The sequence below is a fragment of the Bos mutus genome, chromosome 5, assembly GCF_027580195.1.
Source record: "Bos mutus isolate GX-2022 chromosome 5, NWIPB_WYAK_1.1, whole genome shotgun sequence".
NCBI classification, from domain to species: domain Eukaryota; kingdom Metazoa; phylum Chordata; class Mammalia; order Artiodactyla; family Bovidae; genus Bos; species Bos mutus.
In genome coordinates, this window is record NC_091621.1 from 99585708 (window position 1) to 99645660 (window position 59953).

The 59953-nt window shown below is 48.8% G+C and overlaps 1 protein-coding gene across 2 annotated transcripts; it reads left to right on the forward strand.

The window, feature by feature from the left end:
* The first annotated feature begins 7703 nt into the window (after positions 1-7703).
* IFT27 (intraflagellar transport 27) lies at positions 7704-31273 on the forward strand. Of its 2 annotated transcripts, XM_005887460.3 has the most exons (7): positions 7704-8122; positions 15279-15358; positions 15713-15772; positions 18756-18815; positions 22525-22642; positions 23554-23663; positions 31045-31273. In XM_005887460.3, exons 1-7 carry the CDS (start codon positions 8089-8091, stop codon positions 31141-31143), a joined length of 561 nt encoding a protein of 186 aa, XP_005887522.1. In that variant the 5' UTR covers positions 7704-8088; the 3' UTR covers positions 31144-31273. The 2 variants fall into 2 exon arrangements, with proteins under 2 accessions (XP_005887522.1, XP_070227455.1); XM_070371354.1 differs by lacking the exons at positions 7704-8122; positions 15279-15358; positions 15713-15772 and adding an exon at positions 16479-18681.
* The last annotated feature ends 28680 nt before the right edge of the window (positions 31274-59953 follow it).

Consider the following 59953-nt stretch of genomic DNA (forward strand, 5'->3'; position numbering starts at 1 on the left):
GCTGGATCATGGAAAAGGCAAGAGAGTTCCAGAAAAACATCTATTTCTGCTTTATTGACTATGCCAAAGCCTTTGTGTGGATCACAAGAAACTGTGGAAAATTCTGAAAGAGATGGGAATACCAGACCACCTGATCTGCCTCTTGAGAAATTTGTATGCAGGTCAGGAAGCAACAGTTAGAACTGGACATGGAACAACAGATTGGTTACAAATAGGAAAAGGAGTTCGTCAAGGCTGTATATTGTCACCCTGCTTATTTAACTTATATGCGGAGTACATCATGAGAAACGCTGGGCTGGAAGAAACACAAGCTGGAATCAAGATTGCGGGGAGAAATATCAATAACCTCAGATATGCAGATGACACCACCCTTATGGCAGAAAGTGAAGAGGAACTAAAAAGCTTCTTGATGAAAGTGAAAGTGGAGAGTGTAAAAGTTGGCTTAGAACTCAACATTCAGAAAACGAAGATCATGGCATCTGGTGCCATCACTTCATGGGAAATAGATGGGGAAACAGTGGAAAACAGTGTCAGACTTTATTTTTGGGGGCTCCAAAATCACTGCAGATGGTGACTGCAGCCATGAAATTAAAAGACGCTTGCTCCTTGGAAGGAAAGTTATGACCAACCTAGATAGCATATTCAAAGGCAGAGACATTACTTTGCCAACAAAGGTCCGTCTAGTCAAGGCTATGGTTTTTCCTGTGGTCGTGTATGGATGTGAGAGTTGGACTGTGAAGAAGGCTGAGAGCTGAAGAATTGATGCTTTTGAACTATGGTGTTGGAGAAGACTCTTGAGAGTCCCTTGGACTGCAAGGAGATCCAACCAGTCCATTCTGAAGGAGATCAGCCCTGGGATTTCTTTGGAAGGAATGATGCTAAAGCTGAAACTCCAGTACGTTGGCCACCTCATGCGAAGAATTGACTCATTGGAAAAGACTCTGATGCTGGGTGGGATTGAGGGCAGGAGGAGAAGGGGACGACAGAGGATGAGATGGCTGGATGGCATCACTGACTCAATGGACGTGAGTCTGAGTGAACTCCCAGAGTTGGTGATGGATAGGAAGGCCTGGCGTGCTGCGATTCATGGGGTCGCAAAGAGTCGGACACGACTGAGCGACTGATCTGATCTGATCTGAAGACTCTGGACTGCAGGGTTTATATGGGGTTGGGGGTGGGGATGGAGAACAAGGTAAAATTGGGCATGAGTGACAGGTACAGCTAGCTGCTTGGGGTGCTTTCTGGGACGGGCATTGTGTCACTCAGGTAAGCGGCAGGATGGGGTGCGGTGAGCAGAGGGAAAAAGGAATTTAGAAAAACAGGAACCAGTTTAACTTTGCCACAGCACAATTTGCCCTAGGTTCAGACTGAGCCATCCGGAAATGGGCAGACATGGTAAACGTAGAATGTTCTAGAAGAGCATCTCTAGGCTCCTGCAGATAAGCTACCATGAGCTGTTAAAGGAAACCTCGGGTGGCTCTGGAACGATGATTTGCTCAACTCGGAATACTTGCAGGCTTGAAAATTACAACAGCAAGGTTTGGCTCCCTCCTGCAGCAGCCAGCATTTTCCCAGCTGCTACTGCCCCCTGCTGGTCGAATCAGGATATGGCAGTCTCTGTGCAACTCGGGCTCCAGCTCAGGGCTCCACTTTGCATTCCCTGCGCACAGAAGGTGAGTCAGTCACATTTCCTCTGCCCTTTACTGGGGTGGCCACGGCCAAGTACTGCATCAGCGAAGGCATAAACAACCAGGCCCACGTGAACAGTGAAGAACTCAACAGCAAAGGTCATTACCATGAGAAGGCAGTGTACCAGAGGCAGCTATGACACAGTGCATTATGCAAATAATTGTAAAACAGACGCCACCGCTGCATTATAGATCATCCTCGGGGGCTTCACCGCCATCCCAATGGCTGTTAATGAGTGTGGTGTTTACTGAATCTTAGGACTTGTCAGGCCCCCAGTCTAGGTCCTTTACTTGTTATGTGTAACAGCCGATCCTTGTGGCACCCAGAGATGCAGGAATGAGGAAACAGAGCTTAAAAGGCAAAGAAGGGTTCAAACTTACACAGTCTGATTCCCGATCCTTGCAGATTTCCATTTTAAAATCAATATGCCCTACACATTGAGTTCATACATCAGTGGTCCTCATCCATGGATAATTTTGGCCCCCAGGGAACATCTGGCAATATCTAGAGGCATTTGGGCTTTCATAATGAGGGAGATGATTCTGGCATCTAGTGGGTAGAGGCCAGAGGTGCTGCAAACAGTCTACAATGCACAGGATGGCCCCCACAACCCAGAAATAGCCGATGCAAAATGTCAACAGTGCGGAGATGAAGAAATCCTAATCTAAATATGTAAGATTCCTACCAATCCACTGGCCCTCTCTTTTGCATTGTCCTCTGCCAGGAAGGCATTAGGGAGAATCTGCTTTAATGTACCAAAGGTATTCTTCCTGAGGATTCATGCTGGATAACTCTCAAGAGGCCTTTCCCCACTAATTTCTCTTAAAGCCTCTTATGTCCCCAGCAGGACTGTTTTGCATCCAACAACCCTGCTAATACACTCCACAAGCGCTGGGCTCTAAGGAGTGGCCCAGGCAGAGCAGAAACCCCCTGGAACCACTGCAGTGGGCACGGTCATCCGGGGCACTGTGCGTGGAATACTGCGGCTGATGCTGGCACTCAGCCGCAGCTCAGATGAACGCTGCTTGTCAGGGCTGTCGGAAAGCATTCAACCCCAGGATGATTGAATGTTCCCTGAGAACAACTTGTCAGTAGCTGCCTCTCCACCTCCTTCTCACCCGAAGTCCTAGCTTCCTAATCAGCCCAGTCCTTGGTTTTGGGAAGCAGTGCTATTAACTCCTCCTTCTCCATAGAGCCCACAGAACTGGAGATTCTGGTGCATCCAGAGGTTCTTTGTGTCTGGAGCTAGCTGAGTGTAGAGGGAAGGAGGGGCGTGAAAGACCAGGCATCAGGCTGCCCCTGTCCAAATGGCCATGGAACCCCTTCCAACAATAAGCCCATTACCTCCACAGGAATTGGTGCTTGTTGAACGAATGAATGACCAGAAGGGTAAACCCTAGGAGATTCATTCATTCATTCAAAAGTACTTCCTAAGTATCTCACCATGCTGGGCACGACCTGAGATGCTGGGAGGACAAAAAAGATCACATCCCTGTTCTCATGAAGCTTATCTTCTAGTGGATGGAGACAGATACAAGGCAAATAAATAAATAAACATGGAAAACAATACCAGGTAGTGTTGAATGCTAAGAAGAAAGCACAGTAAGACAAGGAGTTGAGTCTGATAGATTGGGAGTAATTCTTTAAACCAGGCACTTGGGAAGGCCTCTCCAAGGAGATAGGGAGGCCTTTATTTGCACAAAGAGCTAAAGGTACTGAGAAAGTCATGCAGCCATGGTGAGAACAGTCAGTGCAAAGGCCCTGAGGTAGGAAGGGTCTTGGGGAGTTTGAGAAGCCATAAAGCAATTGGAGAAGATGGATAAAAGTGGGTCCCGGCATGACCTAGGAGCAGTGGCTCCCAAACACGAGCAGGCACCAGAATCACCAGAAAGGCTTATGAGAACACAGACTGTGATTCCCACCCCCAGAGCTCAGTTGGTCTGAGTGGGGCCTGGGGATGTGCATTTCTGACAAGTCACTGTATGATGCTGATCCTGCTGATCCAGGGACCACAGAATACTTATTCTTAAAGCAACTAGTCTTTTCCTACTCAACACTGACCATAAGCAGTCACAGATAACCACTGTTGATTATCTGCTTCCCCACTGGGCTGGATGCTCCCTGAGAATAGTCACTATGGTGGTTTGGTCCCTGGTGCTTAGTAAGTATGGTTGTTTAGTCTCTCAGTGGTGTCCGACTCTTTTGTGACTTCATGGACTGTAGCCCACCAAGCGCCTCTCTCCATCAGATTTCCCAGGCAAGAATACTGGAGCAGTTGCCATTTCCTTCTCCGGGCAATTTTCCCAACCCAGGGATTGTACCTGCATCTCCTGTGTCTCCTGCACTGGCAGACAGATTTTTCACCATTGGGCCACCAGGGAAGCCCATTTAGTAAGTAGTACCCAATAAAAATATTTGTTGAATGAATCCCTCAGAGAAGGTTCTATGCCAGGCCTTGCCTCACTTTCTTTTGCCATTCTGCTGTACATCTGGCTTCAAGCAAAGGCCTGGGTCAGACCTATCTCTTACCAGTCTCCCATTCAGCCCTAAGCACAGCATGTCACCTGCCATCCTCCAAATGTTCAGCTCCTTCCCACAACTCCATGCCTTTGCATGTGCTGTTTCATCTGCCCAGGAAGTCCTTACCTCTATGTCCACCTTGTAAATTCCTACCCATTCTTCAAGGCTCTTCTTCCAGAATATCCTTCCCAACTCCACCTAACCAGGGTTAAAAGTGCTCCTTGGGGTCCTGTATCTACCCTTGTCATAAGATTTATTCACACATCTGTCTTTCTCAACTAAATGTCACAAACGGGCAGCCCCCAGAGAGAACTAGACAACAGACGTGTTCAACTGCAGCTGCTGCAGTGTTTTAAACTGAAGTTCATTGCCAAAATTTGAGAGTCAGGGGGAATACACACACAAAAGAAATCCAGATTCCTGGCTCCTCTAGAAAATGCAGGGTTCCATATGACTGGGCCAGTATTCCCCCATAGCCAACATTTGCCAGAGTTGCCTGGGTCTCTGGCACCTTCATTTCGTGACCCAGCAATCAGCACAGGACCTGGCCCAGAGCAGGCACTCAAGAAAAGCTTATTAATGAAAACAGAAAGAGTACACCAAGCAATGGAAAAAAAAATTGGTCCCAAGAGCAGGAGACCTGAGGTTGGTTCTGATTCTTCTTGCATGAGCCTGGGCTCTCTGTGGGCCTCAGTTTCCTTACCTGAGAAATGGAAGGAATGATCCCTTCCACTTCCCAGAGTCATTGCATCCTATAAGAGAGAAGATGTGACGTGTATAGCACATGTCTGGAATATCTAGTGCTCAATCAGTAGGAGCTATTAGTGCAAGGAACTCAATCAATATTTACTCTTTAGGATGGAAAGAACTGAGAGAGGATTAGAGGCAGGAGAGGTCCCAGTAAGGGCCAAGAGGTTGATGGTCTACCTGCCTTCAGTTCTGCCCTTCACCAGCTTTGTGACCTTGGGCATCTGATTTCACCTCATTTGGGCCTCAGTCTCCCTGTTTATCAAACAGAGATGATACACGCCTCACAGGGGTTATTGTCAATATCAAACAGGAACATGAATAGTAAGTTAATGAATTCTTTACAGCACTCAAACTGAGGCCAGCACTCAGTGTGGGCTTGGCAAATGCCAGCTCTGTTATAGTGGCTCAAGGAGGGGTTAGACTAGAATATCTCAAGCGTCCTTATGGCTCCCAAACTCTCTGATCCCCTAAAACCCAGTGACAGTCATGTGGCTGTTGTTTGATCATCAGTAGTGTATAGAAGGCCCTTGGAATGGGGGAGTGAGGTGGGAGAATTCACCATATGGGGTTTACCACCTCTGTGTGTGTGTGTTAGTTGCTCAGTCATGTCCGACTCTTTGCAACCCCATGGAGGCTCCTCTGTCCATGGAATTCTCCACACAAGAATACTGGAATGGGTTGCCATTTTCTTCTCCAGGGAACGTTCCCGATCCAGGGATTGAACGCAGATCTCCTGCATTGCAGGCAGATTCTTTACAGTCCTGAGCCACCAGGGAAGCCCCTCTGGGAAGATACAAAATGCTCTTACAACAGTATTGACCAAAATCACACCCAGGAGCAGGAAGGAAAGGGCCAGGGCAGATGTGGTGCTGAGGAGGACAACCCCATAAAGGAGGTGCAATTACTACCCCCCACCCCTTCACAGATGAGGAAACTGAGGTTCCCAGAGGTATCACCCCCAGATGGATCTCAGCATCTGAGCCCCACGGAGCTGCCTCAGGAGGTTGACTCACTCAAGAGGTCCTTCAAGGGATTAACAGGACAGTCTGGAGGCGGAGGCAGGAAGACCAGGAGAGGCTTTGTGACTCACCGAGACCTGGGGTGTCTGAGACAGACTGCATGATGTCTCCCAAGAAAACAAGTAAGGCGGAATGCAGGAGACAGGTCTTAACCATAATACCGGGAATGACAGGCAAGGAAAGATAATTCCAGACAACTTGCATTGTTTCAGTCCTGATTCAAGCCTGAAACATTTGCAGCAGTTTGTAGAACATGTGTGTGTTCATTGTCCTGCGAAAGATTGCGAGCCACAGTAAGACACCCGGCAGGTGAGAGAGGTTCCATGTAAATGAAAGGCATGTGTGTGTGCATGCTCAGTCATATCCAACTCTTTGCAACCTCATGGACTGTAGCCCACCAGGCTCCTCTGCCCATGGAATCTTCCAGGCAAGAATACTGGAGTAGGTTGCCATTTCCTATTCCAGGGGATCTTCTTTACCCAGGGATTGAAACCACGGCTCCTGTGTCTCCTGCATTGGCAGCCAAATTTTTTATCCCAGTGCCACCTGGGAAGCCCTAAATGAAGGGCATATGATAGCAAATTCTGGAGGCTGCATCTTCCCTGAGGGGCTGTTCTTCCCTTTTAGCATCAGCCATCCCAGAGGAACCGGCAGGAGTGAGAAAAGGGGTGCAGGCATCTGGCCAACATGACGGTGATGATAAACCCAATCTGTTCAGTAAATCTCTTATTCATCCATTCATCACTGCTGAGCACCTACTGTGTCTCAGGCACTTACAGTCTCAGGACAACGGAAGAAGGTGGATTCCACGAGCCCCTTTTAAAAGTGAGGAAACAGACTCAGGGATGAGGCCACTTGCCCAGGTCAGGAAGACGACAGTGATTTCAGTCTGGGGTCCCTGACCGCAGAGCAAGAGGGGCCTCCCGGGAAAGTCAGCCTCCTTGGGAGGTGGGTGGGGAGCGGGGAGGGGAAATATCCAGGATGCTGGCTTTCATTCCAGGTGTGGTATATAATACGCTCTCCACTTCACAAGAGGGGCTGGGCTCAGAGGAAAGTACAACTTCAAATTCCTGAGTCCAACCGCTCCTCCACATCCTCCACTTCTCCTTTGTCCATAGACATCACTTTTAACACTTTCGTGTTTAAAGCGCATAACATCCCTGGGCTTTAAGGAGCCAAAGACTGGATTTCTTGATGCACTTTATGTCCACGCTCCCTGGAATCTGGGACTTGGAGGGGCGAAAAACGCTGCTTCAGCGAGGTCAAGCTGGCTCAAAGCTCGGCCTGAGCAAGCGCACCTCGTCCAGTGCGCCAGCGCCGCTCGTCTCCCGCGCTCGCGATCGGCCCCCTTCATGGGCGAACCCACTTCCAGAAGGGCAGGAGGGTACGGCGATTCACCATTCCTCCCAAAGATAGGCCTAGCCAGCCTCTGACCAATCAGAAAGCTTGTTTTATCGCCGCTTCTGGATATACAAGGTTGGAGCTGCTTTTCCCTGAACTTTCAAGCCGTGAGGGGGCGGGAGGCGGAAATGATTGACATCTTCTGCAATTATTAGTCAAGCGAGATAAACTTGAAGAGCAGTTGCTGCTACGAATTATCTGGCGAGGAAAGGCTGTTAGCCCTGCCCCCTTCTCTCACTGGTCTCCGTGAGCCCTGGGCGGGGGTGGGAGTTTTTGATGGCAGCCAATCGATGGCCAGCAAGGAGGAGGCGGGGGCGGGGGATGAGGAGGCGGGGCAGGCGGGCGGTGGTTGCTCGGACATCACAGCCACAGTGGGGCTGGGGGCCGGAGGATTTCTGGGTCACTGTTCCCGAACCACACTGCCGGGGGCTGGACTGGGTTCGGGAGCCGCATCGCCTCCCTGGGACCTTCCCGGCTGCCTTCTGAAGAACTTGACCCCTTCTGGCGCTCCTCCGCGCCCCACCGGGACCCTAGCGCCAAATACCGCCCCACGGGCTGCCCGAAGGGTCCAGGCCCCATTGTCCAGGTCCCCACCGTGGCCACTGGCCCCTTGAGCGCCAGTTCTCCCTACTCCCCTTCCCAGGCAGGACCACCAACGCCTCCAGCAGCCGCTCTTCTCTTGTCTGGTCCGTGGAGGTGGTTGGTTACCATGGTGAAGCTCGCAGCCAAATGCATCCTGGCAGGTGAGTCTGAAAACTTGCGGGCGAATACAGTGTCCGAAATCCAGAGACTTCGTAAATTGTTGAGAGCTTTTGTTCACGTAAATTATCTACCGTCTTTCCCTTTCTCTCTCTCAAAGGCGAGTTAATGCAATTACTGATATAGTAAATTCCATTAGGCATGGGATAATTATCTTCCAGAGCACACTTGTAGCTGCGGCTGGTTTCCTTCGCTCCCTGTCATACTCTGAGACCACCGTTACCAATTGGAGCTGTATTCAAGAGGAGCAGACTGGTTTTTAAAAAAAGCAGGCTAAGCACACCATAAGTGCTTCAACTAAACCATGTGCTGTACTCCAAAGTTAGGCATCAGTGACTTAGGTGGTCCTTACTTACGGGAATTTTTTTCCTTGACCCTATTCTTCTGAAAACAGGGATAGGAGACAGTAATGTCCAGCTGACCAGTGTTTGCAAAAATACCATGTATGTTGTCTTTAAGACCCAAAGTTATGGTTGCTGCCCCATAAGTTTGAGGACATAAATGTTGAATCCCCCAAAAGTGGGTATCTGTTTTGCTGACTGATACATCCCAAGCACCCAGAACATACAACTGGAACATAGGAAGTATTCAGTAAACATTTGTAGAATGAATGCATATGTGGCATGCATATTTATGGTGTTACTGCTCAATGTTACTCCAGGTAACATTTGCCTGGATTATGGACCTGGGACCTCAGAGCACAGATGTACTTTCCTGAGTCTTTGCTACATTGCCAGGCACATATATTTCATTTAACCCTTTCACAGTAGGTAGCACCCTGGAGCGGAGAAGGTGATGGCACCCTACTCCAGTACTCTTGCCTGGAAAATCCCATGGATGGAGGAGCCTGGTGGGCTGCAGTCCATGGGGTCACTCAGAGTCGGACACGACTCAGCGGCTTCACTTTCACTTTTCACTTTCATGCATTGGAGAAGGAAATGGCAACCCACTCCAGTGTTCTTGCCTGGAGAATCCCAGGGGCAGGGGAGCCTGGTGGGCTGCTGTCTATGGGGTCGCACAGAGTCAGACACGACTGAAGTGACTTAGCAGCAGTAGCAGCAGCACCCTGGAGTAGGGCTTCCCTGGTAGCTCAGCTGGTAAAGAATCTGCCTGCAATGCAGGAGACCCGAGTTCAATCCCTGGGTCGGGAAGATCCCCTGGAGAAGGGAATAGCAACCCACTCCAGTATTCTTCCCTGGAGAATCCCCATGGGCAGAGGAGCCTAGCGGGCTACAGTGCATGAGGTTGCAGAATCTGACACAGCTGAGCAACTAAGCACAGCATGGCACCCTGGGTTAGATGCTGAATTGTTCTGACCTCATTGAGGACTGAGATGAAGTCTGTTGCCCAAGGTCCTAGCCGGATTCCCACCCCCCAGATCTGCTCACCTCCATAATTCTTAACTTGTGTTACTGTTGAAACCTGTGACCTTTCCAGGTTTTTCTGACCAATTCAGGAAAGAAGCAGTGAGAGATTATATAGAGGAAAAGGAGATTATTTTTCTTAAATTCTTCTCTTTCAGACTGAAAGGGGTGGTGTTTGTAATGACTTTTCCAGTTTGGAAGTAAAAGAGTCACACAGAAAGATGACTGATCGAAGTCACTCAGATCATGCTGGAGCAAAAGAAATGAATGGTCTTCAAAAGCAGTGTCTAGTTTCCAGAGCACCAGCGGGGGCAGTATTGTGCAACAAAAATAATTCCACAGATTGGCTGTGTCCTCTTGGACAAAGCACTTCTCTGAGCCTCAGTCTCCTCATGGATAAGATGGAGATGTTTTTCTCTGAAGTTAGATTTTTTTTTTTTTTAATGGGCTTCTCTCTCTGACTGTTCTTTCTCCTATTTCTTTTTTAAATCAACTTCTATCACGAGGCAACTTACTGAGCATCATCTTTGTGCCTGCGCTGTGCTATACCCTCAGCACAGGTCATCTCAACAGCTCTGTGGGGTCAGGATTATCGTCATTCTCCTCTACAGATGGGGCAGCTGAGGCCCAGAGAGGTTGGGGCATTTGCCCTGGGTCACACAGCTGGATTTGGCTGAGCTGGTATCTAGACCCAGGTATATCTGATTTCCAGGGCTTGTTCTTAGCCCCACAGGCTACCATCTCAGGCCTTGATTCTAGACTCCTTGTCCTTTATACTCACACTCTCAAATACTAGTTTTACCTGATTTCATCCATGGCCTTACAAGTTGTTCCTAAACTCCAACCTAGCCCTCAATCTGTAGCCTCCTTTTGAGGCCTTAAGAATATCTATCTCATCTTGGAAGTTTCCAGGGACAACAGACCTCAGTGCAGTGAATCGCTATGCACAGCCCATCTCCACCCCACCCCCACCACACGCACCTCCTCCCGCACTGACCAGTTGTTTAAATGGAGTCAATCTACGTCTGTTCTCTCACAGAACTAGCTACCAAAGGTCCTGATGACTCAATTCAAGTGCTTATTCAGTCCTCATATTTATTGAGCACCTACTATGTGTAAGTCACCACACAAGGTGCACTGGGAATCTCAGGATGAACCCAGCCCACTCCCACACTGAAGGAAACCCTGGGTTGCACACAAACACTTATAACGCAGCAAATACCCTTTGTGTGCCAGCTCCCAGAGGCATACCTCAAGGCACGGCTGCTAATTGTGCTGCCTCAGACGAAGAGAGAAAGCAACACTTAACATTTATCTGTGTTTTATGTGCTTCCAGATCACTTAAATATTACTTAATATATGTCAGGCACTGTAGATGTTAACTCCTTAAATCCTCATAATGATTCTCTGAGATGGATATTGTTATTCCCCATTTTGGAGATGTAGCAACTGAGGCCCAGAGAGATTACAGAACCAAGGTCACACAGCTCATAAGCCTTGGAGCTGGAATCTGTGCCCTGAGTACCATGTACTTAGTGCCTCCTGACAGACATGGGGGTGATAATTGTGCCTCCCTGGAAGGTTGCTCTGACAAGTCTCATGCCACCAGCAGTGAGCCACAGTAGCCAGGCAGGTAAAGACAGGACCGAGGGATGACCTTCAGAGGCTGGTCATCAGAAGGACATTCTTTGAGCTTTGCCTGGCAGAAAATTGAGCGGGATTAGGATTTGTATTAGGGAGACCTAGAAGAAGATTTTCTTCGAGGAATTTTCAGGGAGTAAGAGAATAGGAGGGTAGAGCCCAGATCTTGTGTAAGGGATAGTCGGAGACAGGGTTGGAAGGTGGAGAAGGGTACACAGTGGAAAGCATCTTTGGACAGGCTCTGTGAGCACATCACCAGGGGAAAGCTCTGCTTTATGAAGGCCTGTCTGTTGATGCCAAACTCAGGGTGAAAGAAAAGCAGCAAGAAAAAACAAAAAGGAAATAGGGCCAACTGGGAAGTTTTTGCAGTCCAGATCTAGTCAAGAAAACAGAAGATACATTAGGCATTTCAGCAGAGAGGTTTTAATGTATGGAATTGGTTCATCGGGTGTCAGAGACTGAAAAACCCAGGAGACAACATTGTCATGACACTGAAGGGGTAGGTAGAGATCAGCGTTGTCAGAAACTTAAAGAAGAACCTCCCCCACCCCCCGAGCCAGGATCCAGATTTCCAAGGAGGGGACACTGCCCGGCTGGGGTGGTACCCAGTGTGTGATGTCAGCACTTGTCATAGATCACTAGGACCCATTGCCCACTAGCCGGGAGCTCAGTCCTGGGTTTAGGGAAAGACAAGTCCAGCCCGTCCCAAGGGGCTTTGTCTTAAGATCACTTCTATTACTGAGTGCTGCATGAGGTAGGGTCCAGGCAAAAGCTGAAACTGCACTCAGTGTCTAGATAGTGAGGATTTAGCACGGGATGTTCATTAAACACCTACTGGAGGGCGGGGAAGACAAATGGGAACAGCGAGGCAGCACAGAGGAACTGCAGGAAGGAGCCTCACCCCAGGGCTGCAGGAACAGAGGGAAGATGGCTGGGTATCAGAACCCCGAAGCTCAGAAGGGCCTTGGAATTGAGCTGCAGATCTCTGAGAAGGGGACCCTACCCACCGATGCTAATGTCTCTGAGGGGGTGTACTCAGGCCGGCCCAGAAGTGCAGAACCACAAACAACACAACTGAGGCAGCAGCCGACCTCTGCTGCTGGGGTGAAGACCATCACTAGGAGACTGCTAGGAGAAACTGCAAAAGAGGAGAAGGAGCAAGTCCCTCTTCCTACCCCCGACCAGCCTTCCACATTGGAAGAGTTCTTGAACTCACATTGGCAGAGCCTGACAGGAAGCCCCTGAGTGTGACAGGAAGCCCCTGGGAGACAGAGAAATGTGAGTGCGGAGCCCCAGCCCCCAGCATCACAAGGCAGACCACGGATGGGTGAGTTTGGGGCTGAGACAAGAGACCCAGTTGAAGTTCAAGGTAACTAGGGCAGTGTCAGCCCTGACAACAAAGGAAATTCGGGCTGGAGACCCAGTGAAGGATGTAAGGAATAAAGAGGAGCTGCCTGGGCGTGGGAGGAAGGAGGTGAAGACTTCAGAGGCGACTGTGGGTGAAGTCTAGGGACAGTGAGAGTGAATGGTGAACAGAACAATGAGACGGGGGCAGGACCACTCTGGCCCCAGTGTGGCTGTGGACACACTTGAGACTGGGTGAAGGCCCCGCGTTGCAGTGAAGACACCCGCAGGTTGTTGGAAATGCAAAGCTTGGGAGATGGATTGTGGCACGTGAAGTAACAGCAAAGGTAGCAAGAGTAAATGGGACAGAGTGGATGGGGACTAAGGATGGATGCACAAGAATGTCCACATGGGGGAGGGGGAGGAGCAGCGGGAAGACCAAGCCAGTGCAGGCTCACCAGGGCCAGAGGGCTGCTCTGACCCTGGTGGAGGAGGAGGGATGCTCCTTCACGCTGACATCTTTCAGAGACGTTAAGGAGCATGAGGACTGAGGGAAAACCACTGAACTTGGCAATTACGAGGTCACAGGTGACCTTGCAGATGGCACCCTCTCCATCAAGCAGTGCACCCGTCGTCCCCTGTCCCCACCGTCACCCCTGGGTTCAGCTTCCTCCAGGGAAGTCCTCCCTGCTGACGAAAGCCCTCATCAGCTTCTCTCCTCCCTGCGCCCTCAGACACCTTGGTTCTCAGCTTGCATTATTTGAACTTGCACTTGTCATCTTGTTGCTCTGCAAACGTGTTTATCGGCTGGCTCCCCTTGCTGCTCATGCTCAGATCCTTCCTTAGCCGACACTGGAGGTTTTCCAGAAGTATGGGGAACTCTGACTGACAGTTGGAAGCAAGATATATGAAATTAACCAGAACAAATCTGTGGGGAATTTCACAAGCGGGAGGAGTCAATTTCCAACTGGATGCAGAAACAAAATTGAAGTCGGGAGGGTGGATACAGTCATCTCCTGAAAGGCTGCAGGGATGAGGACCCGCAAGGGCAGTTTAGAAATGGGCCAGAAGGGTCCCTGAGCTCTAGGAGAGGGGTGGACTGGCAGAAAGAGTATGCTACTGGAATCCTGGGCAGATTACTTAGCTCTCTGAGTTTCAGTATCTTCATCTGTCAAGTAAGGGGCCTGGGAAGGAGTGAATGAGTTTGTATCAATGCATCTATAATGGAGGCTCAACCCATGTTGGTTCCCTTCTAAGAAGTGGTAGCAGATAGAAAAGCAAGACCTTACTAGCTCATTCAGACCCAGAGAAGTCAACGTGAAAGGAAATGTCACAAGTAGTCAAGTAGTTGTCTCACATGAGGTGACAGAAGTCAAAACTGAAAAGTGAACAGAGCAGCAAGCTATCCAGGAGTCAAGTAAAAGGAACGTTGAGCCACCCATGATGTGGATTAAGGTGAGGATATGACATCAAAGGATGCAACTAAGAAGGCTGTGAGCTTGATGGCGATTTTGCTGAGGATCAAAGGGGTGAGAAAGCAGGAGACAGGTGTTCCGCCAAGGTGCTGGGTGATGGAGGGAGAGTCAGTGTGAAGCTCAATGTGGAAAAGATCTTGCAAATGAAAACAGCGTGGTATCAAAGGAGGCCACGCAGAGCCACCAGTGGGGGTGTTGGGAGGGCACAGGGGAGTGAAGGATGAGCCCTGAGAGTCTCTAGCACCCCTGGGGGCCCGGGAGGAACTCCAGAACAAATTGCCCCTGCCACCTTGTGGAAGGTCCAGGTCTCAGACTTGAAAATGTGACATTAACTTTTAGTTTGGAGGTACCAATTTATGGGGCTGTCCACTGACAAAGTTGAGGAGATGGACCCGGTAGGTATAAGATAGACTTAGAGGAACCAGTGGCTGTTGCCAGAGGAACCAGTGGCTGTTGCCAGTAGACTTGGAGGAGAGGCCCTGGGAAGATGGGTCCACAGTGGTTGCAAATGGGTACCAGGAGGTGGAAGTGGAAAATGTCCTTTGGAAATGGGTTTCAGGTGGCACATGTAGTCCCTGACTCTCTGTCATAAATATGGTCCCACCTAACTCTCACCCCCTCTGCCCCTCAGTAATTATGCAGGATTCTAAGGATGAATGCTCTAGCTCAAAGTGGTTTAGTCACCTGAACCCGTAAGTCTGTGCCTGGTCATACCTCCTTGCCTTCAAGTGTGTTAAGTCACTTCAGTTGTGTCCAACTCTTTGTGACCCTTTGGACTGTAGCCCACTAGGCTCCTCTGTCCATGGGATTCTCCAGGCAAGAATACTGGAGAGGGTTGCCATGCCCTTCTCCAGGGAATCTTCCTGACCCAGGGATTGAACCCATGTCTGTTACATCTCCTGCATTGGCAGGTGGGTTCTTTACCAGTAGCGCCACCTGGGAAGCTTTTTACCTTCAAGACTTCAAAGTAAATTCAAGTTTGTAAGGAACAGGTTTTCCCCATCAGGTATGTTTCAGTGGAAGAGTCTCAGTTCTGTTTCCAGTGCTCAGAAGCTCTCCTTCGACTCTGTTACCTTCTGGGTCCGTTTTTGCAGATGAAAGGATTAGCCCGGAAGAAATGAGGCTGGTTTGGAAAATGGGTCTCACAGACCCATTGCCCTGCCAGCAACCCCAGGGCAATTTCCCATGAGAATCAGGCACGTTTTCTCTGAGAACTCATTGAAGTTTTTCGGTTTCCAGACTAAGTTTCTGGAGTGGGAGATCCTTGAGTCAAATCAGCGTGAAAGCAGTGTTTTTCTTCTACTCTGACCTCACAGGAGACCCCACCGTGGGCAAGACCGCCCTGGCACAGCTCTTCCGCAGCGACGGGGCCCATTTCCAGAAGAACTACACCCTGGTGAGATGTGGGTGTCTTAGGCCTGGCAGAGGCTTAAAGAGAAGTGATCAGATAACCCTAAGGGAGTGACTTTCCCAGTGTCCTTAAGAAACCCTCAGAGACCTGACGAATGGCCACAAGCCACAGGGTGCAGAGCCGTATGGAGCAGACTAGCCTGTGGTCAGCTGGTCACCACATACAGCTTGCTCGTGGGCAGGGGGTTGGACGAGACTAGGTCCTCTCTGACTTATGCACAAGAAGTGAGCCCAGAACACACACCGGAGCCAGGGACACGCCTCCCAGGGTGGGGTGCTCTTCCTGACAACACACCCCGTGGGGCCCCCTGACGTGTGTGTTCTTCCTTTTCCTCCGCAGACAACAGGGGTGGATCTGGTGGTGAAAACAGTGCCAGTCCCTGACACGGGGGACAGTGTGGTGAGTGGTCCCTTTGCTCCCCCTGAGGGAGCTCAGTGCTGCCCCAGCTCTGCCTGCGGACTCCGGGGGTCACTGTCCTCCACTCTGGGAGAGAAGCAGCGCTATCCCTGGGGAACAGTGATTTCCTAGCTCTCACCTTCTGAGGGAAGGACTTCAGTGGAGAGACATAGGGCAGCTTTTTTTTTTTTTTTTAATTGGATGTAGTTGATAAAGTTGTATTCGTTTCAGGTATACAGCAAAGTGAATCAGATATATAGATATATATATATATATATATACACACACACACACACACATATATATCTCAGTAGTTGCTCAGTTGTGTCCAAGTCTTTGCGACCCCATGGACTGTAGCCCTCCAGGCTCCTCTGTCCTTGGAATTCTTCAGGCAGGAATACTGGAGTGGGTTGCCATGCCCTTCTCCAAGGGATCTTCCTAACCCAGGGATCAAACCCAGGTCTCCTGCATTGCAGGCAGATTCTTTACCATCTGAGCCACCAGGGAAGCCCCCATATATATATGTGCGTGTGTGTGTGTGTTATATATATACACTCTTTCAGATTATTTTCCCAATGGGCCATTATCGACTATTGAGTGGAGTTCTCTGTGCTATACAGTAGGTCCTTATTAGTTATCTGTTTTATATATAGTAGTGTATATGTGTCAATCCCAATCTCCCAATTTATCCCTCCCCCTGCCTGCCCCCTGGTAGCCATAAATTTGTTTTCTATATCTGTAACTTGATTTCTGTTTTGAGGATAAGTTCATTTGTACCCATTTTTTATAATCCACATTTAAGCAATATCATATGATATTTGTCTTTGACATAGAACAGTTTTAAGTAGCAATAGTTTTATTAAGCAAAACAAGAGTATCCTCTTGAGAAAGAACAGGTTGTTTGGAAATCAGAAGCAGCCCCTCAGTGGTGTACAGTTGGGGTCTTTAGAGTGGTGGTCCCTCCCTATGCCCTGCATCATCTGACTGACAAGTTGATTGACAGCTTTAGGTTCTAAGAATTTTTCTCCTCATGCACAGTCACCCATAAGCACCCAAGTGTAACCCACAGCAGGGGAGGGGGCAGAAAGTGCAGTGCTAATTTATTACAAATACAGCATAATGAACCCCTGGTTACTTTGAGTCACCATTTAGGTCTTGGTGTGCCTGTGCCAACCTGTGCTGGAGGTTTTATCTTGCTTAATTTTGCTAAGGCTGGAAATTTAGCAGTAGTCCTTGACTAGGAGAGGTGGTCAAGGACTAGGAGAAGAAGGATCTCTGGGCATGCTCTGGTCACCAGTGTCCAGGTGGGAGAAGGAAAGAGGATCATGTCCAGGATGGAGCAGGACCTGCTCACATCTGACTAGCTACCCAGTAGTGCCAGGACTTGGTCTAGACCTGTCTGAGCATTTGGGAACAGAATGAGAGGGACATGGGAAGCACTGTAGGGAAGGGATGAAGAAGAGGAGGTGAGGCCAACAATTGCCAAAAGAAAAGAAGACTGGGAGCTCAGAGGTACATATTTCAGCTGTGACATTGCCATGGCCAGGTTCCCTCCTGAAACAGTTAATTGTTGTTGTTCAGTCACCCAGTCCTGTCCAACTCTTTGCAACCCCATGGACTGTAGCATGTCAGGCTTCCCTGTCCTTCACTATCTCCCGGAGTTTGCTCAAACTCATGTCCATTGAGTTAACAACCAGGACCTAATTATATGACTGTCTCTACCACACCATAGTTTTGTAATGATTTGAAGAAAAGAATAAAGCAATATCCTGATTTTCAGTTAGCAAAAGTGAGGGGATATTTTGTAACAGTATTTGGTGACTTGGGCTGCCATATATTACGTTATTAATAAATAGAAGTCTATATTCAGTTAATAAAATCTATAGAGAAAAAGAAGAGGAAGTGAGAAAGACTGGACTCTGGACCTCACCCTTAGAACTTCCTGAGTATCAAAGTTCCTAACCCACATCTCTCTGTGGTAAAGCTCAACCCTTGAAATTGAATTCCAAGCTGTTACGTTTGCCTGTGGGCTTCCCTGGTGGCTCAGTGCTAAAGAATCAGCCTGCCAATGTAGAAGATCCCTGGGTCAGAAATATCCCCTGGAGAAGGAAATGGCAACCCCCTCCAGTATTCTTGCCTGGGGAATCCCATGGACAGAGGAGCCTGGCGGGCTACAGTCCGTGGGGTCACAGAAGAGTCAGACACGACTTAGCAACCAAACAATAATGTTTGCATGTACTTTCCTGGAGAGAAGGTTTAAGAATCGCCAGATTGTCAAAGCAGTCCATGAGCAAAAAGCAATTTTAAGTACCCGAGATGCAGTGAGAAGGGATAAAATGAACGCAGCTATCGCCAATGTGCAAAGCAGAGGATGCTGCTGACCTTCAGACAGCGTGTGCTGGTCACCAGAGCCAGTGGGAAATTACAGGGACACTGGGGGAGACTTCCTGGATGGCAGCAACGGGGAGGGGCTCTCACCTGTGCCGGCGAAGGTTGGGACACGGGCAGGAAGGGTCATCCTGAGCCCTCCGCCAGCATCAAGCCTCAGCTGTCCAGAACCCTGACAGACTGTCCTACTTTAAATGCCTTCCCCAGGCCTCCTCCGTGACCTCCTTTAAACAGGATCGTTTTTCAAGATTTGAAAATCAATTTGGTTAACAAAGTGCAGAATGACCTTTCGGAAACCAGAGCACTTGTCAGCCTGTTTAGCATTCTGTTCTGCCAGGTGGGGAGTCAGCTTGTTCCTGGTATTTTTGCACTCAGGGTTAGAAGAGGTGAGACGCCACCCAGAAGGGGCTGCTTGGGGTGGGAAACAATTGTACCTGAGTTCGTTCCTCTTCTCATCCTCTTCTGCCTGCAGAGGACAAGAGATAAATGTATGTGCACATGTGCATGCATGGATCACCCTGAAGGTAAGCAGGAGTCCTATCCACGTGTGCAGCCAGGGGTTTCCTCAACTTTCTGAGACCTGCCTTTCTGATTCCAGGAACTCTTCATTTTTGACTCGGCCGGCAAAGAGCTGTTTTCTGAAATGCTGGATAAATTGGCAAGTATCAGTCTTTTTTCTAACCTCCGCCTCCCTCCAAAGATTTGCCCCTTAACAATGCCACTGCACTCCAGTCGCCAGGAAAGGTGACCGTGGCAACACTCTTTAAGGGTCATTCCTCCCAACCTTGGGGCTTGTGGCCCCTTGGCAGGTAAAGCAGCTTTTGCATGTGATTTGTGATTGCCCTTCCCCCCAACTCTGGACTAGCTGGGCTCCCAATGTGCCAGAGTACCCTCCGACTTGGTGACCCTCTTCTCTTAGGCAACCACCTCCTACGGATGTTTTTTTCAGTCCTCCTCCTGCACTAGTAGTAAAGAACCTGCCTGCCAATGCAGGAGACTTGAGAGACTCAGGTTCGATCCCTGGCTGGGGAAGATCCCCTGGAGGAGGGCACGGCAACCCACTACAATATTCTTGCCTGGAGAATCCCATGGACAGAGGAGCCTGGCATATAGTCTATGGGGTCACAGATTCGGACATGACTGAAGCAGCTTAGCATGCATGCTACCTCCTAGGCCTGGAGCAAAGATTTCCTTCCCCACTAGGGGGTGCCCTCGAGGTCCCATAGCCTGACTCCCCTTCCAGTTCAGTTCAGTTCAGTCATGTCCGACTCTTTACAACCCCATGGACTGCAGCACACCAAGCCTCCCTGTCCATCGCCAACTCCCAGAGTTTACCCAAACTCACGTCTATCGAGTCGGTGATGCCATCCAACCATCTCATCCTCTGTCATCCCCTTCTCCTCCAGTCTTCAGTCTTTCCCAGCATCAGGGTCTTTTCAAATGAGTCAGTTCTTCACATCAGATGACCAAAGTATTGGAGTTTCAGCTTCAGCATCAATCCTTCCAATGAATATTCAGGACTGATTTCATTTAGAAGGGACTGATTGGATCTCCTTGCAGTCCAAGGGACTCTCAAGAGTCTTCTCCAACACCACAGTTCAAAAGCATCAATTCTTCAGCACTCAACTTTCCTTATAGTCCAACTCTCACATCCATACATGACCACTGGAAAAACCATAGCTTTGAATAGACAGAACTTTGTTGGCAAAGTAATGTCTCTGCTTTTTAATATGCTGTAGGTTGGTCATAACTTTTCTTCCAAGGAGTAAGTGTCTTTTAATTTCATGGCTATAGTCACTGTCTACAGTGATTTTGGAGTCCAAAAAAATAAAGTCTGTCACGGTTTCCATTGTTTCCCTGTCTATTTGCCATGAAGTGATGGGACCAGATGCCATGATCTTCATTTTCTGAATGTTGAGTTTTAAGCCAACTTTTTCACTCTCCTCTTTCACTTTCATCAAGAGGCTTTTTTGTTCTTCTTCACTTTCTGCCATAAGGGTGGTGTCATCTGCATATCTGGGCTTATTGATATTTCTCCCAGCAATCTTGATTCTAGCTTGTGCTTCATCCAGCCCAGTGTTTCTCATAATGTACTCTGCATATAAATTAAATAAGCAGGGTGACAATATACAGCCTTGATGTACTCCTTTTCCTATTTGGAACCAGTCTGTTGTTCCATGTCCAGTTCTAACTGTTGCTTCTTGACCTGCATACAGATTTCTCAGGATGCAGGTCAGGTGGTCTGGTATTCCCATCTCTTTCAGAATTTTCCACAGTTTTTTGTGGTTCACACAGTCAAAGGCTTTGGCATAGTCAGTAAAGCAGAAGTAGATGTTTTTCTGGAACTCTCTTGCTTTTTCAATGATCCAGCAGATGTTGGCAATCTGATCTCTGGTTCCTCTTCCTTTGCTAAAACCAGCTTGAACATCTGGAAGCTCACCTACTGTTGAAGCCTGGCTTGGAGAATTTTGAGCATTACTTTACTAGCGTGTGAGATGAGTGCAATTGTGCAGTAGTTTGAATATTCTTTGGCATTGCCTTTCTTTGGGATTGGAATGAAAACTGACCTTTTCCAGTCCTGTGGCCACTGCTGAGTTTTCCAAATGTGCTGGCATATTGAGTGCAGCACTTTCAGAGCATCATCTTTTAGGATTTGAAATAACTCAACTGGAATTCTATCACCTCCACTAGCTTTGTTCATAGTGATGCTTCCTAAGACCCACTTGACTTTGCATTCCAGGATGTCTGGCTCTAGGTTGGTGATCACACCATCATGTTTATCTGGGTTGTGAAGATCTTTTTTGTACAGTTCTGTGTATTCTTGCCACCTCTTCTTAATATCTTCTGCTTCTGTTAGGTCCATACCATTTCTGTCCTTTATTGTGCCCATATTTGCAAGCCCACCCCATCTAGGTTTGCTCTGGGACCCGCCCCTGCTGCCCAGGCTCCTCCAGCCGGAATAGCCTTCCTCTTAGGATCCAGTTTGCTGTACCTTCCAAGGTAACAGTTGTGCTAATCTGGGCCAGTGAGCTAATTAGAAGGTTTGAGATCTCCAGAGCCCCTGCCTTTCCAAGAACAGCTACATTTTAATAGAAATTTTTGCTGCCCCCCTCCTTTTTTTTTTCTTTTTTTTGTCTAAGAGAAATAGATCTAGTGATGGTAATTTCACACAGGGCTGGCCTCATGCATGAGTTCTTGGTGTTTTACCACGTGCCTACGTAATGGCCAGCACTGCCTGGCGGAGGGGATAAAGTGTCTGGGGACATCAGGGCCGCCTGCTGCCCATCCTGGGTCTGCTCACTGAGGCCTGGAAGAAGAAGGTCTCTCCTGCATGCTCACAGAGGTGGTCAGTGTGGCTTCAGCTAGACTTCTTGAGTTAGTCTGTGAAGTGAAGGTGTAAGGGCATCATCAATTTAGTCTAAGTTCCTCCCATCCTAGAGGCCTGCAGAGCCAATTCCAGGCTGACCTTCCAAGGACAGCTAAAAGGAAAAGGCTTCTCCCTCACACCTTGGGAGGTGATAACACCTTAGAAATAAACCGGTCTCTAATTGTGCATAATGGGGGTCCCCAGAGACCAGGACAAGTATCAGCACGGTCCCATAGCCTGTGCCAGGCAGCAGGTTGGCCCAGGACTCTGAGCAGCCCCAGAAGGTGCCGGCTCCTGAGAGCTTAGCCTTGGTTCTTAATTGGGACCATGAACCCTGTCCAGTGGCCGATCTGGTTTGGATTAGGGCTGACATACTGCTGGAGAAGCAGAACATACCCTTTGCATTTTAAAAAGCTGACCCTTATTAAGAAGATGTTAGCAAACCAGCTTCCAGCAACTGGCTAATGAAAAAAAAGGATGCGCTTTCAGGCCTGCAGAGCAGAAAAGCACATCAACTTGCATAAGAGTGGGCCCTCGATGAGAACAAGTAGCAGAATGAGTTCATGGAACCGAGGCAGACAAAGTGTTTCTGGGTAGAGAAAGGCATCAGCTCCACCCTGGTGTTTGAATCCCATGTGACCTGGGCAAGTCAGTTACCCACTCTGAACTTACTACCTTCAGCTACATGGTAGGGATCTTCAGACCAGCCCTGCAGAGTTGGGAGGTTTCATAGTGACACACAGAAAATGCCCAGCAGAGAGCCTGGCATGGATTCAAGCTCTCGCCATCATGGTCACTGCGCCTAGGCCTTCCCATTCATACCTGTGGATAAATCGTTTTCATCCATGGGTGTGGCTCAGTTTTCTGACTCATATCCCCTTTTGGATTTTTCATTTCCCTGCACTCACGTGTCCCTTCCCTTAGAAGGCCACATTGCCTCCCCGCCTAGAAGTCACTTTCTCTGTCAGTGACGTGTTCGAATCCTGTCTGCCTTGCCTAGTGGGAGAGTCCCAATGTCTTGTGTCTTGTCTACGACGTGACCAACGAGCAGTCCTTCACCAACTGCAGCAAGTGGCTGGAGAAGGCTCGGTCTCAGATTCCAGGGACCACCCTCCCAGGTAAGAGCTGCAGGCATCCAGGGTTTCCAGCAGCTCCTCTGTCCTTCAAATTCAAGGGCACAAGGTCACTGCAGAGGTACCTGTGGGTGCAAAAACAAGATGCTCTGGGCTTTGGGTGTAGCAATCTGGACTGTACCCTGGCTCTGCCCCTTCGGAGCCCTTGCAACCTCAGTAAGTTGCCACACCTCTGAGTCTGTAAAATGGACCTGGTGATGCCCATCTGGCAGGGTTGTGGAGCAACTCAAACATACTAAGGGGAAGGTGTTGGGATATGAATGCGAGTTGTTTCTGGAAGGCTCACCCCAGGGAAACAGCCCTCATTTTCTCCTGTATGTGGGGCACCAGGAAACATGCAAGGCCCGCTGTCACTTCTGAATGCTCTCAATCAGTTTATTTCTCATCCCTATGTGAGATCAACAAATTCTCCTCATTAGAGACCAAGGAAAGCAATCTCCAGAGGCAGGCTCAAAAATTAGCTGCAGCGGATACAGCTGGCAACAGAACTAAATTACCTCTGCATCCCTGACTCCAAGCCCAGCCCTCAGATTAGTATTAATGACCGTTTTGAAAGTTTGCTCCATGCGCTAGAAATGATCACAAATGCTCACATCGGTTTGGTCCTTGCCTTCACAGCACTCGGAGCCTTAAGGAGACAAGACAGGCAGGTACCTTCAAGATCTAGAAAAGGGGTTGAACAAAAACTGCAGGTGGAAGGGCATGCTGCCCCCTCTGCCTCCGCCCCTGGGGCCCAGCGCAGAGTCTGCTGGTGCTCACCACCTGGGGTCAGACGGCCTCTCTCAGATGACATTTCACACCCCTCAGAAGTAGGCTGCTTGCTGTTTTTTCTCTCCAGCTGTCCTCCCAGACAGCCATGGTTATAATGTGATGCTCTGATTGTCTCTTTCGAGTAGGTGTGCTGGTGGGGAACAAGACAGACCTGGCGGGCAGGCGAGTGGTGGATGTGGCCCAGGCCCAGGCGTGGGCACTGGGCCAAGGCCTGGAATGTTTTGAAACATCCGTGGTAAGTACCGCTGCTTGCGCCATAGCCCCAGTCTGCAGCAGGGCCTTGGCTGGAAGCAGTTTTTCACGTGACCTTGCATGCATCAAGTTGTTACCACACCATACGCAGATTTGGAGCTGATGTTACATCCTTCGCCTGAGATCTCGTCTCAATATAGCAAGAGTCACTCGTGGTTACAATGAAGCGGATCAGCCAGCCAGCCCTGGGAAAAGCTGGATACCAGTTAGTAAGGAATACAAACGTGTTGTGTCCAGCCACAGTGCCGCCGGACGTCTGCAGGAGGCACGTGGTTATGGCATTGTTGGCACATTATTTTATAGGCCCTCAGAATCAGTCCCCTGATCCAGGAGCTGTCCCACACTTCCTACTTCCTGATGGGGTGACGATGCACCAGGACTGGGACCCCCGACTTCTGGTTTCCCTCACTGCTTCCAGTCGCCACCTTGCTGCAGCCCCAGAGTGACTCCAAGCCACAGGAGCCCTCAGGAATTGGGACAGAGTGGTTTGTTCCCAGCACTTTCAATGCGAGATATCATGATTTTGGCGTGTTCACAGTGTCACATGAAGCCCCTCCTGTATGGGGAGTTCTGAGTTCCCAGCCTCCCTGCAGCCAGGGTGCAGGCATGTGACCCAGGCTATACCAGTTGGATGAACGTTTGTGCGATGATGGCAGGGAATCAAGTGAACACTGCCCCCTGCAGGAGCCACCCAGAAACATCCACTTCAGAGCCAGTAGGGGCCAGGGGCCAACCCCTTCCTGGGGCTCCTGGGTAGACTCGCCACGCCTGGCACAGCCTGAAACATCCCTAGTGGTCATTTGGACCTCACTCCCGGCCCTGTGGCCTCTGGCCTTGATTCTTTGGTTCTCTCAGAGAGTCAGTGGGCTACTTAATAAATAGCCCTGAGGTCGTTTTCTGCTCAAACTCCACTTAAGTTACAGGTACTCTTGTTGCATCTACAAAACTCGATGGGTGCTGCTGTTCAATTCCTATATGGCGGTGAACTGTTTTTTTTATTTAGCTACATCGGGTCTTGGTTGTGGTACATGTTGCACTGTCATGCGGATCTTCCATGGTGGTACACAGACTCTCCAGTCGTGGCACGCAGGCTCGGTAGTTGCAGGGTGCAAATTTAGTTGCCCTGTGGCATATGGGATCTCAGATCCCCAACCAGGGGTCGAACCTGCATCCCCTGCATTGCAAGGTTGAGTCTTAGCCACTGGGCCACCGTGGAAGTCCCTGGATGTGAACTTGTTAAACACCCCAAAGCAGCATGCTTTCCTTAGGGAAAGTGTAGCAAGTAAAATCGGGTGCTCTGTCCTCTGATGGTGAATAGAAGCCCTATCTGTGGGCCCCTTGAGTGTTATTTAACCTTTTGTGCCTCAGGTTCCTCACCTATTAAATAGGGATGATAAAATATATTCCTCATTGAGTAATAAATATGAGAATTAAGTCAGATGGTGAATATAAAAACACTTAGCACAAAATCTGGGGCACAGTAAACGCTCTGTCAATGTTAGCTTTTTTTAAGTGTAACTATTCCCCCCAGTAATCTCATTTATACTATTATTACTCACCAAATCTTTGTATTCCTAGACTGTACGGAGGTAAATGTCAGTCTTGCCTCTGGTCCAGTAATCATAAATGCTGCATTAATGAAGTTCCAGTTAGTGAGCTTTTACTGTACGGAGGGTTACCCACGTTGTACGCAGCACGCCTTTGAGCAAAGCAGTAACTCTTCCACCCACAGCAAACAATACTTCATTTTCCCTCCTCCTCCACTCACATTCATGAAATTGCCTCCTCACCCTAATATCCCACGTTCTCTGGAATTCTTGATAGAACTCAGAAATTAACCTTCACTCCCAGCTTTCATCACGAGAGACCACTGGGCTGGACGTTCAAGCTCTGGTCAGGTGTTTACCTCTGCACGATTGAAATGGGCGGGTGTAAATGATGTCTGGGGAGGCTGCGGCTCACACTTGATATTAACCGTGCAGGTTAACTAGTCCCCCCTGAGCTGATGCCAACGAAGCACCACCAGCAGCGCGGTTAAGAAAGCTGTAATTAAAAAGGAAATACAACCAAATGCCATTTGAGACTTAGCCAAGCCCATCTCTTCCTCTCTTCTTACTAAATGCAGCCACAGTTGTCTTACATGGCCATTTGTTTTGTTTTATTTTTTATTGGAGTGTATTTGCTTTAAAATGTTGTGTTAGTTACTGCTGTTTGATTTTCTTTTTTCTTTATAGTTCCATCTTCACAACATACTCATTTTAAAACGGGGGGTTTTGTACCCTTTGATCACCTTCACCCCTTTCTCCTGCCCCCACCCTCACTGCCCCTGGCATCCACCAATCTGCTCTGTTTCTGAATTGTCTTTTGTTAGATTCCACTTATAAGTGACAACATAGCAATATTTGTCTTTCTTGTCTGGCTTATCTCACTTAGCATAATGCCCTCAGGATTCATCCACGTTGTCACAAATGGCGGAATGTCCTTCTCTTTTGTGGCTGAATAATATTCCTCTGTGTGTGGCCCGCATTGCCTTTATCCACTCATCAGTGTACACTTATGTTATTTCTATGTTGTGACTGTTGTCGTGGATGAAGAAATCTCTCCAAGATAGTGCTTTCATTTCCTTGGTTACAGACTCAGAAGTGGGTCTGAGTCTGAATCACATGCAACTCTATTTTTAATTTTTGAGGAACCTCCATCCTGTTTTCCACACTGGCTGCACCAGTTTTCATACCCAGCAACAGTGCACACGGCTTCCCATTTCTCCACATCGCCACCAACACTTGTTATCTCTTGTCTTTTTGATGATGGTCATCTTCACAGGTGTGAGGTGACATAATGTGGTTAATTTGCATTTCCCCGATGGTTAATAATGTTGAGCGCCTTTTCATATACTTGTTGGTGCTTTGAATACCTTCTTTGGAAAAATATCTGTTGCTGATCCTTTGCCCATTTTTTTTCATCATAGTATTTATGTTTCTGCTGTTGAGTTGTACAAATTCTTGTGTGTTTTGGATGTTAATCCTTTATCCGATGTGTGGCTTGCAAATACGTTCTTTCATTCCGCAGGTTGCCTTTTCATCTGCTGATGGTTTCCTTGGCTGTGCACATGCTCGTTAGTCTGCTTTGGTCCCACTTACTGATTTGTGCCTTTGTCGCTTATGCTTTTGGTGTCATATTCATAAAACCATAGCCAAAGCCAGTGTCAAGGATCTTTTCCCCAGTGTTTTCTTCTAGGAATTTTATGATTTCATGTCTGTAATTCATTTTCAGTTAATTTCTGTGAGTGGTGCCAATTAGGGTTCTAGTTTCATCCTTTTGCATGTGAATATCTGGTTTTCCCAGCACTGTTTACTGAAGGGACTGTCTTTTCCCCTTTGAGTATTCTTGACTCCCCTGTCAAATATTAGATGGCCGTATCTGTATATGGTTATATCCAGGCTCTCAGTTCTGTTCCATTGCTCTTTGTATCTGTTTTTAATGTTAGTGTCATATTGTTTTGAATACTGTAGCTTTGCAGTATGGTTTGAACAGGAACTATGATGCCTCTAACTTTGTTCTTTCTCAGGATTGCTTTGGCTATTTGGGATCCTTTGTGGTTCCTCTTTGACTTCCTGACACCCCTCAATATTTGGCATTTTCACACCAAAAAAACTTAAAGCATTTCTTTAAGCAGAAGTTAAAAAATTTTAATGCATTGTTTACTGCTCTAAGAAGTTGGGCAATACTAAATAAAAGAAAGTTCAAGAAAGATCCATAGGGATGGCTTCTCTTGCAGAAAGAAGAGAGGAGGGGAACTGGTGTTTGCACCGTGTACCAGGTGTTTTGTTTTGTTTTTTTTAGAATATAGAAACTTTATTATCTCCTAAGCAGATTAGAGAAGAAAAAAATTATTAATTTGAAAAATGGAGAAACAAATACTTCTCGCTAATGAAACTTGAACAAAGCTTACATTGGGCTTTGAGATGTTAAGTAGTTCGTACAAGGCTACCGCAAGTTGTGGGACATCTACGAAAATTTTATCTCATTGTTATCTTATGCATTCTTGTATACATGTTATAATGAACATTGTAGATATCAATACTACTATATAAACTATATAATTTCTTTGGCAATGACATAAATACACTATTGAAAAGACAAAGACTGTCAGCATGAATTAAAAAAAGAAATCACCAACCAGACTGAACTACGCTGCTGCTGCTAAGTCACTTCAGTCGTGTCCGACGCTGTGCGACCCCATAGACGGCAGCCCACCAGGCTCCCCCGTCCCTGGGATTCTCCAGGCAAGAACACTGGAGTGGGTTGCCATTTCCTTCTCCAATGCATGAAAGTGAAAAGTGAAAGTGAAGTCACTTGTCATGTCCGACTCTTCGTGACCCCATGGACTGCAGCCTACCAGGCTCCTCCGCCCATGGGATTTTCTAGGCAAGAGTACTGGAGTGGGTCGCCATTGCCTTCTCCGAGTACCAGGTGTTTTGCACACATTATCTATTTAGGCTTCCAGCAGCCCTGCTGCTCTCTTTATCTCACTGGTGACAGACTCAGAAAGACTGCGTAGCTTTCTCTGGTCACCCAGCTAACAAGCATAGAACCAGAACTAGAACACAGCCCTGCCCAGCTCGATAACCTTCTCGAAGGGGCTATGGCCTCCCACAGAGCCCACTCTGGGAGTCTCTAGGGGGAGAAGAAATGGCAACCCACTCCAGTGTTCTTGCCTGGAGAATCCCAGGGACGGGGGAGCCTGGTGGGCTGCCGTCTATGGGGTTGCACAGAGTCGGACACGACTGAAGTGACTTAGCAGCAGCAGCAGCAGCAGCAGGGGGAGAATTCTAGGTCAGATTAAGCACTAGTCTGACCCTGCTCTAAGGATTCTTCATGCAAAGCAGACCTACTCTACAGGTGTCCAAAGATGTCCGTGAGACTATGATTTGTCATTTAACAAAAGGACTCCTGTCATTGGCAAGCCCTCCTAGTGCATTTGGAAAATGGTTCCGTTTACATCTGCTACTTCAGGAGCACTCCATGTGTATAAAAAGGCTTGTCTCCATTGAATTCCCTACTTTTTATGTTGCATTTTCCCTAAGATATAGCTTTTAAGAGCTTTCAGGTTCATTTAGAAATCCTCGAGTGTGTGCTTTGCCAGCCTCATTCTCTTCCCATTCGACACTTAACTACATTTTCAACCGAGGTAATGTTTTGCTGTTTGACATGTCCTAGGATGTTACACTCTGTACAACCCAAAGCACCTTGCAGATACAACTGAGTTATTCCTCTTGGTCTTGCTGGAGAGTGACAGCCTTCTGGTCCTTGGTAGTTGTGAACTTAGTATCGACACTTGTCTGGGCCGCCAGCGGTCCTCTCATTCCTCAGCCCCCTCTCCACACTGACACCTCTGGTTCTTCTGCTGGTGACTTGTCTCTTCTACCTTGGGACTTGCCTTCCCGGAAAGTCCAGTAACTTTCTCTGCAGGATCTGGTTTCACATACCTGTTTCTGTCACCCTGTCTGGCAGAGTGGAAAGGCTGCTCTTCTCATACTTGGAGCCTCTGAATTATAGGCTGGGCTCTGCCTAAGCCAGCTGGGCCACTGCACGCCTGGCACCCCAGACCACTGTAGAACAGAGGCTCTGAGCTTGATAACGTCGTTACATACTTTGGTTTGGAAATCCTTCCATTTTAGTGGGACTATTTCATTGTCTCTTCTCAAGACTGCACTTTTGCCAGCAGGCAAGGATTGTCTGAAAACAAGTACTCGTGAATTCATAGTTTGAGCTACTGTCTTGAAAGTAGTGGGTGCTTTCTTCTGCCAACTTATTTCTTTAAAAAAATTTTTTTTAAATACTCATGGGCACACACATAGAGGGTGACTGCTGCTGCTCCTGCTAAGTCACTTCAGTCATGTCTGACTCTGTGCGACCCCATAGACGGCAGCCCACCAGGCTCCGCTGTCCCTGGGATTCTCCAGGCAAGAACACTGGAGTGGGTTGCCATTTCCTCCTCCAATGCATGAAAGTGAAAAGTGAAAGGGAAGTCGCTCAGTCGTGTCCGACTCTTAGCGACCCCATGGACTGCAGCCTACCAGGCTCCTCCGTCCATGGGATTTTCCAGGCAAGAATACTGGAGTGGGGTGCCATTGCCTTCTCCTATAGAGAGTGACAAATGATAGCTAAGTGGAGAGAGTATCATTTTCTTTCCCCCAGAGCTTGTCATGCTCACCCTATAGGGCAGGTTCTTCCCACGGGATGGAGAAAATCTAGGGCAAGTTCCAGAACTTTAATCTCTCAGATAATAAAAAATCCTTGGGGCACCTTTAGTCACAAAATTATTCATTGTTTCAGTTATAAAAGTAGCCAGTCCTGAGTGACTGTCAAAATTCTTGATTTAAAGTCAGCTCCACCCCCTGAGCCTGCTGTGGGAAGCAGGACTGGGCTTCTGCGTCTGTGTTTCTACACCTGTGCTTCCCCTCCAGCTCTCTTTGCTGGGACCTGTTCTGGCCCTTCTGGACTTGCCAGGTGTCTGAGATGCCCTCCCTACCCACATAGGGGGCGCTTGCTCACCTGCAGCTTCCGCCTCACAGGTGACACCTGCTCACCTTTCCTGCAACCTCCGTTCCAGGCCATCCATTGGTGGTGGAACCCATCACCCTCCTGGGGGCTGTCCCTGGGAGGTCCCTTTAGGACAGCTTCACACTGGGTTCCTGCAGGGCCTTCTGCTGGTCCAGGGAAGCACGGCTGCAACCCCAGTTTGACAGAGGAGGTAGTGCAGACAGTCTTTCCTGTCCTGCTCAGCCATCCAAACAGCCAGCCCCAGCCTCACCTCAGTGCTTTCCAAGCCTGGGCCCAGCACCTTCCTAAGTCCCTGGGCTGTAGGCTTCTCTTGGGACCCTCCCACTGACCTCAGGGTGAGGGAAAAGAGAAGCGCCCACATCCCATCCTTGGGGAAATACCACAGCACACACACACCCCCGCCTCCATCCTGCTTGGTCCTCCCTCCAGAGCATGCCATCTGTTGTTTTGCTTTGACCTCTGGGACCTCAGGCAAAGCTAAGTAAGAACGAGTCTCGTTTTGATGTCCTGTCACACAGAGTGAGACTAGCTAAAAGCACAGGCTCTGTGGGAACATGTCTAGGTTCAGACCCAGCTCCATCACAGGCAAGTGTGTGGCTTTCGGCAAGCCATCTTCATCTCTCTGCATTTCAGCTGCCTTCTTGTAAAATGGGCGGAACCGTAGTAGCTGCCCCGAGTGCTGGGAAGAAGAGGTTGGGTCACAGGTCGGAGCGCCTGACGGGAGGAGGGGATGGGGAATGCCAGCTGTCTGTGACATCCCTAAAGCCAGCCAACCCTTCTTCAACTTGTCTCTCCAGAAGGAGATGGAAAACTATGAAGCCCCCTTCCACTACCTGGCCAAGCAGTTTCACCACCTGTACCGGGAGAAGCTGGAGGTTTTCCAGGCGCTGGTGTGAGAGGCTGGCCATACCGTTCCCTGCGGTGGAACCCAGCCCTGGGCTCCGTCTCCTCGGAAGATGGGAGAAGATGGAGCTGCCTGGCACTTCCAGTCTATTGTGACAGCTTTAAATAAAAGGAGAAAATGGAAAAGCAGCAGCTCGTTCCGTTCTTGGCCAGGGCAGCCCTGGAGCCATTTTACACATTGGCCGCTGCTCCCAGAGTAGCACCAGAGCCTCCAGTGGTGGCAGCTGGCCCTTGGGACAGTGGGCATCCTGCCCTCCCCGAAGGACACTCCCCAACAAGAGCCCACCCACAATTTGCCACAGTCGAGATGCTCAGCTTGGATGTTGCCGCCTGGCCGCGAGGCTGATGGCCCTCTCCTTGTTCTAACAGACTCAGCTTTGCTGTCTGTCTGCCCGCTTTCCAGATGCCAGAGCTCCCTGGTGATGACTACTGTCCCTGGCAAAATAGTGCCCTCTGCCGGCCGCCCTGGGTGCCTCTTCTTGATAAAGACCCAGCCCCCTCCCAGCTGCCAGGAACCCTGAGCACCCAGGGAGCCAAGAACGAGGCCACTTTCCTTTAATGACCCCGCCTCTCAGCGAGCCGGGCAGCAGTCGTAATTCTTTGCACTGAGCTTGACTGTTTTCCATCCTATCTCTGCTGCCAGATTAATCTTCCTAAAACACCACTTTCATCATTTCACTCCCCTGATTAAAGACCCACGCAAATTCCTCAGTGCCTCTTACATCAGGGCTACGGGCCGAGGTCTGGTATCACAGCCCACCTCCGACTGTCACCCTCACACCGGAGTCTTGGCTTCTTTCTGTTCCAGTGCCCCAGAGGGTCATAGGCCTCCTTCAGTCCCCCACTGGGTGGGAGTGGAGATGTCCAAGCACTGGCTTTGAGGGTAAACAGACCTGGGTCTGTCCCAGGGATAGAGATGAGAATGGAAATTACTCTCATTCCTGTTTATGACCTGCCATGTCTCTACATGAGCTGAGCATGTTACACGTACTAGCTAATTTAAAATTCACAACGTGGAGTCTTTTTCCCACTTTTACAAATGAGGAACCGAAGTCAGGATCACAGACTCCAGAGCCCAGCCCACAGCGGCCACCCTCTCCTGAGTCCACCTGAGCTTGACCAGGAGCAGGAGGCGGTGATGGCTAGGCTGCCCCTGAAGGTTATTTCAGAATAGCATGTGAAGGGCATCTGACACAGTGCCCACCACCTCAGGCCCCTTCCTCCCCGTCCTGTTACCTCTCAGCACAAACTCACTGTAGCCACAACCGTCCTCCCACCAAGACATCCTTTCAGAGGGTAGGGGCCTGCGATGTGCCGGACATTTCTCTAGGCACTGGTCATTTCAAGCTGTTGGTCTTTTGGCCCATGTTCCAAGGATGGGAAGATCTACAATAAACAACCAAGGAGACATGGAGGGGACGTTTCCAGTTGCTCCAAAATTCATTACCCAGACCCACAGCTGTGGCCAAAGATGCTAAGAAACCCACTTCCTAAAGAGATCACAGAAGGCTGGAGCCAGGCAGCTTCCTCAGGGGTGTCCTGGAGGTGGCAGAACTGGCCCTGCTGCCAGGAGCCACTCCAGCCCCTCAGCTCCTCGTTCTTTCCTGTTTACATTAGAACCTCAAGTCGTTTAGAGGAGGAGGCAGTCAGAGTGGATGGTGTTGGTGAATGGGTACCACTCCCTCTCCAGCCCCACCCCCAGAACTAGGCAAAGGAGACCCCCCCCCCACCCAGGAGAATCCTAAATCCAGACAGAGGATGCTGCCCAGAAGAGGAGGCTGACATCTTGCTCCCCACCTGCATGCTTGCGGAGCTGCAGGAGCCTGGTGCCAGCTGCAGGGATGGGCTGTTGAGGGCGTCCTTGGGGGAGTTTGGCACGCATCCTCTCAACTTGTGCAGGGCTCCCTCCAGGGAGACTGGGGAGAGGGGGAGAAGCCTGCCGGCCAGCAGGGGAAACCAGTGCCCCACCTCCACTGCTCAGGGACCCCCAGGGCTCATGTAGGGAGCCACATGGAGGGTGGGACCCTCCATGTGGCAAAGGGCCCCTGCAGGAGAGGGGCTCTGGCTCCCCCCACCCCACCAAAGAAGTTGGCAAGGGGTGCCTGTTCCATTGGCAGGACTGACCCCTCCTGGGGAAAAGCCAGCCACAGAGGAGGCTCCGCCCCCAAGGAGCCAGACACCCCATCTCCAGAGGGATTTCAGCAGGTAGAACCCAACCAAGGGAGGGCCTGAGAGGAAAGAAGAGGACCCACCCTCTGCCCTTCTATTCAAGTTGCCCCAGAGAGACGGGGAAAATCTTGTGTTCCCCCCGGCATTCCAGAAAGGAGCTTTGAACCAAGACTTGGAGTTTTAAACTGGCCTGGTCTGAGTTTTAATAGCTAGGAGAGCCTGAAATGTGCTGGAATGCCCCCCCACCCGCATCATGAAGACCCAGTGGGAAGCAGGACTTGGCAGAGCGTGTCAGGATGAAGCAATTAGAAAAAGTAAGACGAGTTAGGCTTGGAGCCCACTGACTTGAGATCCCCCAGTCCACTGTGCTGTGCTGTGCTTAGTTGCTCAGTTGTGTCTGGCTCTTCGTGGCCCCATGGACTACAGCACTCTAGGCTCCCCTGTCCTTCACTGTCTCCCAGAGTTTGCCCAAACTCATGTGCACTGAGTCGGTGATGCCATCCAACCATCTCATTCTCTGTGGCCCCCTTCTCCCACCCTCATTCTTTCTCAGCATTTGGCTCTTCACATTAGGTGGCCAAAGTATTGGGGACTTTGAGGGTATAGCAAAAATTCCTCCCCTCGGGGAGCTTACATTCTAGTGGGATGATAAAAAGGTTCACTTGAACAGAGAAGTCCTGCAGTCTGACGGATGGTAACAGCAGGGGGCACAGAGGGTATGCCAGGGAGAGGGTGGCGATAGGAAAAGGAGTCTAGAAAAGATCCTCCGGAGAAGGGGATTTTTCAGCAAGATCTGAACGAGGGCAGAGCATCTGACCCCCTCTCAGTGTGGTTGGTTCATGGGCCCTTTAGAAGTGGAAAGCCCACTTTCCACTTTCTTTACCTGATGACTGATACTGGGACTCAGCTGTATGCATGGACTCCTGGGAGACCTGAAGATGAATGGGACTCAGCGTCTGCCCTGGGATCAACTACAAGCCATAGGAGAGAACGATGAGCCAGTGCTTCACTTCTGAACCCCAGTGGGGCCCCAAAGCACCAGCGCCAGCTCCCCCAGCAATGTGAAGGAGGCGCGCAGGAGCTGAGCACTTCTCCCAGGGTCTTTGAGACATCCCCTCCCCTCCACAGTTTCCTTCCTTCTGCAAGGAGTGGGCTGGGGGCGGGCACCCGGCCTCTTTCTATTCACTTCTGGCTCTGTGAGGCTGACCCCTCTATGGTAACTTTTGCTGACTGCTGCCATCGCTTGGGTTCCTACCAAGAGGGCAGAGAAGCCCAGGTGCCTGGAGGGTGGAAACACAGCGGGGCCTGTCGTGTTTTGGGGTGATCATTTATAAACATAGACCCCAGTTCCAACACGGGCTCTCAGGCACTTTGCCTGCCCAGTCCTTTGTTGGGGTCCCACCATGGACGGGTTCCCCATTCAGATATGGATGGGATGGGAGGCAGCTCCAGGGGGTGTCCCTGCGCCCAGTGGTTCACCCCCTGACACTGACACATGAGCACCAGCCCGTAGTTTCCTATGGTTAGGAAAATGGCCTTCGTTAGACGGTCTTCTGCAAAGAGACTCAGAGAGCAGGAGGCTACCTGCTGTAGCTAAAATACGTGCATTCTGATGCTAAAATGTGTCTTTTTTTAGGTTTCTTCTGTTAAAAAAAAAAAACACACACATTTTGGCTACACCAAGGCTTGTGGGATGTTAGTTCCCTGACCAGGGGTCAAACTCCTGCCCCATGAGATGGAAGCGTGAAGTCTTAACCACTGGATCACTAGGGAAATCTCAGGACGTGTATTTTAAAATGATATATTGAAAATTTTAAATTTCTGGTCCCAAACAGAGATAAAAATCAGCACAAATTTAGTGGAGCCCAGGAGGGGAGCTGAGAATCATGCCAACCCAAATCTCTTGGGGGAGTTTTGTGCATCCTGAAGCTGCAGAGAGAAGCCTTTGGTTCTGCACCTGGATCCCTGGATCCATCTCAGTGCAGGGTCCAGGGTTGTGTACTGGGGATGTCTGAGGTTGTGCTTTCAAGGAGCTCAAGACTTATGGGCAAGAAGTGTTTCCAGGGACCTTGCAGGGAAACACTCGATGCTAGCCAGGGAAGAGCATTCTGGAAAAAGGGAAGCACACATGCAAAGGCACTGAGGCATGAAGCAGGGTCCCCCTTGTGGAATCGTGTGGGAAGCATGAGTGAGGAGCGAGGGGCACCCAGCAGGTGAGAGGCCGGAGAGAAGGACAGAGCAAAAGCATGGCTCATTTATACACAGACCCAGAAGTGGGAAACTGGAAGGTTTTTAACACAGTTGAGTCACCTGGATTTCCACTTTAGAAAGATCAGCCTGGGGGAACTGGAAGAGGGAGTGGGAGAGGAAGTACTCTTAAGGAGACTGGGTCAGAGATGTCCCAGTACTCTGGCCAAGAACTGATGGTGAAGACATGGATACAAGGCTTTATCTACCTCCAGCATTAATAAAAACTTCATATTTTCAGCCCAACTTGGAGCTGTCTTCCCCCATGCCCGCCCCTTTTCCTCAGAACACCAATTGATTTTTTTTTTAATGTGTTATCCTTTATTTACTTTAGAGACAGAGAAAACGCAGAGAGAGTGACTTCTTTGGGTTGCAAATAGTTAGTGATGGAGCCAGGATTAAGAACTCAGTCTTGCCAGCCCTCAGTGGATTTTATGATATTTATGTATACGATGCCCGCTCACTCTTCCGCTCTGCCAGTAAACAGAGCTGATAAATATGAAGAGGACAGCAGCAGAGAGCTCACTTCCATCCTAAAAAGGCAAGAGGACTGGGAAGGCTCATTAGGAGAAAATATTGAACAGCCAGTGTTTGAGTTTTACCTGTGATGTGAAGGGGGAAATAGTGCATTTTTGTACTATTTTGTACAAAAAGCCATTATGTAACTGTTCTAGGGGTGGACGGGGTGCCTCCAGAATGGAGCATGGAGGCAAGTGACCAAGAGAACAAAGACAGTGTCGGTTCCTAGGGGGCAGGAAGCACATTGGATACTGCCGTGGGTCCTCTAGAAGCATCTGCGGTTTAGTGGAAAGGGCACTGGTTTCAGAAGAGCGGAATTAGAATTGCTGCTGTGTGTCTGTAGGCACGGCACTCACCCTCTCTGTTGGCTAGTTTCCCTATTATCAAATGGGGATGATAGCATCAACCTTACCTATTATTGTGTGCAGATTAAGATCTGTAAACCTCCTTCTACAAGGCATGATAAAAAAAGTACAGGTGATTTCCAAAGTTTCTTTAATGGCTTTTTTATGAGCATAAAAGTAATGTATGGAACCTTCCTGGTGATCCAGTGGTTAAGACTTCACCTTACAATGCAGAGGATGCACATTCGATCCCTGGTCCGGGAGCTAAGATCCCACATTCCTTGAAGCTAAAAAACCAAACCATAAAACAGAAGCAATATTGTAACAAATTCAGTAAAGACTTGTTAAAAAAAAAAAAGGAATGTATGGTTACTGCAAAAAAAAGTCCAAAACTACTAAAAAGTATAAAGAAGAAAATGGAAATTACTCCCAACTCCTTCTATCCAGAAATAGCCACCATTAACATTCTGGTGTGTGTACTTCCGTCCTCTTCCCTTTGCTTATAAAAATACATACATTTTTTTTTAAACCAGAAATGTGATAATGCCGTATATGCTATTTGAAATGTTTCTCTTTTTGCTTAAAAATATCTTGTGGACATCATTAAAAAATACAGTTTTATGTGATCATTTTATTTCTTTTTAAATCATGAAAACGTTAGACACAAAAATAAAGACAACAGTGTAATGGACACTCATCTACCCATCCACCAGATTCAGAACCTGTAAGATTTTGCCTCCATTGCTTCATCCTTATCCCCCCTTACAAGCCATTCTCTTATCCAGGGGATCTTCCTGACCCAGAGATCGAACCCAGGTCTCCTGCATTGTGGGCAGATTCTTTACCATCTGAACCACTAGGGAAGCCCCTTATTATTGCTGTAACAGTTTAAACCAAATACCTACCCTCCTGCTGTGTGTCTCTAAACCAATCTCTAGGTCATTATCACACTTGACAGAATTAACGGTCATTCCTCACAAGCACCTAATGCCCAGTCAGGATTCAAATTTCTCCAATTAGCTCCAAAGGGTTCTTTGCCAGTTGGTTATCACATGACCCTTTGTAATGACCCCCTGTAGCTGGAGACCAGGTCTCCAAGTTGTCGCTCATGAAAAGCACGGAGGGCGACATCTTTTTGCACACATTCGTGGACCCCTGTCCAATTATTTCTACAGGACAAATTCCTAGAAGGGGACTTTCCAGGTCAAAGCCTGTGCGTTATTTTTAAGGTTTTTAATAGCATTTGACAAATTGCCCTCCAGAGAAATTGTACCAATTGACACTCCCACCAGCAGGAACTGGCACCCTGGAAGGCCTTGTGTTGTTAATGAAAGGAGATTAAGGGGGGAGAAAGCAGGTGGGGAGAAAAAGGGGGAAAGGAGGAGAGGGCTGGAGTGAGAGCTTGCAGACGGTGCTCTTGGTGGTCCCTGGGGACTAGCCCGCCTGCTCCTGAGAGCAGCGGAGGCAGGCAAGGGTCCCAGCCCACCAGTGACTCAGCAGATTAAGTCCTAAAGCAACGATTCCATCGAGACTGAGAACAAAGCTGGAGCAAAGACTCTTCGATCCATTCTAATTAGGAGCTGCCTTTCCAGAGAAATCAGGAACAGGCTGCCACGGCTGAAAGCAGAAAACAAAAAAAAAAGGAAAAGGAAAAAAAGCAAAACTGCAGCCCAGCTGTGCTTGTCTATTTTCCGAAAATCCCAAGAAAGAGCTCCATCCGCTGTGCGCACAATCCAGGGACCCCGTTCTGAAGGTTATGGAATTCAGTTTGGGCCAAGGATCTCCATCCCCAAAGGGTGGAGGGGGAATACTTTCTATTCTTGCCCTTGCTAACGGCAGAGGAGGACAAGGAAGTGTAGGCTCTTACCCTGCTTCTCCTTCTTTTTTGCTGTTGCTTAAAACCTACAATCTATTTCAGGTTTGAGAAGAGGAACTAAAATTAAGATCACATTTGAGGCCTGGCTGTATGTGCAAAAATGGAGACCAGGCTGCTTCTGGCTCTTGCAGGCTGGGTTACACTGGAGGTTTGGTTTGTAGTCAGAGGTCATGATGCTCTGCTTGCCTTTTGCTCTCCCCTTCCTGTTTGCACTGTGCTCTTCCCACATGGAGTACACACCCTCAAAGAAGGACTGGTTCAAGGGTCAGTGCTAGCCAAGCTCCAGTGACAAAGCTATTCCAACTGTCAGCATGGAGCATCCTAACATCAGGACTGCGGCAGGTTCATGGTTCAGAACTTCCTGGGGTGCTGTTTCATTTGTAAGATAGTGTTTATTTTATTTTTTCTAGTTTTTAAAGTATTTACTTATTTATTGGCTGTGTGAGGTCTTAGTTTGGGCATAAGAGAACTTTGTTGCATCTGTGACCTACTGGCTTAGTTGCCCCAGGGCATTTGGCCTCTTAGTTCCCTGGCCAGGGGTTGAACCGTGTCCGCTGAGGATGCTTAACCACTGAACCACCGGGGAAGTCCCAAGATGGTATTTAAATTAACAGCACGTGGGATCCAGACTATGGTGGATTCTTGCTGGTATCAAAGGATGTTTTCAAGCAAAGATAGAGAAGCAGCTTTATGAATAACATATCGACAATTCACACACATCACCATCTTATTTTGTGTTCCCACTCTGTGAAGCGAATGCTTTGCACCCAACTTCACATGAATGTAACATGACTCCTGGCTGGTAGGAATCACGTCTTGAACCTGCCTTTCCTCCACTCAGGCCTCTTTCCATGGTCTTGGGCTGCCTTCTCAGAATCTGTGAGCCTTGTCTACCCCATGCCTCACCCCAGACTCCAACAGCAGCTCCCTTTCCCAAATGTGCCAGGGCTCAGGAGCCAAGAGGAGGGTCTGGCGGGGAGACAGCCCTGTGAGGCCCTCTTGGTGCCAGGACCCCCAAGTCCCCTTCAAACCTGTTTCTTCTCACCCGACCTTCACACAAGGCAACCCAGGAGGACGAGGCAATCTTCCAGTTTCACCGCGGAGGACACAATAGGCCTGTGACCTTGGTTTTGAATGCAGCTTTCTAGGAACATCCATAGCTGCTTTCGGGGACCTGTGAATCTCAGAATACACCTTGGGGAAGCTCGGGTCCCTCCCAGCCAGCTCCCTTCAGCTGTTCTAACAGCTCCCTATTCTAACAGGCAGAAGGTGATAACAACTCCCAGAAGCAGAGCACGGGGCCAGGCACCTGCCCACGGCATTCTAGGCTCTGGAGTCAAACGGCTCTGGGTTCAGGTCTCCACTCAGGCTGCTTGTCACAGAACAACCTTGAGCAAGTCACTTCACTGCTCCGGGCCCTATAACATCACCTCCCTTGAATGGTTGCTAAGGAATTTCTGAAATGCTTAGCCCATGTTGGGACAATCCCTGTTCAGGCTTTACTGTTATTGTGGCTGCATGGTCCCCATTCGGTGACACTAGTGGTAAAGAATCCACCTGCCAACGCAGGAGATATAAGAGATGCAAATTCGATCCCTGGGTTGGGAAGATCTCCTGGAGAAGGAAATGACAACCCACTCCAGTATTTTTGCCTGGGAAATCCCCTGGACAGAGGAGCCTGGAGGGATACAGTCCATGGGGTCACAAAGAGTCAGACACAACAGAAGTGACTTAGCATGCACACAAGGTCCCCATCCTGAGTCATCACAAGAAGTTGAGTCTGCTGCCCTCCACCCTTCATCCAAAGGAGCTCTGGGGCTGAGAAGCCTGGGTCCCCTGTAAATAACCCCTGGGAAGTGGTTTGCCATGGCCCAGAGAATAGTGGATAGAGGCAGCAGGAGACCCAGGTTCAAGTCCACCTCTTTCTCTCACTGAGAGGGCCTTTGCCCCAGAAGCTTCTGTAATGACAAGATTGGACTAATGATCCCTAAGAGTCTTCACTGTTCTAACTTCTTTGGCTCTCCTTGTCCAGCAGGCAGAGAAGAAGGGCTCAACACACACTCTGGACACAGAGTGGATGCATCTCGATCAGCCCTGGTCTTTTGAGCACCAACCACATGCCAAGCCCTGTTTTAGGTGCAGGATCTTCAAGGCTGAACAGGAAGACTTCCCTGTGGTCCAGTGGCTAAGACTCCCAATGCAGAGGGCTGGGGTTCAATCCCTGGTCAGGGAACTAGATCCCACATACCACAACTAAGAGTTCACATGCTGCGACCAAAGATCCCACATGCTGCAGCTAAGACCCTGTGTAGCCAAATAATTAAATAAAAATGCACATTTTTTTAAAAGTTTGAACAGGAAACATGAGGCTCACCTCATGAAGCATACGATCTAGTAGGGTAGAGAGAGACTAAGCAAATTAACAAACAAGTTGTAAAAGCTGCTTGAAGGAAAAGACTGGAGCCCTCTGAACAAGACTGCAAAGGAGGCTTATTTTAAATTGGGGAGAAGGTTGTCTGGCAAAAAACCCTCTGTTGAAATATGAAGAGATATGAAGGAGTAGGAGTTGTGTGTGAAACAGGGAAATTGCATGTCAACCAGCGGGAGCATGTTCAAATGTCCTGAGGCAGAGAGGAGTAGCAGTTCCAGTCCCTTAGCCCTTCTCAGCAGAGCTTCCTTCTTGGCCCTCACTCTCCCAAGGTTTCCACGTGAGGGGACTCTCACCCCTAAGAGAGTGGGAGGATACCAGATATAGGGGAACAGATGTTCAGGTATGGGCCTTGAGCTAAGGCAGGGGTGCCCACTCTTTCCTTTTGGCCTGGGCAGCCCTGGGGCTCTGCACAGGATGGACCCATCACCAGGCCCATCTACAGGCTGCAAAATCAGGCCTGAGAGAGGCCTCCAGTGGGAATGAAAAACAGAGACAGAGAGAACCATGTGGAGCAGGAGAGGTTCCAAGACCCCCAGACTATAATTGGGCAGGGTGGAGAAGCACCTTCCTCTGCCTGAAGCTCCCACTGCATGGATGGAAAGATAATACAGGAACCGGATGTCCTGCCCCACAGCCGAGCAGTGCACAGCCACAGGCAGCCTACATACCATGTAGCCCCCCAGTGGGCAGAGTGTGCCCATTTGAGGGCTGAGGACACCAAGGCCCAGGGAGGTGAAATGCTCATCCCAGCCCCACTGTCAACCTGGGGTGGGGGAGGCAGAGGAGCCCCTCCCTAGCACCTCCCCTGTGCCTGGCCTCTCCTATTCTTCATCTCTCTTAACCCTCACCACCACCTCTTCAGGTGGGCGTGTTTTGGCTTATTTTTGTTGTTGTTCACTCAGTCATTCCCAACTCTTTGTGACTCCAAGGACTGCAGCATGCCAGGCTTCTCTGTCCTTCACTGTCTCCCGGAGCTTGCTCAAATTCATGCCCATTGAGTTGATGATGCTGTCCAACCATCTTATCCTCTGTCGTCCCCTTCTCCTCCTGCCTTCAATCTTTCCCAGCATCAGGATCTTTTCCAATGAATCAGTTCTTTGCATCAGGTGGCCAAAGTATTGGAGCTTCAGTATCAGTCCTTCCGATGAGTATTCAGGATTGATTTCCTTTGGGATTGACTGGTTTGATTTCCTTGCTGTCCAAGGCAGTTGCTGTCAAGAGTCTTCTCACGTGGCTTATTTTACAGGTGAGAAAACAGGCTCAGAGAGGTAAAGCCAATGACTCAAGTTCAGTCAGAAAGTGGAACGCACCTAGAACCTGTGCTCTTTTGGTCACTAAGAAGCAGGCCAGGTGGGTAAGCAGGTACCCAGGAAGGACACCGTGGGCAGGAATGTTCGAGGACAGCCAGCAGGGAAGCTGCCTTGGAGAAATTGATCCACATAATAAACACTGCAGATTGTTAATCAGCTATACCCCAATACAGGCTTCCCTGGTGACACAGATGGTAAAGAATCTGCCTTCAGGAGACCCAGGTTCGATCCCTGGATCAGGACAATCTCCTGGAGAAGGGAATGGCCACCCACTTCCCCAATACAAAATAAAACCTTAAAAAAAATAAAAATAAACACTGTGGGCTTTGGGAGTTGGAGAAAGGCCCCCCAGGGAGGATGAGGTAGGGATTATGAAGTGGTAGGGGTGGGGGGACAGATAATAGCCCAAGGTCACATTGACAGGACCCGGCGCACAGAAAGCCTTCAAATGTGAGTTCCCTTGACCTCCCCGAGGGAGGTCCTGCTGCCACCACAGGCCACCCAGTGAGGGCCTCCCTGTGCGGTCAGGCACTCCCCTAGGGTGCCCTGCACCCCTCCCCCAGTCTCTCCTGATACCCTCCCACCCTCCAGTCCTGTGTCAGCTGCCCCAGAGCCCCCGGGATCCACGTCCCACACACCCAGCACTCCTGCGAGCCTGGCCCATGTCGCCTCACACCTCACCCTGCTGTACGGCACCCCTGGCCAGCCAAGCTTGTCGCCTTCTCTGAGACAGTAGCAAGGGCAGCGGGACCCAGGGGAGGCAAAGATGAACAAAATGGGACCGGCAGACCCTCCAACCCCGTTCAGACCACGCTCACCATCTGCTCAGCCAGGCTCGGGCCGCACAGGGCACTGGGGCAGAAACAGCCAGCACCAGGCTGGCCACGTGCTGGCCTCCGGGGCCTGCCCAGTCAGGAGGCCTGGCTGGCCTTTCCACTGCAGCTGCCAGCCCTGGCTGGGTTGTAGGGGTGCCAGGCTCCAGCCCCAACCCTCCCCAATGGATGTCCCGGGGGTGGGGGAAAAGAGTGACTCTGTGGCCTGAGTGGGTGGGAAAGGGAATGCAGACGGTGGAGCTGAGACCGAGTGTGTTGTTCCCCCTGAGACAAACGCTGCAGACTAGGGGTAGGCAACAGAGCCCTCTCTGATGCCCCAATACTCCCTGGCCTTCAAGGGGTCCCCCAGAGCTCCAGAGACCCATGAGAGAACTCAGTGCCCCAGAATGACCACCAGAGCCCCCACCCTTGCCCCGGCATCCGCTGGAGCCCCTCTAAACCTGATTGGCCTCCAGCACCATGGTGATACAGTCCGTGCATCAATCAGAACATGTCACCAATCTGCATAAAGCCCTTTGAAGTCCTCCTATGTCCCTAAGTTAATGACCCAAATCCCTATCCTAGCCTACACACCTGTCTCACTTGTCCCATCATATCCCATCTCAGACACACACACACACACACACACACACACACACACCACACTTTGTGTTTCAGTTTCAAAGACCTTCTTTCAGTTCTGTGTTTGCAACTCTTCTGTGCCTCAGTTTCTTCATCTATTAAATGGACTACTTAATAGTGTCTTAGTTTTGGTTAATCCAAAAACAGCCACGGAGACAAATGTTCAGGAGCAAGTACTTATTTTTGAGGTGAACTCCGAAACACGGTGTGGGGGAGGCAGTGAGAGAAGGAGGAGCAATGCTGAGGAAGTGCACACTGATGGGGGTACCCTGTGGCATGGGCCCTCCGAGTCGCCTGGGAGCCTCTGAGAGTCAGTCTCCAGCTGCCTCGGAAATGCCCGCCAAGGGAGAGGAGCGGGGATATTTATCCTCCAATTCCCATCAGTTGTTGGTGAGGGCAGTCCTGGGAAGTGCAGACTCTGGCACATCCAGCCAGCAGAAGCTACCAGCAAGTATGTGAACTGTCCTCACGGGTCCCCTGGGGTAGGCAGAAGCTATCTGGGCAGGGCATTCATGGCTTCTGCAATTTGCGAATATCCCTCTCATGGTGTTGTGCAAACTAACTGACATAATACATGTAAAATGCTTAATACTGTGCCTGGCACATAGTGGGTACTGAGTCTGAGCTATAGTGATACTAATGTCATTTTGTTTTGTCTTGACTGACATAAAGCTCTCTCTGATCTCAGGGCCTTTGCCCAGGCTGTTTCCCCTGCCTGGCACACTCCTCTGCTCATCCTTCTTCTACCTGGTTATGTGTGCCTTTGCCTCAGGTTACAGCCCAAACGTCACCTCCTCAGGGAAGCCCTCCCTGACCACTGGATGATATCAAATCTCTCCCTGAGATGTGCTCAGAGCAGCTACTTCACCTCTTCTTTCAGGGCATTTAATAATGGTGTCACCTTAAATTTAGTTGCATGATTGTAATTCTCTGACTCTCTGCTCATTTCTGGTCTCTTCCACTCAACTGCAAGCTCCCTGAGGACATAGGCTGGGTCTGTTTTGTTCACAGAGACATGTTCAGGGCCCAGCACAGGGTTCCTGTACAGGAGATGCTGGAAAATAAACTGGAGTAGAGAGAGGAATCTGAGTGGGGAAACAGGCGCAGAATGAGTAAAACACAGTGATGTCAGTGCCAGATCAGAGGTATTTACAAAGAGCTCTGGGAGCATGCAAGAAAGACAGGTTCATTCCTTTCTTCACTAACTGTCTCTAGAACATCTATTCTGTGCTATGCACAGACGCTGTCACACCCTCAGAGAACTTATCGTCTCATGGGAGAATGGGGCCACGGAGAGAGATTCATGCAGGGAACAAAGCCGAGGAGGAAAGGAGACACAAAGCTGTGTGCCAAACCCACCCTGCTTCATCTTCCTCCTGAGCACCAGAAAGACTACATTTTCCAGCCTCCTTGCAACTCGGAGGGGTCACGTGACTGTCACCAGTAGAAGGCGAGGTGCAGCACTTCCAGGCCCAGCCTGTTGAAATCTCCCCACAAATCTTCCCCATTCTCATCATAGGCCTACAGAACCCCAGAGCAAGAATCAGCAAACGTTCTCCATGAAGACTAGAGGACAAGCATTTTAAGTTTTGTAGGCCAACCAGTCTCTATGGCAGCTATGTAACTAATGGGTGTGGTTGTGTCCCAATAAAACTTTATTCACAAAAGCAGGTCCTAGTCTGCCAGCCTGTCTTCCAGGATAGTAGAACCACCAGACAGAGGAACTGAACTCCCCTGTAACCAAATAGAACAGAGCTCACCTACCTCACCCCTATCAGCGTGGATGCAATTGTGCTCTAACTGAAAACCTGCTTCCCCTCTTGTCAACCACTCTCCAGCCCTGAGGTTTTGTGTACTCTTGTTCTGTTTCGTGTTCTCTGTTTCCATGTTCAACAAACAGCCAATTCGATTTCCCAGGTGGTCTATGTCATTCACTTTTTATTTCTTTGTCCCCTTCACCCCATTCTTCCTCTTTCACCAGCTTTCTTCCAGGACTTTCTCTCTTCTTTGTTCTATCCATTTATTGTTGTTTCTAAGACTTCCATTTGTTCTTTTCCACATTTTAGTCCCTCTAACCCTGTTACCTCCCCCAGATCTCTTTTGCTAATTTGTCTTCTCTGCCCTGTTTTGGCCTCTTTCCTTTTCCTTGCCCATTTCTCATCCATCTTTCTCATTTCATCCACTCTCACTCTTTCAAATGTGTGAACCTCTGTCTCCCTCTCTTCCCCTCCCAGCTCCTCCCTGCGTTTTCTCCTTTTTTTTCTCCCTCAAACTGGGTTGTAAATGCCGTTCGCCTTGGAGCAGGACACGCTGTAAAGCTGAGGTTCCCAGAGGACCAGGTTGTGATCATTTTATTTTTACAACGTCCTTGGATGGATCGAGGTGTTTGTGCAGGGTGGGGTCGCGTGCTGGGTGGGAGGGGACCAAGACAGCGAATAGCACTTGCAATTAATATAGGTCAGTTGCTGAGCAGTGTCCCAGGGGTCCCAGGAAGAAGAGAACCTCGTCATCTAGGACCGGCTCTGCAGAGGTGGCCATGGTGCTGTCTCCGGGAAGCTGCGAGAAGGGAACCTGGACCCATGGCATGAGAGGGAGACAGGAGGGTTGCTCTTTGGGAATCAAAGGGGCTCCTCCTGCTTCCTCTTGGGTCCTGGGAGCACAGGAGGGCCTTCTAGGGCCCAGCTCTTCAGACAGGAGGACCAGCCCCTGATGACTGCCTGGTGGAGGAAGCAGCCAGATTTCACACGACACACAGAGCATCCATCTCCTGCCCAGCTCCGCTGCTGTGCTCTTGGACCAACTGCTTAACTTCTTTGGTCCTCAGCATCCTCATCTGTGCAATAGGAGAACTGTCACCCCCAGAGCCATCAAGGACTTTTGTAAAAGGGGAAGAAGCAGCATTTCATTTATATCCTCACTCTTCCAGGTCCTTCCAAACTTTGCCACATCTCACCTCCAGCCTAAGAGGCAGCCCAAGTTACCCTGCTTTTTCACAGATGATGAAATCAAGGTTTAAATGTCCTGAGGGCTGAACTAAGTGAGATTAGAGATCTGAAAGGAGCTCTAGAACTCCTCCTGGTTGATAACTGCTTCAGGGGCAGATTGCTTCTCCTGGGCTTTCCAGCTCAGGCCTGGAAAGGGCGGATTCGGGCAGCCTGGGGACACGGCAGGAAACATCTTCATTTGTTTAACTGGAACTGTTGCATCAAGTGCCCATTGTGTGCTGGGCACTGGGCAGGGAACCAGGGATATGATGGTGGGCAGAGCAGACAGGGTACCTGTCCTTACACAGCTGACATTCTCAGAGGGAGACAGACTCCCAGAAAAACCAAACCTCATACACACGTGAAATCACCACAGCAGATTGTGCAAGGTGGAGGAAACAGAGTGTTGCAAGACAGTAAAACCAAGGGACCTAATTTAGAGAGGAGGCAAAAAGGAGCATCCCGAGAAAGTGTGCGTTGCAGTCCCAAGGAGGGGTAGGTGTTGCCCTGCTCATTGCCCTGAGTGAAGAGCATGAGAAAAATATGTTCCAGGTTGAGGAGTGAGCATATGCAAAGAGGCAGGAAAGAGCACAGGATGGTGAAGGAACTGAAAAATGGCCAGGGGCCTGAAGAGAGAAAGCTAAAGCAGGGGCAGCAGCAAAAGGGGGGCCTAGGGGCACAGGCGAGGCCATGTCACACAGCAGACTGGGGACCTAGTTTTAAGTAAGGACTTGACATGAACTGACTTCCATTTCAAAAAAAATCCCTCTGGTTTCTGTGCGGAGAAGATACCACAGAGGAAGGAGTAAGAGCAAACAGAAGACCCCTAAGAAACATCTAAGCAAGAAATGATAGTAGCTTAAATAAAGAAAATACTCAGACCTTTACAGTGTGTAAATCTCTCTCACTTGTCCCTGGGAGATCAACATGATTGTGCCCATTTGACAGATGAAAAAATTGAGTCTTCAAGAGGTTAAAATGGTTCTATAACATGACTCATCTAGTGAGTGTTAGACTCTGGATTGTAGGCTCATGTATTCCCAGGCCCAACCCAAACCTCTTTCCTTTCTATCATATGGTCCTAGAAGAGTTAAAGATGTATGCCAAATGAGAGTTCAAAAAAATCAGTTGTGGGACCTCAGAAATGTGCCATCTGTGGGCATCCTCCTCATTATTTTCAGATGTTAAGCTTCCTAAGTCTTCCTAAATCTTGATTTAATCTGTGAGATGGGGACGATGACCTGCCCTTCCTTCCAGGGCTCTTATGACAATTCAGTGATAATGGAGATAAAGTATTTAGGAGAAACTCTGGCACACAGTAGGGACTCCATCACTGTCAGGTTGTCAGATCTCCTTCCCTTTGAAGAGGACAGAGGGTCCAGCCTACCCAGCTTCAAGAGCTGGTGGCATATGCCCACTGTCACGCCATTGACTGTGGGTGATGAATTTGACAATCAGGCACGCGGCATGCCCAGCACAGGCTCTGAGCACTGGCAAGAAGGCTGAGTCAGTCCTCTGGGTGAGTCCCCATGCTCTGGCCATGAATTTATAGAGGAAGAGCCAGTCACACAGCTGCCCTCTGGCCAGGATATCTCCGCACAGCTTCCAGAAGCAAGACACCCATGGCAGATTCCCGATTCCCATCTCCTTCTATCCACATGCCCAATGCAGCCAACCGGCAGATCCTTCCTGGGCCCAAGAAATGTGAGCATATGAGAGCAGGAAGCTGTCCCTACCCAATGTGACTTCCTCATTATCACATGATGAATCCAGGCTTCCATGGAGCCTCACTCCCCTGGAGAAGGGAATGGCAACCCACTCCAGTATTCTTGCTTGCAGAATTCCATGGACAGAGGATCCTGGCAGGCTACAGTCCATGGGGTCACAGTGAGACACGACTAAGCAACTAACACACACACACACACACACATACACACGGAGCCTTACAACAGAGTCTAAGGCTACAGGCTAGGTCAAGGGCTCAAAGCCACTTGACTCGCCCTGCTTTCTACTTCATACTCCTCATCCATGACACCCTCCCTCTCTCTCCACCCCCACCCCTGTCCAGAAGAACATCCCCCTACCCCTAACACAGAGCCAGGGTCAGTGACAGCCAGGTGAAAGGAGCCTGTGTCCCTGGATGACCAGAGCGAGCAGAGGTCTCCTCCCCCAGTTACTGAATGGACCCTGTGCAAGTAAAAATGTTCTCTTCTGGGCCTCTGTAATAACCTAGAGGGGTGGGAAAGTGGGGGGATGTGGGAGGAAGATTCAAGAGGGAGGGAACATATGAACGTCTATGGCTAATTCACGTTGCTGTACAGCAGAAATCCAACCAGTGTTGTAAAGCAATTATCTTTCAATTAAAAATAGAGAAATTTTCATAAATGTTCTCTGTGCTAAGTCACTGAAGTTTGGGGGGCTGTTTCTAGAGTTACAACCCCCTCACTAATCCTAGTAGCAACTGCAATCAGAGGCTGCAGAGTCAAAGTTGGTCAAGGAAAGTGGGTAGGTGAACAGAAAGGGGGTCAGGGAGGGGATCCCGGGGAGCATGGATGCTTATGGGATGTGCAGGAGATGAGCCGCCTGCAAGGGAGGTTGGGAGGGAGGAACCCAGAGGTAGAAGGAAACTTCTAAGGGAAGCAAAAGGTTTTAGGAAGGAAGAAGCATCAGAAGGTCATGCTGCCCTGAGGCCAGGGATTGAGGTTTGAAAGTGTTTGTTGGAGTTAGTGACACAGAAGTAGCCACTGTCCTGGCTGAGAGCAGGTTAGTGGAGGGATGAGGAAGTGGATCTGAACTGAGACAATCATTGAAAGCCTGGCTTGAAAGCACTAGCTGCTGAGGGAGACAGACTGGCAGGGGATTTGGGGGTGGTCTTGTGCTTTAACTGGGGCACATTTACATGCCAGTGAGCAAGAGTCAGCTGGAGAAAATGGAGGTGTCGTTTAAGACGCAGGCTTCATTTTTGCTGTATCTGTGCCTTTCATCTCAGGCTGCCTCAAATCCTATTTGAAAGTAGAGTATAAATAAATGATCAAATAATAAGACATTGTTCATCCCTCGCCAGCTGGTGACCTTGAAAGGGTCTTCAGAACTGTTTTTATCCTTATCTGGCTTGTTTTGCTCCATCGTTTGCAGCAAACAAACACTGACCGGGCCACCACCACATGCCAGCCCCTGGGCCAGCTTGGGATACAGGGCCAAGAGCTCAGCCTCTGCCCTCAAGGAGCACACAGTTTGATCGTGCAATGGCCATAACCCCAGGTGACAATGAAACATGAGCCTTGAGAAATGCACTGGAGGTACAGAAGTCATTCAGGAGAAGGAAGGAGTCTCTTAGGACTTAGGAGAGTAGGAGGATAATAGAGGACCTCAGGGAAGAGGCAACACCTAACGAGGACTTTGAATGACACCCAGGAGTCCATCAGGCTGAAAGAGGCACCATATGTGCAAAGGCCCTGAGGTATGACACAGCAGAAGCATTACAAGGGCTTTGATATTGGAGGAGCCTAAAAATGAGAACCAGAGTAGTTGAGATGAGCTTGGAAGTGGAGGCATGAGCCAGATCAGCAATTTCCCCTGCAGGATCACTTATTTCCTGGAGATTTTAACAATACCTCGTCCAGTAGAATGAACTGATGCTCTCAAGTCTCCAGTTTCAGGGAGAAAGTTAAGGATCAGAGGAAAGGTATAGGGATTCATTTTTCCCTTCTATCCTCAATCTTTCCCAGCATCAGGAACTTTTCCAATGAGTTGGCTGTTCAGATCAGGTTACAAAAATCCTGGAGCTTCAGCTTCAGGATCAGTCTTTCCAATGAAGGTTCAGAGTTGGTTTCCTTTAAGATTAACTGGCTTGATCTCCTTGCTGTCCAAGGGACTCTCAGGAGAAGAGTGTATCAGAGGATGAGATGGCTGGATGGCATCACTGCTGCAATGGACATGAACTTGGGCCAACTTCAGGAGATGGTGAGGGACAGGGAAGCCTGGCGTACTGGAGTCCATGGGGTCACAAAGAGTCAGACATGACTGGGCAACTGAACAACACGGATTCATTCATAGAGGGGCCAGTCTGTGCTAAGCTGTGTTTCAGAAGCAAACAGGCAAGAAGCTTCACCCTGGAGGAGTCAACTTGCTGGTCTCAGGAGTCAGACATTAAGTGGCAATCCTAATTCACCTGAAGTAAATTGTATAAGATGTCAGAGGGTAATACTTGCAATGAAACCAAGAAAAAGTAGGACAAGGTGAGGAGGATTGGGAGTTAGGGGTGCAGATGTGAGTGATGCGATGGAGTATGGCCAGGGAGAAAGGGGGCTGTCCAGCAGAGACACAAAGGAGATGCGGGGTGAGCTATGTGTGTATCCAGGGCAAGAAAAAGTGGCCAGTGCAAAGACCTTAAGGCAGGAGTAACCTACCCGTAGGGCTGAGTATGGAAGACAGCCGAGGACTGTGAGATGGGAGGGGAGGTCATTGGCCCTGGAGCCCACTTCAAATCTTTGATTTTACGTGGAGTGAAATGGGTAGTCACCACCCAAGCTCGAGCAGAGAGACGACACAGTCTAACTTATGTCTTTGAAGAAATCATTCCAGCTACTGTGTTGGGGATGATGGAGATAGAGGCACACTGGGAACAGGGAGATCAATCAGGAAGCTAATGGGATGATCCAAGCAGGAGAGGATGATGGTTCAACCAGGGTGAAAGCAGAGAGAAGCGATCGATTCTGAATATAGGATTTCCTAATGGATTCGATGTGGGGTCTAAGAGGCTGGACCAGCAGTGACTCCAGGGCTTATGGACAGAGCATGAGAGGATGGAGACATTAGGAATCAAGGTGAAGGAAGCTGCAGGAGAGGCAGAGTCGGGGATGGAGGACACCCAGGGTTACTGTATGGAGTTTGAGGTGTTGGCCAAGTAGCCCAGTGGGAAGATAAGCCTGTGGGAAGGAAGGGTCCAAAGTGCAGGAGACAGCTCCGACTGGAGGTGGCGTCAACCACAGATAGAGGGCATTGGTGAGGAGAACACTTTGTCCCCATAAGATTCAGATGTGATCCAGGGAGGAAATGAAGTCCCCGTTGGTATCACAGAGTCAGGATGATTTTTAACAAGAAAAGGAATCAAAACTGTATTAATAGGAAGGTGTATTTCTAATATAGCTTAAACTGCTGTCTATAGACAGATGAAATACTTCCTTTGCCTTAAAGGAAATCAGAAGAAACCACTGCTGAGGGAGAGACCCCAGGTGGGAATCAAGCACCATCACATCTCCCCAGCAACATCCCTCAGCGTCAACTTACTCATCTACAATATGGGCATACGCCTCCTCATAGGAGTTTCTAGGAAGAGTAACTATGACAATGTATGTTGCCATTAATTTTATGATTAGCACTGTCCTCTCATTAAGGGTCTGGCACATAGTAGGTGCTCAGAGCAGCAATAATCGCTGCTATTAATAACCACACTGAGGATAATGTTGGTGACAGGGAGAAGGGTGAGTCCCTGCCTTCTCAGCTGGGTCTGCCCCAGCAGAACTGGGGGACAAGACAGTCAGTCCACAGCCTGGGGCCCCTGGAACACAGCAGCAGAGCCAGCTTCCTACCAACATGCCCACCTGCCAACCACCTGAACCCACTGCTTCGCCGTAACCCGGTCCATTAATGCCAGCTGTGGTGAGCGGTCATCTGATGTGACACAAGCATCTGCCTGGTAGGAACCGAACCAAGATCTGTCAGCTGAGCCCGTGGGAGGCTCACCAACAGCCCCAAGGCCTGGGAGGGCCAGGCGTGGCCTCACACAGACCAGAACCCGAGAGAAGAACAGTAATAAAAATGCCAACGGGCATTTGCTGAATGACAGCCTGCACCAGGCCCCGTCCTGAGCACTTTATAAGTCAGACCTCATTGAGACACAGAAAATAGAGGGGTTCAATCAGGCAAAGAGGGCTTTCCAGGTGGCTCAGAGATAAAGAATCTGCCTGCCAACACAGGAGATGCAGGTATGATCCCTGGATCAGGAAGATCCCCTGGTAAAGGAAATGGCAACCCACTCCAGTATTCTTGTCTGGGAAATCCCGTGGACAGAGGAGTCTGGTGAGGCTACAGTCCATAGGGTCGCAAAAAGAGTTGGACATGACTTAGTGACTAAAAGGCTTCCATGGTAGATCAGCTGGTAAAGAATCTACCTGCAAGGCAGGAGACCTCAATTCAATTCCTGGGTCAGGAAGATCCCCTGAAGAAGGGATCAGCTACCCACTCCAATATTCTTAGGCTTCCCTGGTGGCTCAGGTGGTAAAGAATCTGCCTACAATGCAGGAGACCTAGGTTCGGTCCCTGGATTGGGAAGATCCCCTGGAGGAGGACATGGCAATCCACTCCAGTACTGTTGCCTGGAGAATTCCCATGGACAGAGGAGCCTGGCAGGCTCTATAGTCCATGGGATTGCAAAGAGTCGGACACATATGTGACTTCCACTTTCACTTTCACTTTAATGACTAAAACCACAACGGCAATTAGGCAAAGAGTCAGACCCCTAACACCACAACACTTAGGGTATCAAACAGTATTATTTGATTGCAAGCAATGGAAACCAACTGCGGTTGAACGGAGCAAATAAAATGCGGAGTGGAGGGGATTTAGTGGAAGGCTAGATTGCTGAACTGTTAGGTTAACTAGGGTCCAGAAAGGGCTGGAACTGCAAAGGTTTCAGCACCCAGGAAGACTGAGCTACTCAACAGCTCATCAGACCAGTACTGGGATAAATAGACCCAGCTCTTCTATATCGTTTGTCTGCTTTTTTTTTTTTTTTAAGGCTGGAAGCTGTTTGTCACTGCACCTCTGTTCTAGCCTCAAGATCTGGACAGAGGATCCTACAGAGTTGAGTTTGAGTCGTGTATCTAAAGGAGGGCAGCTGTTGTTGTTCAGTCACTCAGTCATGTCCGACTCTTTGTGACCCCATGGACTGCAGCATGCCAGGCTTCCCTGTCCTTCACTATCTCCCAGAGTTTACTCAAACTCACGTCCGTTGAGATGGTAATGCCATCCAAGCATCTCATCCTCTGCTGCCCCTTCTTTTCCATTCAGTCTTTCCCAGCATCAGGGTCTTTTCCAGTGAGTTGGCTCTTTGTATCAGGTGGCCAAAGTATTGGAGCTTCAGCATCAATCCTTCCAATGAATAGAGGCAGAGGGCACCTGAATTGATAGGGCCCCCAAAGAGTGTACCCAGTGGGAAAGAGTATATTGCTCTCAAAGAAATAAGTGTGCTGTGACCAGAGAATGGGGAGTTGATTCTGAGTGACTCTAAGTAACCAGCACCTACCCCTTCTGGGCTTTGAAGATGGGCAGACCTGGATTCAAATCTCGCTTCTCCCATATGCTGCCAATGGCAGTTCAGGCAAACCCTTTTGGTTTTGAGCCTTGGTCACCTCACCTGTAAAATGGAGATAATGAACCCACTGGGAGGGGTGTGAGCAGCATCAGCAGATAATGCTTAATCAAATACCTGAGAGTACCTGCCTCAGTCTGGGTGCTCCATGAATAGGACTGTGTGTAACAGGATACCACGAGTCTGGGGACCCCCCAGCCCACCTCTCCTCCTACTGGTGGGCTCCAAATGAACATATGACTAAATTCTCCAGGGCTGTCTCAAAAACAGTCTGATTCTTGGAGTCCTCAGACTTCGCATAGTCCCAGCGGCAAGAGACACCAACCTGGTAGGGTAGCATTTCCTAGTGAGAGATGAGAGGGAGAAGTCTGGGCTTGGAGTCCTGAGTGCAGGTGCCTGAAACTGATTCACCTGCCCCTCCCTGGGTAAGCAAGTCTCCTCCTCTTACTGTTATGAGCCATCGAACCTGCCACACATCTCGTGCCTCCAGGTTAGACAGCCCCCAGGTGCATGAAGAAAGGGACAGAGGAGATGGCAGAGAGGAGAGTGCCCAACGCTGGGTGCAGCAAAGACTCTCAGGTATCTGTTGGCTTGAATGGACATCAGAGTGGGTGGGCAAGTCAATGTGCTAACCCACTCCCATGATCCAGAGCCCTGAGATTCTGAGCTCTAAGACAGACCCCCAGTTGCCGGGGAGAACAGAGACAAGGAGGGAAAGTCTTAGCCCAGGTTGCATCTGACCAGCACCTCCTCGCTAGAGAGCCTGCCCTTGGGTACCAGCCTCACAAAGGGAGCTGAGCTACTGTGCATTGGACAGAAATACATTTGGATCAGTTCTAATGAGGTGGATGAAACTGGAGCCTATTATACAGAGTGAAGTAAGCCAGAAAGAAAAACACCAATACAGTATACTAACACACATATATGGAATTTAGAAAGATGGTAATGACAACTCTGTATGCAAGACAGCAAAAGAGACACAGATGTATAGAACAGTCTTTTGGACTCTGTGGGAGAGGGAGGGGGGATGATTTGGGAGAATGGCATTGAAACACATACAATATCATATAAAAAAATAAGAATTTACCTTTAAAAAATCATTAAATATATACTTTAAATGGGGAAAAAAAAAAAGAAATATAGGCAAAATCATGGTGTGTGTGTGAGTCTGTGTGTGACAAACTCACCATCTCTGGCACAGGGTTGTCTGCAGAGGGAGCAGCAGGTCTGAGCCACCCAAGCAGACACAGCCCACTCTCCATTTGCAATCATGCAATCACAAGATGAGGTGATGTTCAGACAATGCACACACACACATGCATATGCACGGGCACACAAACACATGCATGGGCATGCACACACACACACACATACGCATACACACACGACCCAAGGGGGAAGCACCAAATTTCATATGAGATTGACAGTTTAAAATGAACAAGATTGAGTCTTAATAACCAAAATTAAATTATTCTTTTTAATAATTCAAAGTGATTGGAAAGTTATGGAATGGGCCTGAAGTGTCTCCTGAAGGAAACCAGCAAGAAAGATGAAGCTCAATAGAGCACAGTGGGAGCAGTTATTAGAAAAAAAAAAAGAGTACAACCTTTTCTGCTTATGTGGCAAGCCGAAGCTCCTCACACAAACCAGCTTTATTCATTACTATCACTCCATTTCAGGCCGGGAAGCTTTCTTGCAATCCTCCCAGTACACGGATGAAGCCTCCCTGAACTTGGGAAGCTGAAGTGTAGACCACAAAATTGGTGATTACGCTTTCTCGCTACAGTCTAGCTGTTTTCATATCGCAAAGCAAGTTTACCGAGAAGTTCACTTGTCTAAAAGGTCTAAAGAAACTTCTATAACCAAAGTACAATAGTCCTCTCTTTCTTCCAATATGCAGTATAATATAATATTATTCCTCCACTATTCCCAGGCCTTTCCATTTCCTCCCAAATTAAGTGTAGCATGAGAAGGAACTGGGGACTTGGAGAAAGCAGATGCAGATTGGAGGCTTAGTTTTGCCACGTACAAGCTGTGTGACCTGGGAAAAATCACTGCCCCTCTCTGATCCCTGAGACCTCACCTGCCATGATCATAATGCCCAACTCAATGAGTCTTTATGAAAAGCAAATGAAAGACTGTTCGAGAAAGCCCCCAGTGCATGGTAACCTGTTAGACCTGTGAATTACCAACTTTAGAAACAGTTTCAGGACTCCAGTTTCTCACTCCCAACCAGAAATCAGATTTGATACTGTAGAAATCGACTCATTCATTCATTCAAGATCAGTGGAGGCAACTGACAGATTTTACCCCCATCTCCTAAAGAAACAAAATTCTCCCCATTCAACCCTAATAAAAGAATCTTTCAGTTTTTTTTTATTTTGCAAGCCCCTCTTTTGTGCCTGGCTCCTACCAGCTGTTTAGACACCCTGTTCTGGGGACCCCTGTGATAACAAATACCCCACTTCCCAGTGAATATCAGCAGGGTTGCTCCAACAGCATCTCTGGGATCTGAGCTCAGATCTGTCTGCTCTGAGCCCAGGAGCGCTCCCTCACCTCCCTGGTCTGGTTCCAGACGTTAATAGGAGGGCGAAGTTCTCCACTAGCATGATCGTGCTCTCTCTGAAACGGACTCTGCTCAAAGGACGTACCACTCAGACATTTCCTCCGGTTACTGCAGAATGAGTCTTCCCCATTCACTGATTCTCCTGTCCATGAATCAAAGGTAGACTTTTTTTCCCCTGCTACCAGCCTGGAGTTTCCGATTTCACCACTAGCTCATTGAACGGTGGCAGCGTTCCCAAGTCTCATTCAGGAAGACTCCATCTTCTGCAGGACGCAGAGGGAGAGCAAGGAGGCAGAGCCCAGGGGACTAGAGCAGAGTCAGAATCAGACAATCCCCCCAGGGCCACCCCAGACGCAGAGCCCAAGTGTGACTTGCTCAGCTTCCACATCCTCATCTATGAGTCGAGGGTCAGCATCCCCAAACCCCAGCAGACATTTCACGATGCATAGGCTGTAAAGCACTAGAGGAGAGTGTGGGATAGCTATGTACCGAGTAGGATAAAGGACTTCATATGCTGTGAAGTACTATACCCATGTCAGACATTAGTGCTTTGGCAAACCCTGGGATACTACTGCATTCTGCCTTTCATGATGTCAAGAAAATGCTCCCAGTAAGGACTCAACCTGTGAGAGTGAGACAGCCGGGTGATGTAACTATTTCAATTTTGAGGTCAAAAATACCAGGGAGTGTCTCTGGAGGCCCTTGGATCCCCTACTGTAAGTGTTGTTATTAAATTAGGTAATAATAATGATTATGATTACCATTTGCCCTGCTAAACACTGTATATGCTTTGTCTCATTCTGTTCCTACAGCAACACTGCTCTAGAGGAAGTGGCATCATCCTCTCCATTTGACAGATGGGCAAACTGAGACCCGGTGAGTGAGACAACTTGGCCAAGGTCACAAAACTAGGGCATGGTGACAGACTCAGAGCAGCTGGCTGGCTCCAGGGAAGCCCCCTTAACCTCTGCCTGGTGTTGCAGAACAGCCTAGAGAATGAGGTTCTCTCTGCTTCCTGTATCTTGGCTTGGGGGACCAGTGTACAGCTCAAGTGAAGTACAAGAGTTTTGGAATCCTGACTCTGCTGTACCTGGGGCTGGGCTGCAGACAGGAACAGGGCTACAGTGACCACAACAGACGGTGGCAGTGGGCTGGAGAGGAAGATGCGTACTTGGGAGAGGTTAAGAAAGCCCTGGATGCTTCAACAGAAAGAGTCCAGTCACATGACACTAGACAGCCTAATTCCATGTCACTCTCTTTGGCATCCTCAAGGCACATGGGCACAGGTAAAGCATAAAGTCCCACAGCCCTTGGAGCCTGTTGAGTGCCCTTTAACACAGGTTCCCAAACTTCATCTGCCACTGAACCCTCGTGTTGTCACTTTCATTTGGCACCCTAGTTAACGTGCAGTTCCACAGAACTTACTATGAGGAAGTAAACTATGGGAATAGACTACTGAGCAGAGTGAACACATCGTTCCAGGCACATGCTAAGTGTTTGTATGAATGCTTGTTGGATGGACTGACGGGCACAGGTGAAGTCACTGATCACCTGCTGCTGGGTCCAGGGCCCTGTGAGAGGCTTTTTGCCACCTCCTCCCCTCTGGATCTTTTTCACGTGGCATTCATTCATGGTGTGCCATTAGATGTCTGACATTAAGGGTAGAAAAGTCATTTTTGCACCTGGGATCTATGTTCTGAGAGCTGGGGAAACAAACCCAGAAGGACCAGCGATTTGGCCAGAGACACAGGGCAGAGCCCACCAGGTTACTCTCTCCCTGAAATTCACTGTGATTTTTACTTCTAGGAATCTACCTAAGACAAAACCCAGAAACCATTTATGCATGAAGATGTTCATTGTTGTTGTTGTTCAGCGGCTAAGTCATGTCTAACTCTTTGCAACCCCATGGACTGCAGCATGCCAGGTTCCTCTGCCCTCCACTATCTCCCAGCAGTTTGCTCAAGTTCATGTCCATTGAATTGGTGATGCTATCTAACCATCTCATCCTCTGCCACCCCCTTCTCCGGTTGCCTTCAATCTTTCCCAGCATCAGGGTCTTTTCCCATGAGTCAGCTCTTCGCATCAGGTGGCCAAAGTATTACAGCTTCAGCTTCAGCACCCGTCCTTCCAGTGACTATTCAGGGTTTATTTCTTTTAGTATTGACTCCTCAGCATTAATTATAATCATTTAAAATGCAGACATCCTTCTTGTTTTGAGTCATTGAGAATTAATTTATTTTGGTCTCCTATCACTGTGATTTTAGAGATTTTCTAAGCTTATTTTAAGCTTTTAAAGATAAGACAATGGCTAATGAACTCCCTTGAACTCATGTTAAATGTTTGTAAACTTTACTGTGCACTCTCACTTATTATACACAACATTTTTCTAAGTTGATGTAGAAAATTATTAACAACACAAAAAAAGAAAAGAAAAAACTCAAACCTAAAAATTAAATAAATAAAATGGAGACATCCTTAATGCCAACAGTAGGGAAATTAATCACTTTTTTTTTTCATAACTACACATATCCTAGACTTCAGGTCCTTAACCTGCTCTCTTCATTTGGAAGACTCCTTGCCATTTTAAGGATCTATGTTTTTGCCTAACATTCCCTTCCCTTTTTCTCTGTCTGTAATCTCCTATCCACCTTTCAATGCACAGTTCGGGGACTTCCCTGGCAATCCAGTGGTTAAGACTTGGCACTTCCACTTGATCGCTCTTCAGGGAACTAAGATCCCACATCCCCCATAGCATGGCCAAAGCACACACATACACACAGCTCAAAATTACCTACAAAGATGAATAGAATTATCTACAAAGATGAATACCTGCACCTAGCTCAGACTTGGCAGATAGACAGAACTGCTCACTCAACCATATATTGAATGAAGAAAGGGGCCATCTCGTAAAGCAAAGCCTAATAAGTATGTCTCTTGACTCTATCTAGAACTGTTTTTTTCTGACTTTTTTGCCCAAGACCTAAAACCAAAAGAAAAATTCTAGTGTCTAAATTTATAGTTTGGCATAAACTTTCCACAAATTTTTGGCCAATTCACCATCTTTTCAGAGCAGCTTTCCCCAGTACCCACTCCTCTGAGCGCGGCAGCCTTGTTGAAACCATGACAGAGGTGGTCCAGGTCACAAAGAGGTGTTAGAGCCAAAGGATCAATCCAGCAACCAAAAACTCAAGATGACTCAATATGACTTAATTATGTTTCTTAAACACTATAAAAGGGACACATCATTTGCCATAATATTTCTTAAAATCCACTTTTCCATTCCCATCTGCCTCCCTCATGCCCCCTGAAGTTCATTCAACAAACTTTCCTCCAACATCAAGAAAAATTGCCTCAGAATCCCTAGTGGATGGCTCCTTGTCCATTTCCCTCCTCCCCTTTATTGCAGTGTGTGAAGTGCTGCATGCTGAGTCATTTAGTTATGTCTGACTCTTTGCGACCCCATAGACTGTAGCCCACCAAGCTCCTCTGTCCATGGAATTTTCCAGGCAAGAATACTGGAGTGAGTTGCAA

Excerpts from the sequence above, each read along its gene's own strand:
- IFT27 (XM_070371354.1), top strand. The coding sequence starts at position 18,439 with ATGACCTTTCGGAAACCAGAGCACTTGTCAGCCTGTTTAGCATTCTGT. Across the intron at positions 18,816-22,524 it reads CTGAAATGCTGGATAAATTG|TGGGAGAGTCCCAATGTCTT; the intron begins GCAAGTATCAGT and ends TGCCTTGCCTAG. Across the intron at positions 22,643-23,553 it reads TCCAGGGACCACCCTCCCAG|GTGTGCTGGTGGGGAACAAG; the intron begins GTAAGAGCTGCA and ends TCTTTCGAGTAG.